We start from the raw sequence: 72,089 nt of genomic DNA, 5'->3' as shown, positions 1-72,089 counted from the left end.
GCGGGACAGAGCTTGTGTTATGTTGGGAGAGGTTGAACTTTCTTTATTGTTGTTTGCCTCGCCTTGAAAAATCCACCTTACTTGAATGCTACAGTCTGGGGCAGAGCCAGTAGTGAGTCCTTGGGACCTTGCCACTGGCTTCTGTGGGTGCTGATCCCTCTGGCAGAGGGGGCAGTGTGGCACTAGAGCTGAGGGCTTGAAAGCTCATGTATAGGACACAGAGCGTTCACCTATAGCTGGGGTTTCATGCCTTGAATGGCATCTTTGTGAAATGATGTCGTTCTGGTTGTTTGTTTGAATGAGGAATCAAACTGTGAATTCTCTGAATTCTGTTTCCTTACTGTCACTTTGCAGTACATGTCGGTCCTTGTGGATGATACTTAAAATCCAGTGCTAGCCTGTCTTTCCTAATTAGCTGGCACCATTTTTTTTTGGCTTGAGCTTTTCATTCTCTAGGCTCATGTTGTAATGATGGAACATTTTAAAACACAGATTGGTTCTGAGTTTATTGAATTCTTTATAACACTGTTGCTGTGCCTAAAGCCTGATGGAAATGGCCATCTTTCGTCTTTTGAGGTCTAGTTGCATTAGAAATAGCTTTCCCTGGTTAAGCATCTGCCTTCTGCTCATGTCATGATCTCAGGGTCCTGGGATCTAGTCCCACTTCTGCATTGGGCTCCCTGCTCAGCAGGGAGCCTGCTTCTCACTCTCCCTTTCTGTCTGCCACTCCCCCTGCTTGTGCTCTCACTCTGTCAAATAAATAAATAAAATCTTTAAAAAAAAAAAGAAAAAGAATGCTGTCCCCACCACCACTTCCTCAGTGCTTATAGCACTGAGTTCACTACTCCACTTGGAAAGGGATTGGGTGTCCTGAAGCATTAGTTACATAATTGTGGATTGGTTTTCACCCATCCAGCTTGACTTCCTCCTGTGATCATGAATTCCAGGCTAGCAACAGTAATTAGATCTCAGAAAGTCCCATCCAAAGGCACCAGGCCAGAGAGCCTCACAGCCTCTTCTATGCATCAGCTGAAGTTTCAGAGCCATTCGTTTTCAGGGTATGGTGGTAACCTTAGACAGGTAGCACTTTTTTGTGTGTGTGCATTAATTTTAATGAAGCAATGACACCTGCTTTCTGTTCTGCTTTGGGATCCACAGGGAGCTAACCTGGCCATTTGGTGCCTTTCTACCTTTGCTCATTGTTACTGCGTAGATAGACTGCAAATAGGGCAGCTGGCAGAAAACCCCCATTTCCACAAGCTACTAAGTAACCCAGTGAGAGCTAGATTTAGAGAAGCAGATAAGTGCTGTTAGAAGTTGGAAAGATCAGGGAAGACTTCCTAGAATCCAAACTTTGAAAGATGAAATGACATTACAAAGAAATGACAGTGAGAAGACCTGTAATTCAAGACTTAACACTTAAGGTACAACATCATTTTGCAATCTGCAAAGGGTTTTCTCTTTAATTCTCTAAGTCTCACAGGAACTCTGTAGAGATAGTGCAAAATTCAATGCTGGGCAGAGAGTCTGACAGGCAGCAAGTGGCAGAAAATCTGAGCTCTTACCTGGTTTCCATCACATATCTTTCATGACTCAGTCTTGAAGAGGAGCCTCATAGAGCCCAGCAGACTAAGAGAGCCATTCACCCAGAAGGTCATAGCAAGGCTGTTGTAGGCAGGGGTCATTTAGGGAGCCCCCCCCCAGGGTGTTTCCAGTTATCTTTGGAGTCTAAAATGAGGCCCTACTATTATAAAACATGTTCAGGAATCACTTTTGGAAGGAAAGGAGTTAGTGAAAAACAGTTCTTTTAAAACTTGTTGGGATACCAGAATGAGAGAATCGTACCAAAAATAAAACATTGCAAGTTTATCATTATTATATGGTATATATTAATAATTTATAGAAAGAAGGATATATGTTTTAAAAAAAGGTAATAAAGATATCTTACAACATTTCATGAGATAGAAGAATTGGAAGAGTTATGACAAAGCTAAAAGAAAAGCAAAACTAGGAATGAGGATGAATAGAGACAAATATTTCATATGTATTTTAAACCTCTATTCATTTTGGGTTTCTGGCTTTGAGGCTTAAGTAACATTTTTCTTTCCTCAAACTGGAAGTACAGAGACCAACAGAAAGGTGGTCTGATAGGTGAGCTGGCCCCTCTCCTTGTATGTGGAGGCTCAAACCTTGTATGTGTACGCTCTGACAGGTCGTTAGCAACCAGGGCTCTCAGGCAGGTCGAGGAATTAGTGTATTATTAAAGGGGGGTCTCAGACCAGGCTTCATATGCTTTTACCCTGGCACTGCCAGTTATGCTTGTGTTTACTGGAAAATGATAACCATATAAGCATTGCCTATATGGGTATCTGTTGTATCCAAGTTCTTGCTGCCTGTCAGGAAATGGGACACCTGATGGGACCCCTCTGAAGAGAGAGTTGAAAGCTTTGTGTTCCATTGCTCTGACAGAATTATACAAGGTAATCTATTTCAGGTGACCCTTCAGTATCTGCCCTCTAATGTTGAGCAGGGCCAGGCATTGTTCACAGCTTAAGAATATAAGGGTTAAAAAAGAAGACAGGCAAGATCGTGTCTTGCTGGAGCTTATGTGCAATGGGAGGGGGAAACAACAAACAAGAAAGAATAAATGAACAAGACGGTGCATTATATCACCCTTTGGGGGCTCTTGAAAGATAGAATCTCTCCTGAGTTCCACATATCACAAGGTAAATTTTTGTGCCTGAATAAACATACAAAGGTGACTGATCTGTTCAAGCCCGCTGTGCTTCTATTTGATGTATACTACTAATGAATTTTCAAACCTGCCAATCTCTGAGAATTCTAAACACATTTTCTCTCTTAGGTTGCAGAGAACACATCTTAGAAGATGCAAAACCTGAATCTATCAGCGATACTCCGGACTTCGCCCTACCACCTGAAATGCCAATTTTGATTGATTTCCATGCTCTGAAAGACATCCTTGGGCCCCCGATGTATGAAATGGAGGTGACAATGTCATTTCTTTGGTTATGGCCTCCAGTTTACTCTGATCGCTGCTTCACAGATTGGAGGAGAGTCAGAACTGGGTGGTTTGGGAGGCTGAATTTTATCTGGAGATTGGAAACTTGTTTTCTGCAAGGTATTGAATTTTAGTGCCCAGTGTGATAATAAGTAAGGGTTTTGCAGAGAGCCAGAGACCTGGCCTCATCCTCTTCTGGAAACTCAGTGTGATCTTATTCTCTTGTCTGCCTGTTCCATTTTAAGAACAGTGTCTCTGACTTTCCTCCTTAGAAATTCTATATTCCCATTAATTCCTAATTACGGATTTTTTGTGTGTGCTGTTAGAGTCTTGGGGGACAGAGGCAAGAAAGCAACCTACATATAAAATATCTGCAAACGTGAGCCTAACTTTAACTTCTGACTGCCCTGTTGCAGACCGAGATTGCATCTTTGGAAATCTGTCATTTCATTGCTAATAGCTCCTTGGGTTAAAGCCATGCAACCCTATTTCCTTTTTTCTCCCCATCCCTCACGACAGAATGTTCAGTCAGAAAGGCCTAAGCCCCAGGACTTAGTTGAGGCAGTTGGATGGAAAAAGGTATTGAGTCTGTGTCTGCTGAGGCATTTTGATAATTTCATAGGATTCTTCTATGAGCTAGCATGGGTCAGTGACTAGAAAAAATTTTTGTTACACTACTGAACATAGCATCTTCCTTCAGAAGCTTTACCATCACCTCCTATCAGTTTAAGAAAAAAATGATTTTCAGAAGAATAAGTCTGATAAATTATACAGAAGATAACCTCTCCCTCTGACATTCAAAATCACTACCAGTAGATGTGGTTTTCCTCAAGTCTTAAAATTGTGGAGAGGAAAAATGGTCCCCAAACCCATCTTGTTTATCTGTTTATACTCTGAGCTGGTCATTAAAGCTAATGAGCCTCTCTACAAAACTCTGTTACAAGAATAGAACTTGTTTACTCCCAACAGTGAATCTGCTCCTGAACAGTAGAATCAGACAAATTGGTTATTTGAATTCTTAAGATGTCATGGATTTAAATTTTGAAGTATTATAAGAAATGGGGCAAAACTTTTCCTTGCTTGAGAAAGTGAGCAAAACTTGCTTTTCTGTTCTGTAAGAATGCAGTGGTTTTGAGAGTGAAGAAGAAAACAGGTTCTGACTCCTGCATTTCCAGTGGGCTGTTTTGCTGAGCTTTCTGGAACAGTATGTTCGTTCCAGCAGTTCTTTGGGAATTCAAATTAGAACAACAGATAACAACCAAAGATAGATGCATGTTTCTGTTGCATATACCCTTTCTCTCCCAGTCATGTCTGTTGCTTTTAGGTTTGGAAGCATTGTTGACATTCTTAGAGCTTTGGCAAAAAAGGAACCAAAAGAATGAGAAACAAGAAATTTTGTAAACACTGCTTAACAGCTCTGTTTGATATCATTGGAGAAACTCATTTTCCTTTAGGCATCTGAACACTTTTTGCCAACATGAATCTGAAAGGTAGAGTCTAGTAGCCTTTTGCCTTTTATAAATAGCATCTTAGAATAGAAGGTCTGGTGTTTGGGAGTTTGGAACATTTTGTTCATCTTTTCCACACTTGAGAGAATTCACCCGGTAGCCTGGGGTTTTGGTCTCTACCTCCAGTGGTCTGATGAACCATCAGCCCCGAGCTGCTTGACCACCCTCGCCTGAGCTTTGGCATCTCTGAGAAACATTTCTGTATCGTCTGACTGTCCCTGAGGGCCATCACTGTGCTGGAGTCTTCCATTTTATACCCGGGAAGAAGCTTGAAGAGATTAAATGAGTCCTGCAAATTCATATAAGGTGCAAATAGTGAAGCTAGTATTCAGACTCAGAACAGGTGATGGCAAGTCCAGTATTCTTTCTCCTCTTCTCCAATACCCTGTTCGACCAAGCTAATTCCTTCCCTTCCCTGCAAAAAAGAGAGTGGCTTAAAGGCTGGCAGTTTAAAAAAAAAAGACATCTTCTCTACGTCAGATTCATGTTTGTACTCTTACCCAGCACAGTGCTGTTCTTTGGAAAGGAAGAAGTTGGCCTGGGATTCTTGGCCACTTTTTGTGTGTATCTGTTAGGTATCAGGCACCATGGAAGACCCTCTAACAAGTGACACATCCTTGAATCTTCAGTCATGGCAGCTTTGCAAGAACAGATGAGGAAACAGGCTTAGAACATTTAAATAACTTGCAAGAAGACACAGCTTTTGCCAGAATGGAGATTTGGTTCAAGCCTGACCAACTCCACAGCTGTAATCTGTTTCTCATGTGAGGCAGATAAAGCGCTGGCACACCTGGGTCTCCATTCTCACAGAGAATGCTCCACGGCCAACCTTCGTCGCTCTTCTTCTGTGCTCCTGGGTAAAAAGTCTGGAGAGAAATTGTACTAGGAATGCTGGAGTACGTGTTGAAGTGATTGAGGTTTAAGGCCCCTTTTTTGGTTTAAATGCCTATATTTTCCATAAAGGTAAAAGTCTAGGGTCTGTCATTTCTTCTAGAAAGAGTTTCATTCAGGCAATAGATACGTATTAGAGATCTGCAGGCCAACACAGTAGTAAACAGGCAAGGTATGATCTCTCCCTTCATGATGCTTACTTTCATAGAGAAAATAATTTTAGCACATAACTATAAGTTGAGATGGCTGCTATAAGGAAGACAAGCAGGTGGCACTGAGATTGGGGGGATCACTGCCCCAGCGCCATCTGAGACATTGTTTAGAGATAGACTTGGGCTTGCTGACAGTTTACTTACGGGGAACAAAGGAAACAGTTATTAGAAGGAACTTCTGCGTTTCTGGAGGGAGCAAAAGGATTTTCCTGTGGCAGCACCATTTCCTGCGTTGGCAAAGACTGGGATGGTGAACATACTAAGTTTGAAACATTTGAGGCATGTGAAAGGAGACGTGGACACGTAGGCCTGTGACCCAGAAGTGAGGTCCAAGGTGGAGGCATGAATTGTCAGAAGACAGAGGATATTTCAAGTCCCAGAGATGTTGAGGTCACCAGAGGGGAGAGCATACACAGAAGAGCTGGTAGCCTGAGAGAGGCCCTGAAAAGTGCCAACATTCAGGGTCATGGAGAGGAAGAGGAGCTCTCAGAAAAAGAGAGAGAAAGTTGAAAGTGACAAGCAGGCAGCTAGAGGGAAACAGGTTTTATGTTGCCATGAGAGCAAAGAGGGAAACCCTCTAGAAGGAGGGAATGCCCAAATGTGTTTGCTGTTTGTGTATTCGCTTTGATAGTGTGGATATCAGTGACCTTTGAGAGGGGAGTTGTGGGCATGGGAGATTTGGGGATGTGTGGAAGAAAGAATGGGAGGTGAGGAAACAGTGTGTAGGCTCCTCTTTTCAGAAGTTGGCTGTGAATGATTGCAAAGAAATGAGGTGGCTGGAAGGGAGTGTGGGGACCACAGGGAGGATGTTTGCAAGTGGAGGTCTGTGTGCTGATCACAACAGTTCAGTAGAGAGTGGGATGGATGTTGCTAGAGAAAGTGGGAACAAAGTCTTTGGGCAGGTGAGTTGGGATGGGATCCACAGTGTGCGGGGATGAAGTCTTGTGCAACAGAGGATACCCTTTGTGGGGTATAATGAGGAAAGGGGCAAGGATAGTGAGTTATTTACAAGAAAATGATTATAATGATGGAACAAAGTCTTGTTCTTTGCCCCGGGAGAGAAGTGAAGCGAGGACAGAGCAGGTGCAGAATGTGAAGGTGGCAGCGTCGATGATCTTGAAGACAAGTGAACTAGAGGGATAAGAAAGTCATCGGGGGTAGGAGCATTCGAATTCAGATCTCCATCAGAGGTGGTGGGTTTTCTGCTTGTGATAAGGACCTGGAAGAGAGTGGCTGAGTTAAGTTAAAGGTGAGTTTCCTCACCTTTGGAAAGGTGTTGGGATTGAGGAGCTGTTCAGAGAGCACAGAAGCCAGGTAGCATAGGAGCAGCTATTCGCTGCAGACACCTTGGATGATAGCAGGATGCAGGGTGGGGAGGAAGGGGAGGAGTGTTTTGAAAGCAGAAAATAATGAGAATGGAATGGAGGTGGGGGAACCAGCTGCCATAGCAGGGGGTTAGGAGAAGGGAGGAAGAAGGAGGCCTCTCACTCACCAGGTGATAAACCCAGCCTCCTTGAGTGGGATGTGTTGGGGCTAATGATATGTATGTGTTTAGGTAGATGGGTTTTAGGGTTGGATGAGTTGATAAATATAAAACACCCACCGTAGGACCTGGTACATGCTAGTTCCTGCAGCCGCTTTACTCTCTAAAAATTAACATCCCTAATCAACAAAACAGCAACAACAACAAAAAACAAAAGCTTGTTTTTGTTTTTGTAGTCCTGATTTTTTACCTGCGTTTAATAGTCTTCACCACCCCTAACTATTCTTCCCTCTCATCAAAGATGAGTCTGCAAAAATGTAGGTACCAAAAGTATGACTGACCTAGCGAACTACCAGTGAGGAACAAAGGTAAGAAGGCACATTCTTATTCCCTTTAGAATTCCCTAAACAGGTTGAAAAAAGAGTTCTAGGAACTTAGTTTAGATTTCCCATTTAGGAATAGTATCATAAGTCACCTTTTCCATACAATGAGATTTCCTAAAGAGACAAGATCCATTAAACTCACTTTAAGGAAAGGAAAGAAAAGCTCTCCAGCCCTGGGAGAGAAGGTGGGAAGGAGTGGGTGTGGGTGCGGGTGTCCGTAGCCTCCTGGGCATCGGTCATGCTGTGCACGTGACCACAGCACCTAGTACTGAGCGTACTTCCTCAGAAGCACGGGGCCAGGGCCACATCCAGCAGCAGAGAAAGTAGGAAAGGCACAGGAATCAAATGACAATTACTGAATCTTATTTGCTCTGATCAGTCAGGAGATTGCCATTAATGTCGGCTCAGTTGTAATTACTTTTATTGGTTGGTGACATGAACATCCTTAGGGTGAAATGAGAATCTTAGAGTTGTCATTTGCATCCTAGTGAAAGCAGGAGAGGCCTCCACATCACTGGATACATATCCTAGCTGGCCAGTCTTGGAGTTGACCAAAAATCTCCAGGGGTAACAGTCTTAAACTCACAGATTATAAATGTAGTGACACAATCAGAAGAACAGGTCAGCTCTAGTCGTTGCAGGATAAATTTAATTTTCAGCCTCAGAAAAGCAGTCATCCATGCCCTAAGTGTCTGTGTTCTGTCCAGCCCGCCAGACCTGAGATTGTGTTTTCTAAGTAGTCCTGACCCCATGCACGTTTTGTATTAAAGTCTTAGTATTGGCCTCCTGCGGTGGTGTATGAAAAGTCCTTATCCAGAGGTCACTGCCCTTAAAAAATAATAATATTAAGGGGAAAAAGATAGACATGCAGATTTTTAAAAGCATCTTGAATAGGGGCGCCTGGATGGCTCAGTCAATTACATGCTGACTCCTGATTTCGGCTCCAGTCGTGATCTCAGGAATGGGAGATTGAGCCATGTGTTGGACTCCACGCTCAGTGAGAAGTCTGCTTTTCCCTCTCATTTCCTCTCTGCCCCTCTTCCCTACTCACACTTTTTCACTCTCTGCCCAAATAAATATCTTTTTTAAAATAAAAAATAAATGCATCTTGAATAAAACTCATCCAAAGGTGAATTCCAGGAGATTCCATCAGCGTGCTTGCCTCTCAAACAGATAAAATCAAGTGCTGGAAATGAGCAGAGTATAAACACTAATGAAATGCCCACAGGAATTGTGGTGGTAAATTCCCCCATTCGCTCCATTTAAACCTGCTGGGCCGCACGTGCCCATGTTATCCGGCACCCACACTGCACACTCGGCTTGGCCCAGTGCCCCACCATGAACTGATTTTGCCAAGAAAAGGCTCTACTGAAAGGGGCTGAAAGCAGCTGGCTCTCTGTGGTGCAGTGGCAGGCCAGACCGCGGCTATTTAACATGGCTTTACAAGAGGACAGTGGTTGACCCCAGCACGTTGCCAGGCAATGGGGATGTGACCTGCTCTTTTCTAAACGCTGTGGAAATAAATTTACAACTAGAAAAATCGAATAGTCATGAACTCAAGTCTTAGGATCTTAGTACAAAGACTTGAAGGAAGTTGGCAGGTGGATAACTGCTAGTGACAGCCTGGTAGGAGAATGAAAAGAAACCAGTTTACAGTGTAAGCGTCACTGCTGATGAGCCTGTGCGCATCCCACGGCCACCTGATGGTTCAGGTTGCACGTTCAGTGCGGTACCTGTTTGCCGCTGGAAAGAAGGCCACTTGTATCTGTAGTCCTTGGCACCTGCTGCCCTCTATCTCAGGATGGCTTCCTGGAACTTTTCTGCCCAGCCAGCTTTTACTCATATTTTAAGACTCTGCTCAGCCTCTTCTGTGACACTTGTCCCTGCTCCCCAGACAGGATCCATGCCTCTTCAGGGCTCTGTAGATGAAAGCACTTGGTACAGACCCTGCTGTCTCCCCATGCTGGAGTAGAATCGTGCCTTTATCTAATGTTCGTAAGTAGTCTGTCAGTTCCAAGAGGTATTCGCTTTTATGTCCCTATGAGCTGTGATGGAACCTAGCCCAGGATGCTCGGCAAAGCACTGTCAAATGGATGTAAAACCCTTGATCCCTCTCGTGAGGCCACGGTAGTAAACAACAAGGTACTAAAACTGTGAGCATTGACCGAGGCTTGGAACGGTCACGGAGTTGAATGTATGTATTGTTTCAGTCAGTTATCACTCCTTCCAATTAATCAAGGAGGAGGAACAGTGGGAAGTTGCAGTGATTAGTACACAAATGCTCCTTCAGCGCAGCTACCATCGAACTGTTAAGAATGAACTAGACTTTAGAAGAAATGTTCTTTTTTTTTTTCTTTCAAGATTTTATTTATTTGTTTGACAGAGAGAGCACAAGCAGGGGGAGCAGCAGGGAGAGGGAGAAGCAGGCTCCCTGCTGAGCAGAGAGCCCAACATGGAGCTTGATCCTGGGACCCTGGGATCATGACCTCAGCCGAAGGTAGACGCTTAACCACCTGAGCCACCCAGGTGCCCCAGAAGACATATTCTATTATTAATTAGGTCTTTCATTAAATATTTTCAACACTCCTTCAATCTGCATATTTATGCGATTGATTTCCATGATTGATGTAATTATTACAGCGGAAAGTAACCATTTCTTTAAACAAGATTTAGCAGATAAGGAAATTGAGGTACAAGGCTATACCTGTGGGAAATAGAATGACCAAATGAGTTGGGATGCTTGTGTTCCACTTTGACATCTAGCGGGGAAAACATTCTCAGCTTCGAGCCAAGGCCTGTCTTGGCTAATACACCAGACCAGTAGTGCAATTAGAAACTGACGGCAAAGTACTGATAAACACAGTTTTGAAATTACTGTGTTGAATCACTTTCTAAGGAGTGCTCTGAGACACAAATTGTTCTGTGTGAAGGGGCTAAGATGGCTGGAAGCTGCACACAGAACAGGAAAGGAGCACTGTCCTGAGGAGTCTGAAGAAGCAAGATGACAAACACAAAAATTGGAAGAGCTGGAAGATGAACTGTATGAGGAAATTATAATTCCACTGGATTACTTAGTTTGAAAAAGAAGAACAAGGCGTCTCCTAAACTCAGCTTACATTTCCACTTGGAAATGGATGGTCTTACATAGTAGCATAAATAGTTCAAGTAGATAAATAAAGGAATATGAAGAAAGTATTATGTGTATTGATATTGATAGTTTATGGAGGTTTTTAATTGAGTGACAAGAATGAAACTCTCCTGCTTGAAGACAGGAAGCAGAATGAGATGAGTTCTTTAGCCTGTTCCTCATGGCTAGCTAGTAGGCCCCACCATCTTGGTATGTTTAGCTCTATGTCACAAAGCATTATACATACAACTTCACTTATTGGCCTTTCAGAGTCTAGAAAACTTGGTGTGTAGACAGTTTTCAGTGGTCTGTATTGTCAGGAATATACACTTTCTGAAACTGGAAATTTTCTTTTTTTTTTTTTTAATATTTATTTATTTGAGAGAATGAGCAAGAGAAAGCACAAGCCAGGGGGAGAGGCAGAGGGCGAAGCAGGCTCCCCGCTGAGCAGGGACCCCAATGTGGGGCTCCACCCCAGGGTCCTGGGATCCTGACCTGAACTGAAGGCAGATGGTTAACCGACGAGCCACCCAGGCACCCCAAAACTGGAAATTTTCAGGGACGCCTGGGTGGCTCAGTTGGTTAAGCAGCTGCCTTCGGCTCAGGTCATGATCCCAGCGTCCTGGGATCGAGTCCCACATCGGGCTCCTTGCTCCGCGGGGAGCCTGCTTCTCCCTCTGCCTCTGCCTGCCACTCTGTCTGCCTGTGCTCGCTCGCTCTCTCTCTAACAAATAAATAAATTAAAAAAAAAATTAAAAAAAAAAAACTGGAAATTTTCAAGTGTTATTCATTGTTACTGCAGTTCACCATATAATGATTGGGCATGGGGAGGGGGAGATAACAGCCTTATTTTTCTACAATTCTAGACTAGTTCCTGTAACTCAAAAAAGTCTGAATGATTTAAAGCAGCCTTCCAAATGGGAGAAAATACTTCTCCTTTGGGTCTAGCTGAAACATAGAACCTTTAAACAAAAGATAAATTTTTAAGCAAGTTAGAAGCAAGAGAAATGCATGCCTTTCAGTAGAAAGTAGAAATGCATGGCTTTCAGTTTTTGCAGCCTTGTCTTTAACGGCTACCATGAATGCTTATGTATGTAAGTTATTAGAGTTGTTATATGTAAAGGAAACTCTAAAAAAATAAAAATTCTGGTCAATCTGGCACCAAAAAAAAAAAAAAAAAGTATGATGGGGTGCCTAGGTGGCACAGTCAGTTAAGCATCTGCCTTTGGCTCAGGTCATGATCAGGGTCCTGGGATCTAGCCTCATGTTGGGCTCTCTGTGCAGCAGGAAGTCTGCTTGTCCCTCCCCTTTGTGCCCTCTGCCTGCCCTCCCCACCCCCTACACACACTCATATGGGAGCACATTCTCTACCAAATCAATAAAATCTTAAAAAAAAAAAAACAAAAACAAAAAACCCACTATGTTTCCAAGTCTAAGAATCTAAGAATTAAAGATCCTTTACCTTTTAGGTAACAGCTGTTAGCCTTAATCACAGAGATTCTTGGGTTGCTGGTAATCAGGCCCCTCAGTTCTCCCACCTGTATGTTAAATCATGGATTTGCAATTTTCCCATCTTCAGGTTAATATGAAAATACTTAGCCATCAAGTCAGAATAAAGTGCTTGTGGGCGTGGATGTTTCTGCCCTCCATCGTTTCAGGGAACAGTGTACCACCTACCTCTACCCAGAGTACCAAGCCTCCCCAGCAGATGGAGAGTTGGAAAACTGGCTTGGTTTCTTGAAGTGACACAGCAGTCAACAAGCACCTTACTCCTGATTCTTTAGAGACATTTTTGATATTATTCTGACAAATGAGTTTTGAGGATTCAGCTGTAAAAAAGGGATGGTCCTTGTTATAGCTAACAGAATTCTGCCAAATGGCTTTTTCGGTTACATTTACATGTGATTCAGTGTACTGAGGATCATTCTTTAGGATTATTTCACTCAGCTCTAGAAAAGAGCCATGTGGAACCGGACCCCTGGCAAATTCCCACCCAAAGCATATGTCATTAAGGTATAGAAAATTGATTTTTTTATTAGAAAAAAACAAGTCTTGGGAACACTTTTTTAAGTAGTGTCTTTGTTTTCTTTAAATAGTACTGATCTTCTGCATATTGATCTTTCTGTCTGAAGTACATAAGGAAATAGGGCAAGTGACAAAGCCGAGGAGGTAGGATCCAGTACACACCCAGCGCTGTGAACGCCACAACTGGGACTTCCAAGTCTCTCACTTACCAGATGAAGTTAATTAGAATTAAATTTTTTAAATATGAAACAAACTTTCAAAACATGCTAGTAGGTTTACCACTAAAAATAAGTGCCCACTTGCTTTCATGGATGCCACCCATGATTTTGGAGTGTTTTAAAAGTTGGGATTTTCACCATCTAAGCCCCATGGAAAAGGAAGAAGCATCAGCCACACAGCCCTTTAGCCAGAAAATCAGACTGTTGGTTCTTTTGCTCCTTAGTGAGAAAGTTACCTCTGGTGGAAAAGTCTCATACGTGGATTAGTGATGGGTTGACACGTTGTGCTCAGTTCCTCTGACCTGGATAGCTTCTTCTATAGGAAAAGAAATTTGGAGGCTCAGAGGGTACAATGAAATTCAGATTGTGTTTCAACTGTACTGTTCCTTTTTATGTGTTTTATGTGTTTTCCTAACTTGCATGAACTGGCTCATCACCTGGCGGGTGGTGTCAGGCAAGTGACACGTTCAGTTGACAGCAGCAAGTGAGGGTGCACAGTGGGCCTCCGAGCCCACAGGAAAAGATCCGGAGCGTCATGAGGGTAGTGTTTTATTGTGTTTCCACAGCAATAACAGAGAAAATGAAGTGGCAGAGAAGTAAAATCTAGGGGTTTTAACACATACCTTCTCACACTTGGCCATTTAAGAAATGTATGTTTGGAAAAGGGTTTCTGCTTTCTGAAACAAATGCGTGATTACCTAAAATGAAATTAGGTTCTGGAGTATGTATAAATATGCAGCCGAATAAAAATATTTAAGTAGATAAAACAGTTGGGTTTGTTCTTTGAAAATTAGGGCATGTGTAACTAAATGTGGCTCTTTAATCCAAGTTATTCACACATATTTTAAGGTAAAAATAAGTGCCAAACAGGAAGTTTGGTTTTTCTTCTGGCAGAAAGCCATACATAGTAAGTGGTGACTCCAAATCATGTGAGGTAGTAAATACTTTGAATCGAAGTTAAACTGAAGAAGTAGGCTCTGGCGGCATGTTGTGGGGCAGTTAGCCAGCCAGAAAGCAATTTGGATCTTGTTGACTGAACTGGTCATTTTTCTTCTCTCAAGGTGTCTGAGCGGTTGAGTCAACCAGGAGTGGCAATAGGTTTGGCTTGGACCCCCTTAGGTGGGGAAATCATGTTCGTGGAAGCAAGCCGAATGGATGGCGAAGGTCAGCTAACTCTGACCGGCCAGCTAGGGGACGTCATGAAGGAGTCTGCCCATCTTGCGATCAGCTGGCTCCGCAGCAATGCGAAGAAATACCATCTGACTAATGGTGAGTGGCCTTGGCCGGCAGAGGCACAGCTGTTCAGCGGGGAGGAGCTTTGGGATCGTGATGTGGGAGGCATCGCCCAGTTCTGTGTCAGGGATTAAGATGGGCTCTAAATGACGAATTACAGCTTTAGGAAAGTAGCAAACCTTTGATTTTGAACACTCAGAGAAATTCTAGTTCCCATGTTAGGAATGTGCGGCTAGTGCCTGAACTAGAAACCGATTTTCAAGGGTTTGTTTTCAGTTCTGCTTAGAGTGGAATGAAACTGTTCATCCAGACCCCACTCTAATTGTACCACCCATTAATATTTTGAGGGATTCATTTACCCAAAACATTTTTATCTATCATTTTGATTCTCTTTTTTAGGACAAAAAGAAAACAGGTTTAATTTTTCTACATTAAAATCCTTATTTCCTTTTTTAAGCTTCTGGAAGTTTTGATCTTCTTGACAACACAGACATCCATCTGCACTTCCCAGCTGGTGCTGTCACAAAAGATGGACCATCTGCTGGAGTTACCATAGTAACCTGTCTCGCCTCGCTTTTTAGTGGGCGGCTGGTGCGTTCAGATGTGGCCATGACTGGAGAAATCACACTGAGAGGTCTTGTTCTTCCAGTAAGTCTGAAGAAAGTGATTTATATGGTTTTAATTTTTTTTAATTTTAAGTCTAAATTAATAGTAGTTTCCATATATATACATATATATATATATATGCCTTAGTTTTAAACACATTAAAGTTTTATACTTGTAACTAATTTATATTTTTCAGTATTGATCGAATAAAATCAAAATTTCTACTAAGAAAGAAGACTTATGAGGGAAAGAAAGATCAGTCTGGTCATCAGATATGTCAGCCGTTAAGGTGAAGAGTGGAGGTTTTGTTCCAGTTAGCAAATTGTTAACCAGTTAACTTCTGTGTAAAACAGGATAGCAGCTGATTTTTTTTAAACTTTAGGCTAACTTCTCAACTTTTGAAGTCCCTGTGAGACCTCTGGTAGATAACTTAGATTACTGTAGTTGATAGATTTATGGAAAAATTAAGTATAAAATGGAAACTATAATGAAGACCAACCATGTCTAATTGCTAAATTTGTAAAAAGTTCTATATACATGGGGCTTTGGGGCTCCCCTCCATACCCTGAACTACTTACAAAAACACTGACAAAAAATACAGAGATTTGAGCCATCTTTTAGGGTCTTAAGTCACTGATTACCTGTACTAGACTACGACAGAATTTTGGTGGGTTTATAGCAAAGTGAGAAAAGAAAGAAATGTTCTTTATTCTGAGAACACCTTTATTTTATGAGGTAATTGTGAAAGTAGATCATAGAATCACAAGTCAAGATCACTAAAACTGCTCTCATTTCCCCAATTTTTAAAATTCAGTAAAGAATTTAGCCATGTTCTAAATCCTGTTATTATGATACATTTGTAGGTGTGTCCTTGAAAGGAATAGCTGATCCCTTTTCTTCACCTTACCAGGAATTTCTACATTTCAAGAGACCATACAGTGGTTAATAGTGGTTAATATTATCTGTGCTATTAAAAGGAAATGTAAATGCTTTACTGACATGAACTGTTCAGCTTCCTAGTTCAAGATGGTAGACTAAGCAAAGAGTAAAAGGAATAATACAGACACTCAAAAATGAGTGGGGAGGGGCACCTGGGTGGCTCAGTGGGTTAAGCCTCTGCCTTTGACCCAGGTCATGATCTCAGGGTCCTGGGATCGAGCCCCGCATCGGGCTCTCTGCTCAGCGGGAAGCCTGCTTCCCCTTCTCTCTCTCTCTGCCTGCCTCTCTGCCTACTTGTGATCTCTCTCTCTCTGTCAAATAAATAAATAAAATTAAAAAAAAAAAAAGAGTGGGGAGACAGCTGCTGAGAATTCAGCCAACTTCTGGAAGATAGTTTCCTGGCTGGTGAAACAGAATTGGAGGTAGAAACAATCTTCCCAGAAGGTATCTGGGAAAAGCATGGGCTCAGAGCCACAAGGCACAGAACAGGAGAGCAGGACAGAGATGGGAAACAAAACCAGGGGATTCATGGCAATCTCCGTAGAGTAAATGGTCTTCTTCTTGATCCCTTGCTTTCAGGGCAGATAAGCACGCAGGTAAAGGCTTTCCCACCTCCACACGGGAGAGCTCCAGCAGCTTTGAGGAAGCTTCTTCCAGTTTTAAAAGTATTCCACGAGACAGGTGAAAAGCCACGGTGTTTAAGGGAAAGATTTGCTAAAGCTGGCTGTTCAGAGAGAACAGTTCAAGAACAGAGAATGAGGACAAAACTTGGACTTAAAACATAGGTTTTAAAATTATAGAGAACTACTTAGAAAAAAAATAATAGAAAAAGCAAACAGATCATCTATCAGGCATTCTAGCAAACAGAGAAAATGGAATAGAACAAATTGTCAAAGAAATAATGGAACATTTCCTAGAATTGAGGGTTATCTTCAGATTGAAAGGGCCTATGCCAACTAGAAGAAAATTTCATCCTTATGACTGGTCAGATGACTGAGGAAAAAGCTGTCTTAAGTCTCATCAGTGACACCAGATGTACAGTACCTTCAGAACTCTGATGGAGAAGGATTTTAAATCCCGTCTTGTATACACAGCCTTACCATCAACCACATGTGAAAGATAGGCATCTTCATACATGTGAGGGGTCAGTTTGTCTCTGAAAGTGTACCTCAGCCACACACGTTAGAGCCTTGACAGAGGACGGCTGTGCAGGAGCGCCTGGAGCAGCCAGTGTCGCTGCAGGTGGTTGGACGCTCTGACGGGCTGTCTCCAGGGCTTACATGTTCTGAGCGGTGTGACTGAGAGCTGCATTTAGAGTCTTGCTTCAGAACATACCACCCAAAACAATATTTATTATTCTCAGTTTCTGTGGGTCAGGAATTCAGGAGAGGCTTAGCTGACCTCATCTGCCTCAGGATCCATCATACAGTCAAGACACCGGCCTGGTCACAGTCATCTGTAGGTTGACTGGGGCTGGGGATCTGCTCCCAAGATTGTTCACTCATCTGACTAGCAAATAGGCCATGGTTGGCAGGATTCCCCAGGTCCTCACCTTAGGGCTCCTCCAGAGGCGGTTGGGTGATCTCAAGTATGGCGGCCGGCTACCTCCAGGGCAAGAGTTCCAGAGACAGACCTTGCAGCAGCAGCAGCTCTCAAGTATAAGAAAGGTCAAGTATAAGGGTCAAGTATAAGAAAGTCATACAGCATCACTTCCCCCACACTGTTTCTTAGGAGTCACTAAGCCTGGCCCACATTCAAGGGGAGAATTAGACTCCCCCTTTTGTGAGGGGACCTTGTGGACAGACTTTAAAACCACCATATGAACCTACATCATTTGGGATATGTTTTCCTTCATTAAGTGGCACAAAGGTTATGGCTTTAAACCTGTACAGAAGATAATTCTGGCACATGACTAAGCTCTGTAGGAATGGCATTTGTGGTCAAAATAATGTAGTGATTTTCCAGAATCAACCTATAGATAAGATTGTTTTGCTTACAGAATGGGATATAAATATTAACCTGACAGTATAAAAAGAAATCATGGACATAAGAGGTGCTCGTATCTTCAGAAAGTTTAGAATTTTCTCCCATTAAAAGGATTAAATAGAACACAAATATAAAGAATTCAGCTTATTAACCTTTTTAGTGGCTTTCCTAGCTCATGCTGTAACAAAATGGAAGATGATTTAGATGTTTCCGAATAGCCGTGAAAGAAAGTTGGGTTAGGGGTCTTTCACAGTCTGAGGATGACCAGAAATCTGAATAACTTTCTTCTCTCCTTATAGGTGGGTGGGATTAAGGACAAAGTGCTGGCAGCACACAGAGCAGGACTGAAGCGAGTCATTATTCCTCAGAGGAATGAAAAAGATCTTGAAGAAATCCCGGGCAATGTACGACAGGATCTAAGTTTTGTCACAGCAAGCTGCCTGGATGAAGTTCTTAATGCAGCTTTTGATGGGGGCTTTACTGTCAACACCAGACCTGGTCTCTTAAATAGCAAATTGTAGGCCCAAATCCCAGCTTTTCAGAATTTCAAGTTATGAAGTGCCAAAAGGTACTGAAAAGTTTTTTGTTCATGCCGGTAGAGGTAAGCAAAGTGTCCCTAATTTGTGAACATGATCACAGCAGAAACAAATCTCACTCAAGTGGTGGCTGGTGTCGATTACAGAAATGCTAATTTAATAAAGTGATTGATAAAAATTGAATTCCTGTCTTCAGTGGAATCATTACTGTCTCAATAGATGTAGTGCCCATCAGTGCCCAGAACAGAAGCATCAGTATTACCTGTAAGCTTGTTAGAAATGTGAATTCTCAAGACCCACCAGCAGACCTGAATCAGGCTTGGGAGAGAGCCGGGAAATCTGCTTTAGTCAGCCCTCCAGATGATTCTGATGCGTGGTCGGCGTCAGGAACTGTTGGGGTAGACCATTACCTTAGCAGAGTCACCTGGAGACTTTACTGGATCCTGATAACGGTAACATAGCAGGGGCACGGAACAAAGATGAAAATAACACCAACCATTAGTGTTTGTGGAAAATAAGGTATTCAAGTGAGGTGAAACCTGGGATGAGGTCTGCACACCCCAATACGGGTTGCTGCTTATGCTGAAGTAGCAAGCAAAACATGAGGATTTATATCAGGCAGAGCGGCTCATGTCAGCACACATTAGCTTAAAAAAAAATCTGCTCCTCAGAGGCAGCGGTCTGTCCTGGGATGGTCCCCACAATTGGGTTACTCCTGTCACTTCCCCTTTATTCCCTGTCCGCCTGTGCCAGTCCCCAGATCCGGTAGACTCCCTACTCTCTTCTCCTCTTCTGACTTACTTAATCCAGGCTCCAGGAGAACTACAAAGTCAGGCTCTTCTGCTTACTTAGTTTTCCTTACCTATAAAATGAAACAGTAGTACTGAAGTCAATGTCACTGAAGATCAATGACAGTGAAACATGACAGTAAAATAATAATACTATACAATCTTTTATTACAAAATGTTAGAAGAGGCAGAAATACTTTGGAATGTCTTGGATGAGCATGGGATGCACAAGTTACCCAAATACCTGCTAGTCAAATATGAACATGTTTCGGAATTACAAATCCCGATCTAGGGCTCCAGATAAGGGGCTTGTTTTGGCCAGTGGGAGAGCAAGCATCAGGACATTTAAAAACATTTCATTGACTATCTCTCACTGTTACGATTTTATCACTTCTATCATCTTTACAGGGAAGGAAAAGAAACGATGATGTTCATTTTCAGCAAGCTAATCATACCCGAATTGCAATGCCTCTTTACACCCAGAAGTAGCAACAGAATGCACTAAAAGGTGGGACTCCAGCATGCCTGGGAGCAACAGCATCTTCTGTGCCCTGGGGCTTTGGCCCGCAGCCCTTTCTGAAGGAGCCCACAGGGAGTCCTGGGGGTGTGGGGGAATGTGCATAGGAGGAACTTCATTTCTCTGGCACTGGTTTTGGTTTTTTATTGTGACAAGAGAGCAGAATTTACCGTTATTGGCCAGTATTAAGTGTATGAATCAGGGACATTAATTACATTCACAATGGTATATAACCATCACCTCTCTCTCCAAAGCTTTCTTAAACTGTTACCACTGAACAGGAACTCCCCCCCTTTCTTCTACCCATCTCCCTGGAACTGTTCTGTCTCTACCCATTTGCCTGTTCCAGCTGCTTCATGTAAGCTTTTGTGTGTGACCTACCCCAGCTTAGCATGTTGTCGGGGTTTAGCCATGATGACCACATGCATCAGAATCCTGTGTCCACGTGTGCACCACACCCCATCTTGTCCGTTCACCCAAGGGGATCTGGGTTGTCTCTGCCTCTTGGCTGTTGGGAAGAGTTCCGTAAACATGCATGTACGATGGTCCCTGTCCCCGCTTCTCAGTTCTTCTGGGCATATACCCAGAAGCAGAGCTGCTGTTCTTAGGATGAGTTTGTGCTTAACTTTGTGAGGAACCACCAAACTTTTCCTCCACAGTGTTTGCTGCACCATTTGCAGCAATTCACAAAGACCCCAATTTCTCCACTCTGCCACTTTTCTTTTGGTAATAGCCATCCTCATGGTAAGGTAAGTAGCAGCTCTTGATTCTGATTTGCATTTCCCTAATGACTAGTGGTGCTGAATATCTTTTCCCAGCATTGTTTAAAGTGTTATCCAAACACCCTTTATATCAGAGTCAGCTGGGGCTTTTTATTGAAAATGTTAACTCAGAAATTGTTAACCAGTACTCCACATGCCTTTTATCTATGAGCTTTAAAAACTCAAGTATTAAAACTAAATAAGTGTCTTGGTAATTAAGAAATTCTATATCGTCTGCTTAAAACATACATGTTTTTTACTGGACTCCGCCTCTTTTGTTTGAACCTTACCGATAACCGTGTCAGGGGCAGAGGTCTTTAGTGCTTTTCATTATAGTGAAAAATGCCATCTAAGTGATTGATCATAAAATATTTAACATCAATTTATAAATCTGTGATTACAAAAATGGTCTCCTGGTTATACGAGTGGTATTTAAAGGCTACTAAACAGACCTGATTGTTTTTTTTAATGGGGGATGGAAGGAGCAAAAAACTGTGTGTGCTGAGCAGAACAGAACGATTTCCTTCTTTCCTCTTCTTGACATTGGTCAAGACTTGCATTTTGCTCATAGCACAGATTCTCTTCATAAGAGTGGGAATGCAAATGAGTTTCATTTCCAGTGCCATCTTTGGCAGTGGCTGCTTGAAATGCAGAGGATTTGGATTCCCATCTTTGGACCAGTGACTAGGATGTCTACCACCAGGATCTCCCTATACAAGGTGAGTGCCATTCACATTGTGAGTTAATCAAGTGCTGAGAGTAGAGCAGGCTGACTTCCTATTTTCCAATTAGAACCACTGAAATGAGGCAAACTTTCCTATAACAAATTCCTGGGGAGGGGGTGGTTTGGCAGGGGAGCACTAGGATTTTTGGTGAACCAAAGTATCTATAGCCTCTCCCATACATGTAGTTTGCAGAAATAGATGCATTTTAAAAAATTAAGCAATATTACAGTAAAAATCACTTAGATCAAAACAAAAACCTGTTCTCCATCAACATATTAAACTGGCTGGTGATTCAACAGGACAAATTCAAGTTTAAGAAGATAAGTGCGAAAGACCAAATTTAAAGAGTATCACCTACCCGACCCCTACATAATTCCCTGAAGGAAATACCAAGACACCAAAAACCAAGAAAGTAGAAAAACAAAAAAGTAGAATATTGATTGTAACAAGGATGATTTAAGATCTCAAGTGAACCAAGAAATGTGGCTATAGATCTCATCATCCCTACAGACCAAGAATACAAAGAGGGCTTAAAATATAGTTAACAAAGATGAACTTATTAGATGTCAAACACAAAATTTACTATCTTAATTTGCACAAATTAGCAAAACTTGAGGTTACAATGAAAGGGAAAGTCCTTCACACCACTACTCTTAAGTGTCCACTGGAACCTCTCCAGAAAGCGGATAAAAGTATCCCAAGAATATAATGAGAAATGTTCACAGGTTATAAATAGCCAGAAAAGATTTACATGGACAATCTGGACAAAGCGGTATCTAACATCAGGAAAACTGGCTAAAATTCTAGTCAATCCTCATCATTAAGTTTTCCCAAAACCATGTCTCTCCAAGATTATTAAAGTTACATGTGAGGGCATGGGGTGGGGGTGGGGGGGTCACAAAATTACATGATTTCAAGATAAATGTGTAAGCAGAAGTAAATACACAAAGGACTCGAAAAATAAAAATGTTCCCATTCATCTCTGAATGGACAGAGTTCCAGAGATCTCATGTGTGCTCTTTTCTAATTTCCAGACCCTACACTGAGCATATACTACTATCATAATCCAAGAAACACTTTAAAATATTGTAAAAACAAAATGATATTACCTCTGCAGAAGTATTTAATACATCAAATGTAAGGGAAAAACTGCTTTTCTAAACACACATGCTAACAGGAAGAGACCAAAATATACATTTGTGGTTGATGTATTCCCTTTCACCACAAAAATGGCTACACGAGCATGTGATAATTCAAAAATAATGGTTAGGTAGGGAAAGAGACTACACAAATCTTCATTCTGAAAATGGTTAACGGAAGTAAATTCTGTTATCCAGAACTGCTGGTGGGATAAGAGGGTAGTCCAAATTAATTTTAACTGACTTTCTAGTAAGTTTAGTGTACCCATAAAAGCCACACAAAATAAAATGATCTTTGGTCATTCAGAAGGCAATTTCAGAATCTTGTTAGGGCCTCAGGGTAATTAGCAACAGTTATCAGTATGGTGCTAGTTAAAAGCTTAATAGCAGCTAACGTTTGTTGGGTGCTTATTACTGCAAAGCACTGTTCTAGGTAACTTACTGGTATCCCATCTAACCCCTTGGGGAGCTACCATAATTAACCCTATTTTACACATTAGGAAACAGGAGCCCAAGGTCCCATACCTAAGAAGTGGGCTAGAGCTACAACTGGCACATAGGTCCCTGGAAGGCTGCTTTAAGGCCCAGGCTCATCATCACTAGGCTATGAAATACTAACTCTTACTGTTGGTTTTTTTTTAAATAGGAAAAAAAGAGATCAGCATTTTAACTTAAATTAGTCTCCTACCAAAATTGTGAGGATAAAAATGTCAGCAAGGGAGAAGAAATCAAGACTCCATATAACCAGAGACCATATACCCATTGTTTAGAATAAATCTATCACACTTCAAAATACAGCATACTGTTTTTGGTTATAAAATACAGAATTGAACAGGAAAATAACTTTGGATATTAAAAATCAAACAGAGCTAAAGCAAACACATAAAAGTTTTTAATTTGCCAGATATTCTTTTAATGAGAATTATAAAAGACCAAAAACATTTTTTGCAAACTGCTTTTAAACAAATGATTTGCTTTTGATTACAAATACTGTAAGACGATGCCTTCTTCTGCAAAACCAATAAATACAAGAACAAATTTTAAACATGTGATTTGTCCAAGATATTTGGAGGGGGAAAAAAGCCTGATTTTTTTTTTCCAGTATTAAAAAAAAAAATCAGTATTCCCTAATCTTTCAAAGAATAAGTTCAAAGGTATGACTCAGCTGGAGAAAAGAGAGACAGAGACCATCTTACAACTGCTTTAAATAGCTTCTGATAATTCTGCTGTTACCTTTCCTTTCTGGAACTCCTATCTTCTCAAAAGAGTTGAATGTAAAATATTTCTAATGAACTGATTAATGTGGGAAAAGAAAATACATATTGAACACATATGTATATAAACTTTACCATAAACAATTATGCATATCAAAAAGACACTAACTTTAAAAAGATACAAAAAAAAGTGAGGAAAAACCTGAATTACAGAAAAGAAAGTCAAATTTATTTAATGAAAAACTAGAATTAATAAAAATTAGCAAATACACACACAAAAAAAATATACACACACAGCAGCACTATGTATTGACTCACAAAGGGGAAAAGCAGTGGTCCAAGACCACTCAACATGGCTTGTCGGTTAAAGGAGGAAAAAAAAAACAAAAACAAAAAAACCCCCCCCACACACACATACACGCATACGGGAACACGCACGCACACACACACACACACACGCAGCTCGCAGCACACACACAAAACAAAAACCCAGTATTTTTCAACAGTACAGTCAATCTACAACACAAATTCAGAATTATTTTACAATGCTTCCTTTCTTAATACAAAAGATGCCCATCTTGGGTGTATATATATTTTTTTTTCAGTGGTTTACTGCTGACTTATTTTTAAATATATTAGTGTTACTACATGCAACTGTTTCCTGTATTTAACAGCCTTTCCTTTTATTTACCTTCATGTGTCTAGCTTCCACCTACCAAAAGTTTCAAGTTGACAGGCAGATGGGTGCCTTATTCTCTGTGAAATTGAATGCAATGGTTTTAAACACTGGCCAGAAAATGTTTGATTACCATTTCAACACATGGAAATAGTTACATTGATGCCTAAATTGCCATTTTCTGCAAAAAGCTGTGCAATGCTGGTGTCAAAGACTAGGCAGTCACTATTCATAATGGCTGTGGCAATTCCCTCATGAATAGAGCGTGGAGTAGCTTCCCAAGTCAATCGCCGCCTATGACCATTTAGCTCAAGTCGATAAGCAAAATTTTCAGCTTGCTTGCGTGTTCCTATCAGCTGTACAATTGCAAAGAACTGCTGGTGACCATCGTACTTTTCCTGTTTCTCCAAGACTAACATGAAGTGAAAGCCAAAACAGGACTGCATCATCACCCAGTCAACAGCACCAGGAAGATTAATGTCTGTAGCAAGGAAAACTATATCCTCTCCCTGTAGGGTCGTAATGGACTTATGCTGATGCATCAGATGGGGCATTACAGCATCCAGAGAGCCTTGCCATTTACAGGAAGCACCAGGGCACGGACATGAATAAGGCCTAAACTCACAGAGCTCTTCGTGGTCTGCTTTTTCTGTGTGTGGCAAAGTTATTTCACATCCAGAAGAGGCATATTTACAAGGGAAAAGTACAGAATTGGCCACTTTCTCCATAGCCAAGTTGCGAATGGATCCCAGAGGGCCCCGGCAGGTTGGACAACATGTGAGCTTCGGGCGACAGTTGCTACAAACAAGATGGCCGCTCTGACACTGAAGAATGGGTGGTAACACATAGTCAAAGCAGACCGGACACTCAAAAAGACTCGCCAAATCATTGTTGGATGCAGTTGTGCCAGTCAGGGCAGGCACCCTCTGGGACGGTGTACACTTCGAAGTTCCAGTAGGTAATGCTGTTGCAGTCTGGCGGCTCATTTCTGTAACCAAAACATAAATAAAAATAAAAGGAGGCAAGAGAAAAAGAATTACAACTATCACTTGTTTTATAAATAATGCTGACATGACAGAAATACTTAAGTTTCATGCAAAATGTACTGTGAGCAAAAGGCTAAAGGATTTAAAAAACCATAAATTACACAAATTATGCATTTTGATTATAAGGAGTTGTACGCCAGATAAAATCTCTTTTATCAAAATGTCCAGGACACATGTAGAACTCCCTTTCTTAAAAAAATATTAAAAATCTGCTTGGGTGAACTAGACAACATGGAATAAATGCTGAAACAGAAACCGGACCATCAACAACGGAAGAAACTGTGTTAAGTAGCTTAAGTTCAATCAAATCCATTTTTACTGAACTTTCCCCTCCCACTCTGTGTTCAACTCCCCTGCTTAATCTATTTCTCTCCCATTCTGGGTCAGCTCCCAACAGTTACAGGGAGTCACAAGTAATCCAAAGGGTCAGCAAGATATTAGTTTTGATTAACTCCATGTAATGGTAAACAGAAATCTGCTTTAGATGTAGATTTAGGGAATGGGAGAAGGTCACCAGGGGAAGGGTCTGCTGCCCTCCTATCTTCATTTTCATCTAGTAAGTCTTCCCCTAGAATATTAACATCAGCTATGCATTAATCATATTTCCTACTGATTAGTAACCCCCAACTCAAAAGTGTGACGAAGAGAAGAGAAATGGAAGACCATCTTCAAAAGTTCTTAGTCTGACACTTAGGGAAAGTACATCTCTCTACTCTACTTCCATTCCACAAAACAAATCAGATATAAGTTGCAAAGGGAAAGAGCCAGAAAATAAGGTAAATAAAGATAAAAGCACCAGAGAGACACACACAACACTGGGGACAATATAGTGAACAGGTTAAGAATTCCTTGTACCCTAGGGTTCACCAGTGTTGCTGAAGCATTCATCAGCACAGTAATAAATATTATTTAAGACATAAATGTCACCTAGAAGAAATGACAAGGTAACTAGCTTGTCAGGCTAAATGAAGATAAAGCAAACATCTTCCCCAGGAAACTATCTTTGCTAGGATATGACAGGCCATATTTGTCTCAGAGATAACAAAAGATCACTCTAAGTCCTAAGAGTATATTCCCAATAACTATATAAGCCATATTTCTAACAATATTAAATTTTAATGCTTCAAATTTAATGGTTTCTCAATTATAATTGTTATTCTGTTGCAAAGAATGTGACTTTGAAAAAATGTGCCATATAAATGCAACTTGAGTTCTAGATTACTCGAAGACACCTCAAGTGAGGGTTGAAGCTGCACCCCCCTCCAAAAAAACAGATTAATTCCACTGTCAACTAAAGTTAATATTCTACAATTCAGGAATTTACAAAAGTACAGAATTCCATCATAATGTGGCTTACCACATGGACTTAGGGACAACAGGAATCAATTTTCATCATCTGAAATAATGTAAAACCCAGGTGTTGGATTCTTTGTGCTGATGATCCACTCACTTTCCATCACCTAGAAACAAAGGGCATAGCATTGCCAAAATGCCCCATGTCTATGCTGTATGCCTGTTTCATGGTCCATTTTATACCATTCACTTAAAAGCAACATGAGAATTAGAAAGTGGTTCCCTGAGCACGAAACAGTCTAAATCACCAATGCCTTTTCAAATCACTAAACCAAAACAAGCTAATCACATTAAGGGGCAGTGAACTCAGTTTGTATTCAACATACTAAAACCAGGAAAATACAAGCAAGAAAAGCACTGTCATTCCATTTCCAAACCTTAACAAATAGCTGTACGTCGAGCATCAATCATGTTCTGTTAAACACGTTTATGTTAACATGCTTATATTAAAATATATCTTTATTATTTTTCCAAAGACTGTAGAGAGCACAATTTAAATCCCTATCTAAAGACTGAAAACAAGTGAAATGAGGCCGGTATTTCTTGTGAATGGAGGTATTACAGGACAGCAGCTACTAAAACCTCCCAAAGCTCCAAAGGTAGAACCCAGCTCCATCTTCAAACAAAAAGAACCCAAACCACATAACAGCTCTGCAGTAGGAACCAAGGACTCAAGTGTCTTTAGACAACCCTGCAGGAGTGATGACATAACCTGAAGCTTGGTTTTTTGTTTTTTCTTTTTTTTTAAGATTTTGTTTATTTATTTGACAGACAGATCACAAGTAGGCAGAGAGAGAAGGGAGGAAGCAGGCTCCCTGCTGAGCAGCGAGCCCGATGCGAGGCTCCATTCCAGGACCCTGAGATCATGACATGAGCGGAAGGAAGCGGCTTTAACCCACTGAGCCACCCAGGCACCCCCCTGAAGCTTAGTTTAAACAGAAAAGTACAGCAGATCAAAAAAAAAAAAAATAGCACCGCAAATTTGAGCTCAATTACATTGCAGCCACTCCCTGATCCAGATTCCACAGGCTTACAAGAACTTTCCCGTTTCACAGTTTAAGCAACCCAGACTATTAATGTCAATACCTTTTCTCTTCCTTGTCCCAGCTGCTGGTAAACATGTGAGCAAGACGCCCCTCCAAGAGTACAGAAAAGGTAAGGGAGACTTCCCGGTCATGAGAAGTCAGGTAGCTCATAGCCTTTCCCCCAGAAGCAAATACGATTTTTAACAGAGTCTCCTCCTGGACACCTTCTGTTCCTAATCATGTCCGAGTTCAAGTTTTCAAGACGCGAAGTTTTAAGTGTCCTGCCCTATAACACATTCCATTCACTCCGAGGCACCGCTACCGCAGCAGCAGAGAAATGAAGGCTCTCCCGTCCCAACAGGAGTCGACCACACCTCCCTGCGAGCTCAAATTCGCCTGCGTTTCCAAAAATGGGCGCCATCACTGAGCTGTCCTCCGCTGGGCCCTAAACCGTCTGTCTTGGAAGTTTGTCTTCCCCACATTCGTTAGCTAGCCAGGTTGGGTGAAGGACGGGACTGTAAGGTGAGAGGAGGCTGCAGTAAGAGCTCCCTCGGAGCCAGCTCTGGAGCCACTACAGGGTCCGGCCCGCCAGGAGAGACACGCGGAGCCCACGGCTGGTGCCTGGCCGCTGCTGGGAAAGTCTGCTCCAGCCCGCAGCGCCAGCCAGCCCCAGGCTCGCTGCACCCAGCTGCAGCTAACGTGGGGCGGGGCTGGCTGGGCAGGGTCCACCGGGGAGGGGCTGAAGCCGTGGGCACGCCCGCAAGCTCCGCCCTCCCAGCCCAGGCGGCTCCCCCGCACCGCACTGCGTGGCCGCAACTCCAACCCTACCCTCGACCCCCAACGACACTGCGACTTCAGCATTTCCACATGCTTATATTTAGGTTGAAACATTCCTTTCTGTGGAACAAAACAGATACTGGCAATTTTGTATGATTTCAATCTAAGACCTACACAGAGTATATGGGACATATATGGCCCAACAAGTGCTCTTCTCCTGGTTAACCGTGTGAACACAGTTCTCTGCACTTCATTTGCTATTTACCGGGAGTCGACTACCATATTTCCTCAATTCTAACTCACTCCTCCACTTCTACCCCCTTTGGCACCATACTTCAAACTCCTCTCCCTTCAAAGAAAAAAGACTGAAGGGAGAGTAGTAAACAGTATATAACCATAACAAACTCCAACCTCCAAACCGAGATTACATTCTCCTCCCACTCTGGGAAAACCTTCTTAAACGGCCTCATTAAACACAGAAGCTTGTTTTGTTTTTAAAGAAGTATTAACCGTGCCCCAATAAAGTCTTGGGCCTCAGATTTGCACTGCGTCAGGAAGTACACTTGGGGGTTTAACCTGTCATTACATCATGCTTACAGGGCAGCTTTTAAATGCAGTAGGAGCTGGTAGTGGGAATGAACCCTGGGCAGTAAGTTACAGATTACCCACTTTCCACATCAAATTTTAATTCTAATAACTTCCCAACCCTATTAATAGTGGGTTCAAACACTTCAGCCTCATTTTAATATTAGGCTACACAAAACACCTTTAGGGATAGAAATATCACTGAAATTAGATAAAGTCTGTCACTGACAAATATCAATTATTACTACCTACATATTTATTTTCTAATAAATATTCTACAGAGGTTTCAGGTTTCTAGGGCAGGAGACTTTAAATGTTTTAGGTAGGGAAAACTCTTGCCAAACAGTTAAAACTGAACCCAAATGTGTAAAACAAGTCAAAGGGAAGGAATGATTCCAGGGGGAAAAAAATCATTTTCCCCAAACTTCCAAAGGATCTGTTACAGAGTCTTAGAGCACCATCTGAAAACCATTAACCTACAGACAAACCTCTCAACAAGTGAGTCAGGACAATAAAAGTGGAAGCATTCTGGAGTCACCTACACACCTACACACAGCTGGATTCAAACCCAGTCTTCACCACCTGTTCAGCCATAAAACTGGGACAGTATTTCCAGCCTCACATAGCTTTTGTCTGGATTAAGTGAGTTGGGTAATTTATGTATATCATAGGTACATACCCCAAAATATGTACATACCCCAAAATATGTATTCACCTAACACCTCCAGAAATTTCTTGCCTTGCTTGAGGTCATCTATTAGTTAAAAGACCTAGAATGTGTAGGTTCCAAAAGATATTCTGAGTTTGTAAAGGTTATCAAACATGTCTGCCAAAGATTAACTGCCACTTAACTAATGTTTAGCATAATAAAAGCTTAGTGAATTTCTCGACTAGGCAGAACATTTACAATGGTTTTACAAAGAGCTTAAAATTTCACAAAAATTACCTTACATTTTGGATTTTTGTTAACTTTGTATTTTATAGGCTTGTCTTAGTGTAAAAGACAAGCCCATAAAATACAAAGTTAACAAAAATCCAAAATTTACGAAGAGTGCCCTATTACCTAAGCTTTCTAAAGCCTGTATCTCAAGCCCAGTTTGGTATTTGGTTTACTAAGTAGACTTTAATCTATATCAAAACATTTTATAATCAGCCTTTAATGCTCTCAGTAATTTCACAGCAATTAATCATTGTTTTGTCACATTAGCATACTTAAAAGTGGATGGACTTAAACTTTTATTCTTGATTTCACGTGGGAACCTTGGTTTCTTTTTATTATAGGGCTGATGAACAATTTCTCTGATTAGTCATACCTCATGCCTAGTAATATACAACAACTATTTTTTGAAGTTTACTATGGCAGGCAAATAATGCCCCCCCTCAAAGATGTCTGCATCCTTAAGGCCTGCCACTGAACCTATGACAGTGTTATGTTACAGTGACAACAGGAAGCTAATACAGTTACTTACAAAATAAAGGTTTAAAATGGAGAAATGTAGTCACACATGCAAAAAGGATCACAGTGTATTGCAAAGCACGTTACAAACAACATGCTTGCACATGATACAGATGTGAAATTTTTAGCAATTTTTTTCTTCAAAGGGGACAATAAATAAACTGCTTTATCAAGATTAGTCTGATTGAGTTGTGAAAACAACTATCAAAATAAGTGAAAAATTTGCATTTTTAATTTAGTAAAAAAGAATGCAAATAACACCAGCCCTCTTTTACTTTTCCAAAAATTATTCCTAAAAATGATAATATTCACTGTAAGATAAAGTACAGGTTCAGATTATGAATTTGTTCTATTAGGAATCAAGGGGTTAAATAAAACTCCATTCAAAACATTTAAGGGCTTTCATCCTTTAACTCTTTTTTGCAAAAGAGGTACTTTCTACATTTGACATTGTGGAGGATATTATGCAGAAAATGTTATCATTTCTATTTTTAAGATTCATTTCTATTTTAAGATTTACTTCTCACACACTGAAGAAATTAAATTTAATGCAAGTCTTAAAAATTTAACAGCTTAAAATGCCAAAAGTTAAAAAAAAATCAAACTTCATTATAAAACAATAATGCCAGGAAAAAAATTAAACAACCATTTTTAGTTTCCAAAACTGTAGCAAAGTAACATGAGGAATTTAAATTGTACATATTTTCCTAAAAGCTCTATTTTCCTAAAGATAATTCTGAAGGGGCGCCTGGGTGGCTCAGTGGGTTAAAGCCTCTGCCTTCGGCTCAGGTCATGGTCCCAGGGTGCTGGGATCTAGCCCCACATCGGGCTCTCTGCTCAGCGGGGAGCCTGCTTCCTCCTCTCTCTCTGCCTGCCTCTCTGCCTACTTGTGATCTCTGCCTGTCAAATAAATAAATAAAATCTTCAAAAAAAAAGATAATTCTGAAAACTCCGCCGCTATAGAAGAAGAGTTACTTATGTATCTAGTAAGACTGGTGATCTGAAATGGGGAAAGCCCAGGACAATAATCTGGTAAAACACCTGCTATAATAAAGTCTGAACAAAAGTGACAGCCCAGTAAATGGAGAGGAAAGTGCAAACCCCAATTCAAATGTGTAAAGCAATATACATTTGCCTTTTTACTGCAGAAATCACTCTATTTTGAGACTTCCACCCCACTAAAAAAAAAACAGCATATACTGACTTAGAACCCACTAGGCACTATGGTAGGTACTGCGATGTAGTAGCAGATGAAATGCTAAGTGGGAGTGAGATGCCTGTGAGAGGTCTACGCAGAGCAGCAGTAGATGTACAGCGGTTCAGAGTGCGGATGAGGAGGCGTTAACACACAATACCATCTGAAATCACAGGGAAGAGGAACATGCCTAAAATAAGAAAAATCCCAACATTTAAAAGACTGAAGAGTTCACTGATGGGAGGCACTGGCCCTAGACTGCAACAGTTCCCAAACTTTACAGTGCCTACTAATCATCTAGGGATCTTATTAAAATGCAGGTTCTGTTTTAGAATCAGAATTATTCTGAAGCTGGGCCTAAGATTCTGCATTTTTAACCCTGGGTTTGGCCAACTGCCATGGTGAGGCTCACATGAGTAGCAAAAACCTGAGTAACGCAGAAGGAAAGCGAAAATGACAGAAAAGCAGGAGAGGGTGGTGTCTCGGAAGTCAAGGGAAGGTACAGACTTAAGAAGATCTATAAACATTCACATGTACAAATATTAGAGTAAATTATGCTTTATTATATGCTTATAGGGAACTTGTACTCTTTCTGTAATCAGAAAAAAATTAAAAGGCAACAACAAGCAGACCTGCTCGAACATGCAAGAATTCATGGAATACACAGCATCCATGAACCCTTCTTACTTAATTAAAAATAAGCAATGGATCAAAGTTAAGTAATTTAGAAATGATGATCTTGTAAAAGGTGCAAACAAATACAAAAATAATTTTAAAAATCTATGGTAAGAAGCAGTAAAAATAATGGCACAGTCAACCATGTGGAATCTGCTGAGAGGTCAAGTATGATCATGCTTAACAGGTGTTCATGGGTTGGCATTATAGAAGTTACTGGTGACCTCTGCAAAAGCAACCTTGGGGATATGGTGTGCAAATCAGACCAAAGGAGACTGAATAGGATGCTGTGTTAACAAAAAGCATGGCTGTGGAGAGGAGAGGCAAGTTAGAGAATGGCTGAAAGGCCCAGAGAAATTGTCCACATAGTTCCTCTTTTACTTTTTTAAATGGGAGAGACCAGAATATAGTGAATACTGAGTCCAGAAAAGAGGGTAGTAATCCCAAGAAATGGAGCAATGTGATAAAATAAAATTCTTGGTGATGGGGGATTCAAAACTCAAGACTCAAACTCAAGAGTGACTAGACTTTTTCAGAAGACGTACTTTCTCCATAGTAAGCACAGAGAAGACAGAAGATGTCTAGCTCAGGAAGCTGGAGGTTAAGAAAGTTTCAGTCTGAGAGTTTCCATTTTCTCAGCAAAGTCTCTGCACCGTCATCATCTTTTGGTGGGGGGCTGGGGGAGTGGTGGATAAAGAAGATGGTATCAGCACCAAGCCACGGCAGAGTGTTTTTTATGAACTGGTTGGGTCTTGTTGGTAGGACATTGAGGATACAGTCAAACATGTGTAATTATGTGTTAAGTCATCACCTTAGGTCCCAAGAAATCTCAACTGCCTTTCTTAAACCAAAGGAGAAATAATCTGCCATTAACATTAATATGTTCTCCAAACTTCTGGATCAGAACTCTAAAACTAGCTAGAATGGCCAAACTTAACAGACAGTACCAAGCACTGATAAGCACAGAGGACAACTCTCATACTTTGCTGGTGGGAATGCAAAACAGTGTAACAATGTCTTCCTCACTGCAGAAAGCTTTGTTGGACAGCATGGTTCTATATCCCAAATCTATTTTACTAGCTATTACATGGTATTTTTATTTCACATCTAATCTACAACTTATTAACATCAAGAATAAAGCTACTAACATCTCCCAAAACAAGGCAAGCCCATTTTTAACATGCTAATAGTACAATTTTCCCTTTCTCACCTGCCAAGATAAAGATTAAATTAAATGTCAAAACCATGTCAAAACAATCATTGAAACCTAACTGCAACCATTCTGATTTCATTTCTCACAATTATGTCACAAAAAAAATACCCATACTTGGGGATTAGGAGCACACATGTTATGATGAGCCCCGGGTAATGTATGGAACTGCTGAATCACTATATTGTACACCTGAAACATAACACTGTATGTTAACTATACTGGAATTACAATAAAAACTTTAAGAAAAAAAAAAGACACCCTTTTTTCCCCTTGAATCCTTAATTATGGTTCATATTCTTGGCACAGCCACCATACCTCAAGAAAGTTTTCAAAGAGTCTCAATCTTGGCAGTCTGAAGCTCTTACAGAAACTGCACAAGTTTACAATTCCAGTCACACCCCTTTCCCCTGAGAACTATATAAATTCTGTCCATGATATTTGTAATGATATAGATGAAAAATCTAATGCTGTTTTTATTCTTATTCCTTTGCAGGTAACATTCTCTCCCTGGCTTGTCAGACTCTTTTCAAAGAAATTTTCACCAGGACATCTGGCTGGCAGTTGGTGGAACAGGCAACTCCTGATCTCAGGGTTGTGAGTTCAGGCCCTGCCTAGGGTGTAGAGATTACTTAAAAATAAAATTTAAAAAAAAAATTTTTTTTTCACCAAAACATCTAAGTATATGTCATCAGCACTTGCTGAACAAAACACTAGCTGAGTCTTTTCAATCCAAAGATTCAAGTCTTTCACCTTTATGGACTTCTCTCCTAATTATTCTTCGATCCTTCCCATCTACTCGTTTCTTTTCTGTACATAATTCTGATACTGACCCTGTTGGATCTGTCTTCCAGTCACATATTTTTTCCTCACAATTTCAATCTTTGTTTTGCATTTGCATTCCAAAAGAAATCAAGTTGTTGAAGATTTTATTTATTCGACAGACAAAGATCACAAGTAGGCAGAGGCAGGCAGAGGGAGAAGAGGAGGAAGCAGGCTCCCTGCTGAGCAGAGAGCCCGATGCGGGCTCGGTCCCAGGACCCTGAGATCATGACCTGGGCTACTGAGCCACCCAGGCGCCCCAGAAATCAAGTTCTAATTCATGAATTTCGGTTGATAAAATTACCTTATGACTTGCCTGATATAGTAAGGCATTTTTTAATTATGTAGATACCCTCAATCTCCAACAAGAGAATCAAGATTTTGGTAGCAGGAATGGCTGTTTCCCTGTCCTTTCCTTGAAATTGGAATGGCTACAACCGCTCTTGTACTTTTTTTTTTTTTTAAGATTTTATTTATTTATTTGACAGATAGAGATCACAAGTAGGCAGAGAGACAGGCAGAGAGAAAGGAGGAAGCAGGCTCCCTGCCGAGCAGAGAGCCCGACATGGGGCTTGATCCCAGGACCCTGGGATCATGACCCGAGCTGAAGGCAGAGGCTTTAACCCACTGAGCCACCCAGGCACCCCCACTCTTGTACTTCTCTAACCCCTCATATGATGAGTTTTCGTATTCTAATTGCCATGCCTCTCACTGGACCTTGCCCGTTTGTCGTTGCTTTTGTTCTTGCTGCTATAGTCTTACCAGGTTGCAGGGTCAGCAAGCTAAATAAAAAGGCAAAATAGAGACTTTCCTCCATTTTCATTAAAACAGCTGCCCCAAATATTTATTAAATACCTAGTATATACCAAGTATTGTCCTCAGAAGTTTACAAATGCTGTGATTTCATTTCACCATTTCAGTGGGCTTCCAGGTCAGGCATCTATACCCTACCACATGGGTGAGAAAATAAATTTATAAAACATATGTTTCAGATAATAAACTAGTAAATAATGGAAGTTGGAGCTTATCTGATCAGGGAAGACTCAGAAGGGATGGGCAGAGGGGGGCAAATGATATCCTAGGCAAAGCAAACAAACATACCAAAAATTTTAAACTTGGAAGAAATCTTAACCAATTCTCATGTTCAGAAAAGAAAAATGATAAAAATTACTTGCTAAATGTCATGTAACTTAGGTCAATATTCTAACCTAGGCTGTATAATTTCCTCTATCTATCTATTCTATATATCTATCTAACTATTCATCTATCTAAATCCCCCAACATGGGGCCTGACCTCACAACCCTAAGAACAAGACCTGAGCTGAGATCAAGAGTTGGACGCTTAACTGACCGAGCCACTCAGGGGGCCCTTCCGCAATCCTTTTAAGCCAATATGCTTTGGATATTTTTTAATGCAACTTGAAAAATTAATCTTTTCTGAATTTAAGTCTAATAACCTTCAAAGTAAAAATAAAAATTTAATTAAACTACCTTTTCCCTCCCAATGCAAGAGGGATCTCTAATGTAGCCAGGGAAGATCAGAACAGAAAGATGACACCTAGTTAAGTCCTGAACAAGTAACCAGTTAACTAAAGTCAGCTCCTTTAAGGTACCTTTCCTGATCACTTTATCTAAAGGTCAGATGACCCTTCTAATTATCCTTACAATATCTGTCACCATTTGCAATTCTGACTATTGTCTATTTTCTCCCCTATTCCCTCTGGACTACACCACCAACTTTTTACTCATAACTCAAGTTCTCAGACTTTTTTGGTACCAGGTACATTTTACACCAGCAGTTCATAAACTACATCCACAGCCAGCTGCTAGTTTCTGGAAGTAGTTTTATTGGAACATAGTTATACCCTCTCATTTACAAATTGTCTACTGACTGCCTTCAAGTTGAACAGCTGATCCTATGACTTCTAAACCCTTTAAACCTATCTGGCCATGGGTGGGGGAAACCAAACTTACTCTTTCCTGCTTTGTACTTTTAAAAAATTACTGAGGAATCCAAAAGAGCTTTTTGTCCATGTGGCTTATATGTACTGATAGTTACTATATTAGAAATTCAATCTAATAAACTTTTTAAAGTATTTCTTTATTTTAAAATTACCATCACAATCTCATTGATATGTGCAATTTGAGAAAAAAGGCAGAGGACCATAAGGGAAGAGAGGAAAAAATGAAACAAGACAAAACCAGAGAAGGAGACAAACCATAAGAGACTCTTAATCTCAGGAAACAAACTGAGGGTTGCTGGAGGGGAGGTGGGTAGGAGGGATGGGGTGGCTGGGTAATGGACATTGGGGACGATATGTTCTACAGTGAGCACTGTGAATTGTGTAAGACTGATGGATCACAGACCTGTATGCCTGAAACAAATAATACATTATATGTTAATTTTAAAAATATAAAAAGGATAAAAAATAAATAAAACTACTATTACATTTACATTAAATGTAAAAATGACATTTTAAATGTTTATGAAAAATAACTTTTCCATAATAGGGAAAAAAATGTGTTTCACATTTTTGCACATCTTTTTAATGTCTGATGCAATACAATGCAATGGGACATTCATTACCTGCTTTTGCATTTAATCTATTAAGATGCCACATGCCATGTAGCCTCTGGGAAACTCCAGTGTACTCTCCTGTCTCATTATTGTGAAAAACAGTTTTGACACTCAAAGGGTCTTGAGAAGTCCCAGGATCCCTGAACCATTAAACTTTTGGTCCTGAACTTCTGCACTGAGAAACTCTGAGAATAGACCCTGTTTGTTTTGCTCACTCTTGTGTCTCCAGCACCTAGGACAGTACCCAGCCCAAACCAGGTACTCAAGTTATTTCTGGAAGGAATGACTAAATCAAGTAAACAGCATGAAGGACTCCAAGGAGGAGGAACAGCATATGTATACAAGCAGAACTCACTTATCCCTATGCCCCTGTAAGTAGAATGAATTTACTGTTAATAAACACCTTAAAGAGAATTCACAACTGAAATTCAGAATTCACTTTAAAATAACTGATCGGTGCTGATCTTTGACAAAGGAACAAAAGCAAAAGAGAAAAGACAGACTTTTCAATGAATTATGCTGGAACAACTCGATATCCACATACAAAAAAGATTAGACACAGATCTCACACCCTTCACAAAACAATTAGCTCAAACTGAATCACTGACCTAAGTGTAAAATCCCAGAAGATAATGGGAGAAAATCTAGATGACCTTGGGTTTAGCAAGGACTTTTCAAAAACACCACCAAACACATGAACCAGGAAAGAAACAACTGATAAGTTGGACTTGATTAAAATTAAAAATGTCTGCTCTGCAAAAGATACTGTCATAAGAATGAGAAGACAAACCACAGACTGGGAGAAAATATTTGCAAAAGACTTATCTGATAATGGACTGTTATCCAAAATATACAAAGAACTCTTGAAATTCAACAATAAAACTACCAACCCAACTTACACCTTAACAGACACCAGCCAAAGATATACAGATGGCAAATGAGCATATGAAAAGGTGCTCCACATCATCTGTCAAATTAAAACAAGAAGATACCACTACACATCTTTTAGAATGGCCAAAATCCAGAACACTGACACCACCAAATGCTGGTGGGCATGCGGATCAACAGAAATGCTCACTAATTGCTGGTGGAAATGCAAAACGCTACAGTCACTATAAAAGACAGACTGGCAGTTTCTTACAAAACCAAATTTACTCTTACCATAAGATCTAGCAATCATGCTGCTCAGTATTTATCCAAAGGAGTTGAAAACATGTCCACACAAAAACCTACACATAGGTGTTTATATTATAAGCAGCTTCATTTGTAATTGCCAAAATTTGAAGCAACCGAGATGCTGTCCTCTGGTAGGTGAGTGGATAAATAAAGTGGTACAACCGGACAGTGAGTATTATTTAGCACTAAAAAGAATTGAGCTACCAAGCCATGAAAAGACACGGAAGAACCTTCAATGAATATTACTAAGTGAAAGAAGCCAATCTGAAAAGGCTACATGCTATATGATTCCAATCATACGACATTCTGGAACAGGCAAAACTATGGAGACAGTAAAAAGATCATAGCTTGCCCCCAGACGTTTAGGGGAGGGAGGAATGAATAGGTGAAGCACAGAGGACTTCCGGGGCAATGAAGCTGTTCTTCTGTACACTGTAATGGTGGATACATAGCGTTCATCTTTCATTTGTCAGAACTCCTAATGCAGAACACCAAGATGAACCCTAATGTAAAGCGTGGACTCTGGGTGATAACGATGTGTCAATGCAGGTACATCAAACTGTAACAAATGCACAACTCTGGTGGACAACTACTGACAATGGGAGAGCTATGCATGACCAGGTGGGGGCAGGGTGAATATGGGAAATCTCTGTACCTTCTGTTCAATTTTGCTACTGAATCTAAAACTGCTCTAAAAAATAAATTCACCTAAGAAAAAAAGAAAACACTATGTGGTGAAGTGAATCATTTGATTATCATAAACACAGTCTAAGAAAAAAAAAAAAAACAAAAACCAGATGTACTTCCATACCAATTCTCTAAGTTTTCAAAATGTTTATGTTTGTAACATCAGAGTTCCACAACTCACCAATTCCTAGACAGTAATTTCAATTTTTAGTGATGCACTACTGACAACATACCTGGAGAATGTGGCTATGTACAGTGAAAAGAATTTGACTGGAAGGAGAAACTCAAACCTGAATTCCTACTTCAGCTCTTATTAAGTATTTTGATATTGAGCAAAATTACAATATCCTGGGCCTCAAATTTCTCATTTGTGCAGGGCCCTAGGTGGCTCATTTGGTTAAGCAGCAGACTCCTGGTTTCGGCTCGGGTCATGATCTCAAGGTCCTAGCATGGAGTCTGCTTGTCCCTCTCCCTCTGCTCCTCTCCCTGCTGGTGCACACAGGCCCTCTCTCTCTCAAATAAGTAAGTAAATAAAATCCTTAAAAAAAAATTTCTCATTTGTTAAACTATTAAAACTACCACAACACTGGACATCAATTAACTGAGATCATATACATGGAAACATTTGATATATTAGTAACAACACAATCACCTGGTGATGTTTACAGACTCATACTAGGAACCCAGCAATTAATCACTTAATAAAAAAGACCTGGACTATACAGGATTTTACTGAAAACTGTTGTTTCAACCTACTGTGTTCATGTTCATGACCTCAATTTGGGATTCTGTCTGAAGTCTGACAAAGATCAGAGTTTGCTGTGAATGAAGCTCTATAAACTGGGCACCTATCGACCTATAAAGAACTGTGCCAGCAGCTTCATACACCCTATTTATGTAAGCCTCAGAAATTAGGCTGTAGCTCCATACTACAGATGAGGAAACTAAAGATCAGAAAAATTAAGAATAAGCACAGAGCCTGATTTCAGACTGTCTGCTTTGTCCCTAAGTCTCATTTCTTTCCAATAACCCTCAAAAACAGTATAATCTCCTACTGGCACTGAATATTTAACTTCTCATCCAGCACATCTTTTCAATTTATATACAAGTTGACCAAAAAGAAAATAAAACGAATAAAAAGAAAGAAAAGAAAAAAGAAAATTTCCCTAAATTCTTTAAATTAAATCTTTGGCCCTAGCAAGTAGTTGCTTTTTGAAATTTTTTGTATCAAAGTGGTAGAATCTGATAGTCTGAGTTTGTCATTAAACCATCAGACATTAAATCAAATTATCAAGCAGTGAAAAGCTGAGAAATATGAGTAAAAGAAGCAGAAAGAGGATCAAGCAGACTTTCTCAACCTTATTTCACACCATACATTACTAAATAATGGAATTACTGGTAACACACTTGAACTTATCAAAACTTTATCATAACCATGATTACAACACAATCACTGCTGCAATATAACCAAATCTCAGTGTGTCCAATATTCACTTATTTGTATCCAAGTTTGAATACAATGGTTTATTACCACAATTATGTTTTGTATTCTCTCAGGATGTAAAACTGTCACACAGTCCAGAAGATATTTTGTTTCCTCTTTTGCTCTGTCTTGGCATTAAGCTATACTACCCAGTTCTATCTACACTGTAACATACAACCCATTCAATTCCATATTCCATCTGAAAAATATGGCAGATAAATACACACACACACACACACACACAGAAGCCATAAATTTTAAATCAGATCAAAACTGGCAGTAACCCATGAAGAGCTGGTAATACTAAGCTAAACAAAAAAGAGTATATTGCTTGGGAGACAGAACACATTAATGAGGTAAAAAGTCATAATACATTATATGATAGGTAGCTCTTTTACTAGTAAAAGAATAGAAAAACAATGGAATTTATGAAAAAGAAATGCCATATTAAAAATTCATGGAGCCGGGACGCCTGGGTGGCTCAGTTGGTTAAGCGGCTGCCTTCAGCTCAGGTCATGATCCCAGGGTCCTGGGATTGAGTCCCACATTGGGCTCCTTGCTCAGCAGGGAGCCTGCTTCTCCCTCTGCCTCTGCCTGCCTCTCTGTCTGCCTGTGCTCACTCTCTCTGACAAATAAATAAATAAAATCTTTAAAAAAAAAAAGTTTCTAAAAAATTCATGGAGCCTTTTCAAATTAAGTATTTCATTGAAAATTATAATTTGTGTCTTCTTAAGCATTATATTTGAAACTCCAGCCAAATCATTTCCGATATTTCAAATAAGGATGTAACACATGAACTAACTTATACTCAAATTTTCCTCAAACTTAAAACAAAAAATAGAAGATTTTTCTCAAACTAAGATTCTATTCTCCGGTGGGGGGGGAGGGGATCCACATTTTTCTACAAAAATTGAATGTTTTATTTTCCTGTGTTTAATAATCTAAAACCCAGTAGTAGCACATTCTGAGTCATCTGACTCCATCTGTTAGCCAAATAATTGAATGCTCCCGTTCGCATTTATGGTCACACTGGCTCCTCCCAAGTCAGTACTACAGTACTCTAATCATGAAGGACTAAAGACAAAAGCAGAAGGCCACCTCAAATGCAAATGATGCACTGGTATAAAGCAAAGCCCTAATGGCATCATGGTTTTCACTGAAGCATTTATATGCTGGTAGGAAAATGCAACAGGTATGGTGACCATACTATACCGGCCAATTCTGGAATGTTTAACTCAAAAAGAAGAGCATAACAACAGTCCATTACATAACCCATGTTGTTTCTCAAGACTTCAATTTAGCAGACAGTATCCAGTCCTTTAGTAAATCAGTATAATTCGAATTTCACCCTGATTTTGCAGTTTTGTTTGTATTTAATGTACAAGTTATGAACTGTCACCAACATCTAACAGAACTGAATCCTGTCTAATAAACTCTGTTCGCTGTCCCCACACAGTTTTCCTAGCTCACCAGCTACTCTTCAGTTTCCTTTATGGATTGCTGCTCTTCTCCCCAACCTCTTGACAATGGGAGTTGTCCATGGTCCTCACTCCGTTGATCTCATTCAGTCTTACACTTTTTAAATTCCACCATCTCCAGCCCAGATTAAAAAAACAAACCAGGGGCACCTGGGTGGCTCAGTGGGTTAAAGCCTCTGCCTTCGGCTCAGGTCATGATCCCGGGGTCCTGGGATCGAGCCCCGCATCGGGCTCTCTGCTCCGAGCCTGCTTCCTCCTGTTTCTCTCCCTGCCTCTCTGCCTGCTTGTGATCTCTGTCTGTCCAATAAATAAATAAATTAAAAAAAAAAAAAAAAAAAACCCTCCAGATTTCTCTTAAACCCAAGATTTGTACATCCAACTTCCTAGGTATCCCGGGGGGCAGGGATGGGGTGGGGGGTAGAGGAGGGCTGCTGAACAAAGCTGAACTCCTTGTCTTCTCCCAGACTACTCCGCCCCACCACCTTCCCCTCTCTTGATGGCCACTCCATCCCTCCAGTTACTCAGTTCAAAAGCCTTAGAAGTCATCATTCTTTTTTTCATAGCACAACTAAAACCACCAGGAAATCTTACTCTACCACCTTTAAAAATATACCCAGAATCCAGCCGCCACTCACACCACCTCTCTGAATACAATTAACATAGTTCAAGCCACCATTATCTCTCACCAACATTATTACAAGAGCTTCTAAACAGCACCCCCCTCCACTCCACTTCCATCCTTGTCTCCCAACCCCTACTCCAGTATGTTCTGAGCACAGCAGTCAAAAAATCCAGTTAAAATTTATATCAGGTCATGTCACTCCTCTGCTCAATACCCTTCCTTGGCAACCCATATCCAAGTAACAGATACAATCTTAAACAGCCTATATGGCCCTACACAAAATGATTACTCTCTGACTTCAGCTCCCACTTCTTTCCCTCTCACTCACTGCATTAGCCTCCTGGTTCCCTAAGACTAAGATGTTCCTTTGGGCCTCTGCTTTAACATACTTTTCTCCTGAATGTACTGATAACTAATTCTCTCACCCTCTTCTAATCTTTGTATGCTACCTTCTCCATGATGCCTACCCTGCTCCCTCTATTTAAAACAGTGACCAGCACTTTGCCCACAGACCCCACCACTATGCACTGCTAATCCTTACCCATTCCACTACCCACTCTTTCCTCCCTTCTCCTCTCCCATTTCTGCTCCATCTTTTTCCCACAGAATGTATTACCTTCTATCAGGCTACACAATTTAATTATTATGCTTGTTGTTGTAGCAGCACTCCTCCTCCTCAACCTGGAAGGCAGGAATTTTTGTCAGGTTCAATGATGTATCCCAAATACTTAAAAATGCCTAGCACACACACAGGCTCAATAAATTATTTGTTGGGTGAACAAATAAATCAGAAAGCGAAAGAACTTTAGAGCAATAACATCCAAAGCTAGATAGATTAGAGTGATGCTTTTTAAAATCCTCAAAGAGAATGATTACTATTCTAGAATTCTAAGTGCAATCAAAATTACCTAAAAATATTGAGGGCAGAACAATGATGCAAAGTCTCAAAACACTACTTCCCCTGGATATGTTTCAGGAATCTCCTGGAGGACAAACCCTTCAAATATAAGGGAACAAACCAAGAAAAAGGGCAACATGGGCTACAATTAAGTAAGAGTTAACCCACAAGAAAGGTAAAAAGAACACTGACAATGACAATTTTACACTAGTGGAAGAAGGCAACATGAAGCATCAAGCACTGTGAACACACAGACAAGTGTTAAGGACTGTGGGGCGGAATTAGCGGTAAGCACAGGGAAGACAAAGCAAACAAGACAAGCATTAACGTCAAGGAAAATTATACAAATTCCAATTAAACAGTACAAGGAAAAAAGTAACAACAGCTTACTACATGGCTCAAATTGTGAATAACTTTTATAATCATAATAATGCAAATACAAAATCATGATGTTACTAAATTGAGAGTATATAAATGGGAAGGTTTGTATATGTGATAGAGACAGAAAGACAAGTTAAATCCACAAAAGGAATTCAACAGATAAGGCCTAAAACTGAAATCTGTATTCAATAATAGAAACATGTTAGAGACAAAGACGGTAAATACAAAAATAATCAACTCAGTAAAAACAGTTGCTGCTGGCAAAGGACACCTGGAGAGGACTAGAGGCTGGAGTTTTTCTTCAAAAACACCAACGTAATAGAGTATTTTATTTTGAATTAAATGTGCATGTAGAACTCCAGAGAAAAAGGAAAAAGCAGTTCAAAAAGTTGGTATAAGAAATCACAAACTGCATGTATTGCTTAAGGAAGGACAGAAATTTGTTTTCAAAGATTGGATTCGAAGTACTGGCAAAGATGTGGGGAAAGAGACTTTCCTACACTGTTGGAAATGTCCACTGTAGAAGCTTCTAAGACTTGGCAGTTTGTTTCAAATTTTAAAGTGTGTATACTCTATGACCCAGCAATTTCTTCCAAGTCCCGCTTCTAACTTACAGTTGGCAAAGGTTTATGTATCCGGATGCCTACAGCAATCCTGTTAATCACAGCAAATAAACTGAAAATTCAAGTCCTATCTTAAGAGAGTGACTAAAATATATGGTCCATACAACAGAACACTATGCTGTATTTAAAAACAAGATGGACTCATATATACTAATATAAGAATCAACCTTTTTAAATGAGTGGGTTAAAAAATAAAGCCACATAATACCATAATCCTACTTACGTTAAAAGAAAAAAATAGTTAAATAAATACACACGCTGATATGGCTGTCGTATGTTTGTATGTACCATATAATGACAGAAAAGAAACTGCAAACGCATACAAACTGCAGAATACGGTTTTTAAAGACTTAAAGCAAGGGATCAGAGAAGGAGAGAGACAACTCAAATTTGGAACCAAAAACCACAGAGATCAGAGATGGGAACACTGAACTACAGGCACACAACATATCAAAACTGCAGGATACAGACTATAAGCACAAACGTCATCATTTAGAATTACACAGTTCAGGGGTGCCTGGGTGGCTCAGTCAGTTAAGCATCTGCCTTTAGCTCCGGTCATGATCCCAGGATCCTGGGATTGAGCTCCACATCAGGTTCCCTGCCTAGCGAGGAGCCTGCTTCTCCCTCTCTCTCTCCCCCACTGCTCGTGTTCTCTTTCTCGCTCACACTCTCTCTCAAAAAATAAAATCTTAAAAAAAAAAAAAAAAAGGAATTACACAGTTCAAATACGTAGTTAGTGGCAAGTGGTAATCATTTAACAGGCAAATACCTACAAGGATTTATATCAAAGAAATTAAAATATCTATGGCTGACTTTAAAAAAATGTAACACACGTACACATAGACTAGAAACTACGCCAAAATGTCTACAATGGTTACTCTCCAATCATCAGATTATGAACGATCATGGGGAAGATAAGGGTTGCATTTCTGTATGTATTCCTCAAATGTTCCATAAAACATATATATTATTTTGGTAATAAAAAAGGATTAAATTTCAGTACGTATTTTGTGTCCCCATACTTTCCCGCTAATGAGTTGCTGGAGACTTCATACAAAAATTGAAACACTGAGAAATCAAGAGCTGATTTTCTCTACCTGCCTTGATGCTTTTTCTCTCAGATTTTTTTTTCCCTTAAAATGCCTCAAATATATGGGTACTAATAGGGGAAAAAATTTGAAACCGCCATTCATGTAAAACTATCCATATATCTCATATACATATTTTAGTTTATACTTTAAAATATCATAAATTTAGCATTTTCAAAGTTAACTGCAAGATAAAATAAAATTTTTCAGATCACCTTGCCAAACAAAATCAAAAGAATAGTCTACAGAGATCAATTCACAACTATCTGTTTTAAGACAACTGAAGTTGTCCCTAACAAAGCTAAATCAGAGTTTTTCTCACACACACACGCACACACCTGAATTTTAACCAAACTCAAAGGGGCAGAAGGTAAAACACAAAGGAGAAAATAAAATAGCAAGAGTTTTGAGAAGTTAGATTATTCCATTTACTTAAACCAATTATTGAAGTAATCTTTCCAAGGTAGAGTCTTTGAAAGAAGCTAGTATAAACTAATTTTTTTTAAGATTTTATTTATTTATTGAGAAAGTACAAACAGGAGTGGCAGGGAGAGGGAGAAGCAGGCTCCCACTGAGCCGAGAGCCTGGTATGGGACTCAAACCCAGGACCCTGGGATCACGACCTGAGCGGAAGGCAGATGCTTAACCTCTGCTTTACAGACTGAGCCACCCAGGCGCCCCTACACTAAATTTCACTGCAGCTAAGTCTGTCAGAATGACAATAATAAATAACAAGGACAGTGTAACACTTCCTATAAAATTCATGACTGCCATTAAAATTCTTCTAACTTTTTAAAAAAATATTTCTCACTGGCAATATCTACTTTTAAAATAAAGATTATATGTCCAAAGGTTTTCCCTCAAACTTTCTCTTTCTCCTCCCATGTGTTCCCCATACCCTCTGCTATTAAAAACAATCAGGGTGTGCCTAGGTGGCTCAGTCAGTTAAGAGTCTGAGTCTGACCTCGGCTCAGGTCTTGACCTCAGGGTCCTGGGTTGGAGCCCTCCCCTGGTCCAGCTAAGTGCTCAATGGGGAGTCTACCTATTTCCCTCACCCTCTCCCTCTCCTTCTCCCTCCGCCCCTCCCCCTGCTTGTGATCTTTCTCCCTGGTCTCTCAAATAAATAAATAAAATCTTAAAAACATACAAAAACCACAAGTAAGTTCAACGTGACTGGGCAATCTCAAACCTAATGAGAGGTCTTTGTTAGTTACCATCCTGGTCGCTTTGGCTCAAGCTTAGGAGAATAAACTGAACCAAAACAGACAATTTTATCTGTATTATTCAGCTTAGAGTGCCTGAAGATTTACCAAAACAAAACAAAAAACTAAAAGTAATTGGGACACATAGGAGCTGGTCACAATGGCGTGTTTTCTTCATGAAAATTCATCAAGCTGTATATTTACCTTTAGTTTGAGCATTTTTTTCTATTTATGCTATACTTCAACAAAAAAATTTACATTTAGAAACAAAAATACTATCGCTCTAGATAGTCTCCAAAATCTCCTGGAACACTATCAGGCTTCCTCATTGGCTAATCCATCACAACACCTCTCCCCTCCTCTGCTCAGTTTCTTAATGTGTCTATTACATCTTTAACCAACCACAGTCTAGTATTCACTAACTATAAATACTTTAAACTGATGGCTTCACCCATGTTTCCTTTAGAAAATACCACAGAAGCCATCAAATGCGGATTTACCACCTCCTTCCCTCCCTTCAGAATGAAGAAGGGACCGGCACTTACGGCTATCTCTCACCTACTAAGACTTCACAACCCTTCTATTATATTATCCCTCTTTCTTACATAAATCCCTCCCTTTTTCTCTCAGACCATCCCTCTAATAACCAAACACGCTCTAGTATTGTCCATCTGGCTTCTGTGAGACCACATCCCCCCTGTCTGGGAGACCACATCCTACCTCACTATCTCATTCTGGAAGTCCCATAAATATCTCAAATCCAACATGCCAGAACTTTCAATTTTACTGCTATCTTTCTGTCCCTATTCCCTCCTTCAGTCTTTCCCACCTTGGTAAACAGCACTATACTCCACACAGCTGCTCAAGCCAAAAACCACCTAATTCCTTCCTTCCCTCACCTCTCACATCTAATCCACCAACAAGTCCTGTTAATTCTATCTCCAAAATATATCTTAAACCCATCCACTTTTCTTCATCTTAACTGCCACCACCTTAATCCAGGTCATAATCCACTACTGCCTAATCAAAGAAATGGTCGTCTGACCAATCAGTTCTCCAAACAAAAGCTAAAGCTATCTTAAAAGTTAAAAGTGAATTATGCTACTCCTTTAATTGAAACCTTCTGATGGCTTCTCAGTACCCTTAAAATAAAATTTACATTTCTTACTTTGACTCCAGGATCTGATCCCTGGCTATCTCTCCCCATCATCCATTTGTTCCAACAACACACACTTCCCTCAACTTTTAGAACAGTAAGTACATGCTCATTCAAGCCTCAGGGCCTTCACCTCTGCTTCTCATTCACTCTGAAAGGTTCTCCCTTCACTCCTTCAAAGGGCTAGCTTTTTATCCTTTTATCATAGCTTTAAAGACAGCCCTTCTTGACAGCAGGTCTCCATCCCACCTCCATTATTCCTTACTTCAGCACTTTTTTTTAACTCCTTTATAGTACAGATGGTTCTCAACTTACAGTGGCTTCACTTATGATTTTTTCCTTTATGATGGTGCAAAAGCAATAGGCTGTACTTTGAATTCTGAATCGTGAATTCAGAATTCTGAATCTTTTCCCAGGCCATCAATGTACAGTATGATACTCTCTCCTGATGCTGAGCAGCAGTAGCAAGCCACAACTCCCAGTCAGCCAGGCAATTCAGAGAGAAAACAACCAATACACTAATAACCACTGTTTTTCACTTTCAGTACAGTATTCAATAAACTGCGTGAAATATTCAACTTATTATAAAATTGGCTTTGTGTTAGATGATTTTGCCCAACTGTAGGCTAATGTGTTTTTAGCATGTTTAAGGTAGGCTAGGCTAAGCTATGATGTTTAGTAGATTAGCTGTACTAATGCATTTTCAAAGTACGATATTTTCAATTTACAAGGATTTACAAAGAAACATAACCCCACAGTAAGTGGAGGAAGATCTGTACATATCACAATTGCTAATTTTATTTCCCTCACTAGAATGTAAATGGCAATATTTACAGAAATTAAGAAACTTAACAACTCATTTTTTAAATTATTTAAGCATTTTCTACGGATAGGTAACTGTGCTTTTAAGGTACAGTGTTCCACAAACAAAATAAATAGTAAGTGACAGAGCGAAGAGACACCTCCAGGTCTAATTCTTCAGAGCTGTCCCCTTCACCCCTCAACAATACTGCTACTCTAGCATTAGAATATGGGGAATGGGGCTGGCTGTAGCCTCACGAACCAATGAAAACTAAGGCTTGGAGAGTTTAAATAATCTGCCCAAAGTAGCACAAGTAGATATTTGAGAGACTTAAGTACAATCATGAGCAAAGGCAGATTAGGTACAGAGACTATTCAAGAAACAAAAAAGCCAGCCTGACTAGGTAGGACAAGAAGAAACATTGGAGGATAAGGCTGGAGAACCACATTTTAAGGACAGTGTGAGGGTTATTAGTTTGTCAGTCATTCAATAAATATTTACTGAGCACCAAGTACATACCAGAAACAATGCTAAACTCTAGACCAACAAGGGTGATTAAGACAAAGTCCTCATAAAGACTACAGTCACGGAGATTGCCTTCCTAGTAAGAGGGGCAAAGCAGTACACAAAAAATACAGTTCAGAGGGATACCTGTTAAGAGTGGGGTCCAGCGTGCTATGGGAACACAGAGAGATGACACCCAATTCAAGATGGGAAGTCCAGGGACAGTGTCTCAGCTAAATGATGTCTAGGCTATTATAGAGCTAAACTGAAAGAAAGAAAATATGGTGCACAGAGGCACTTGCAAGTACATAACTGAAAATGCCTGTGTACTTACTCTCCATATCAAGGAACTCTGTACCTCATACCGAAGTTCTTATAAGTTGCCTACATTAGAAAGCTCCCTTCAACTACAATAGGAAGAACTGAAGGGAGAAGGCAGAGACCAAAAGTAGACAGACCACTTACAAGGCAGAAGACTTGAATGTAAATATGAAAATGACTGAGGGAGAAGCAATACAAGATTTCAGACAACCAGATAGCAACAATATCAGGACCCGATGACCAACTGAAAATGGGGTCAAGAGCCTTGGACAGTTGGAAATAATAAAGGTTTTAGTTTTTGACATGTAAATCTTTAATACCTTGGTATATAAAAGTGGAAAATACCTGAGGGAAAAGACACTGTCAAAAGAATGAGAAGACAAACCACAGACTGGGAGAAAATATCTGTAAAAGACTTATCTGATAAAGGAATGTTATCCAAAATATACAAAGAACTCTTGAAACTCAACAATAAAACTAACAAACCAACTTAAACCTTAACAGACACCTCGTAGGTCAGGAAACAAGTATGTATTGAGTGTTAGGCACTGAGGATATAGGAATACAAAACACAATTCTTGCCCTTATGCATTAGATACTCTAATAATTATAGCCATGGAAAACCAAGTAATTTTGAGGGCTTTAGAAAAAACCACTATTTAAAAGAAGTGATTAAGGATCTTACTATTATAAAAGTAGAAAATTTATCCCCAGTTGCTTCTTGGAGGAAGGGAGCCAGGGAGGGTTGGGAAGTCTGAGGTTTTCATACACTGGTTTTGTTTGTAGGGAGGGTGTATACCAAAAGTATTCAGAATTTAAACATTTACACAGTGTGTATGGAAATTCCACAATTACAGCCAAAAGGCTGTAACATCTCTTTAAGCAGATAAAGAAAAACCTACAATCTTTGGAGACTGAATAAATCAACAGCTCTGAAACACAATTTGAGGGGTCACTTTGCAGTGTTACTGAACTTACTATTGCTCTCATTATGTAAGACTTGTTTTCAAAACACTGTATATACAGAAAATGAAGTCCTAGTCTTCACATTATGTCATTGCTGTCATAGCTAGATATATTCTTTATAACTCCAATTAGTTTAAGCCTAATTATAATAGTCTTTAAATTATAGTACTAAAGAATACTGCTCTACATCAATTTTATAAGAACTCTGCAAAGCTCAGAAGGAACAGATATTAAACTAAAGTGAATTAAATTTCTGAATTTGTAGTTTGTGGAGTACTTACCATGAAAAGTTCCGTATCTATTAATTATACCATACTTCAGTTTAAAATATTAATAAATGTTACTAAATTATGCTGGAAAGATGCCAACAGGGGGCATCTGAACCAATTCTATACCTAAAGGAAAGATTTTGGCAAAGCAAACTTTAAGCCTGCAACTAACCATTTCAGATCACAAGTTTCTGTAATTTCCAGAATGAAAAATTACACAATTTGTATAATCCACTTTAAGTCTCAAAGTCTACTTGTTATAAACTTCTCCTCAAATCAATACCCTCTCCTCCACAATTTGAGCCAGTAGCTCCCTGATAAAATTACCAGACCATTACATTTATCACACTACACTTTGCTCTACCCTTATGTCCAAAAGAGGTGGTAACACCGCAGACACCTAACAGTCAAAGGGATTCATGGTTCAACCTTTCCAGGTTAGTTAACGCCAAGTGCCTGGAAGCTAACTGATCCATAAATGTAAAGGTGCTAAAAGGAAAGTTCATTTAATCACTTTGGTTTTTAAATTCCAGACCAAACAAAACTTATCCAAATCCTTTACTATATAAATTTCCAAATGCCATGATCTCAAAAGTGCCTGTTCATTTATCATCCAAACCTCTTATTTTCATTCTGTACAACTAACAAAATGCAGTAAAAAAAACCCAAGAACTAACGATGTACCATGTGATTTCACATATTCTGGTCTACCAACTTCCAACGTATCCATCATACCAAGATAAACTCCTACCATTAGTTTCTAAATAATAACAGCCCTAGCAGCAAACATTTATTAAGCACTTACCATGGGCCTGCCACTGCTCCAAGTCCTTCATCTATTATCATCTCATCAGTTCTCCCAACAATCCTAGGAGGTAGGGACTGTGATTACACCCATTTTGCAGATAAGGAAAATGAAGCGCTGAGAGTTTAAGCATCCTGCCCAAGGTCACAAACCGGTGTGGCAGGAGGGACTTCAGAGTCCATGCTCCCAACATTCAACTGCTGAAAAGAGTTAACAATTTACCCTTGACAGCCGCTTATCTGGAAATGGTAAATGTTCAACTGCTAGAACTGGCAGTCGAATCGCTGCCCTATATCCAGGCTCACGGCTTCTGTGACTTTGACAAATCAGCTACACAATGTGATTTTTCCCAACACACAAACTGGGACTTCTTTCGATGTCAGAACAAATTCTGAATCTTTCCAGGAATGGAGAAAGAAAAACCTACGCAGCACTGTGGTCCAGGTTACCCACATTCCTAAGTTATATCTCAGAGACTCGAGAAAGGCCCCCAAACTACCTGACAAATGACGCCCAGGAAAACCAAGGTTTACAATAAAAAGCTGGGGCTTCCCTGGCAAGCCGTGCACGCGATCTCCTCGCTAACGACATAAACAAGGGAGGAGGCTGTATTCTTCCCACGGCACAATGAAGGCTCAGGCCGGGAGCGGGAGCAGGAACGCAGCGCCATCAGAGACCGCCGCTCCCGGGGTCGCGGGCAGGCAGAGGAGGCCAAGGACGGCCAAGTCGCCCCGGCCGGGGCCCCGGGCCCCGGGCGGCGCGGGGAGGGGCTGGAGCGAAGGGCCGGCCACTGCCCGCACTCAGCTGACCTCCGCCATGTTGGCCGCACACCCCGGGACCCTTCACAACAAAGGCCGGCACCCGGGCTCGGGGAGCGCCCAACGCCTCACTCGGCCGGGCCCGCCTCCCGGGCGCGCGGGGGCCGGGCCGGGCGGCCGGGAGGCCCTTCCCCGCCCTCGCCAGCCAGCGCGGGTCCGACCCCCGCCGCCGGCCTGCCGGGCCCGGGGCGCCGGGGGCGGGGGCGAGGGCGAGCCGGCTCGCAACGGCGGGCAGGGCTGAGCAGGGGAGGGGAGGGGCGGGGGGCGGCGCTCGGCCGGGCAGCCGAGCTCCGGCCGAGACAAAGGCGCCCGGCGCCGGGGGCTGCCCGCGCCCCCGCCCGGGCGACGCGACCCGGCTCCGCCGCCCTTCCCTCTCGCCGCCATTACCGGGCCTGAGCGTCCTCCTCCCGGAGAACCCCTCGCGGCCAGCTCCTCCCTCCAGGCCGGGCCCCACTTACCTGTAGGCGGAGAGCGCGCCTCGGACCCCGGTCCTGGCTCAAACGCGCTCCGTCGCCGCCGCCAACCCCCGCCACTGCGGGCAGCGCCACCGCCTCTTGCCCGTGCCGGCACCGACGGGACACCCTGGGCCGCCGCCGCCGCCGCCGCTCGAGAGCGCGCCCCGCAACGGCCGCCCCGGCTCCCCCCTGGCCGCCGCCGCCGCCGTCGTTTCGCGCGTCCTCGAGCCCGCCGCGCGCCCCCGCTAAATACCACACACTGCGGCGGCCGCCATGAGGAGGCGCGGCCCCGCGCGCCGGCAGCCTGGAGGGGGCGGGGCTTCCCGCGGGCGCGCAAGCGCAGAGGCGCTCACCCGCTTGGCAGCGACCCGCGCGAGCATCGCGGTGCGGGTGTCCGGGGGTGGCGGTTGGGGCTTCGGCTCCTCGGTTACCGTTGCTGCGACTAACAGCTTGCGCCCAACAAACGCAAGCACGTCACGTTCTTGCCCGCAACCGTCCCCGCCCGGGAGAAACTGGCGCTTCCTGCCGCGTCAGAGAACTGTGGTCGCGCGCCCCCCGCGGGTCATTGTTCTGCCGCCCAAGGGGTCGTCCAGTGCCCCCGCCTTCTATTTACGGCCGGTCAGGTCTGGTTTGCTGGTTTCACACGGCGCCTCCACCGGCCCTTCCCAACTCTACTCTTTCCCAAAGGGAAAGAAACCGGCTGCGGCAGCCGCCGACCGGGACCCCACCCCTAAATGAGAAATGCAAGCCCCTCCCTGAGGTTTGAGCCGCTCTTCAGCTAAAGCGGGACGAGTTTCAAAGGCTTATTTTAGCTGACAAGTGGGTAGTATGAAAAGCACGCTTTTACCCCCTGTGCCCTCACTCGTCTGGAAGTCTCACGCATGGGATTCTGCGTTTCTTTTTCAATACAAAATAAAAGGAAAATATCATTCATAGTTCTTCGATGGGTGAAACGTCTGTATCTGAGCAAACACCAGTGTCTGAGGCATTTACAAACTGGATTTCCATGTAAAAGCCTCCGTAAAAATACTATTCTATACGAAAACTTGAAAGGTACTTTTTACATAAGATATTAGAAATCATCCAGGGAGTAGTCTTTGCATTATCCCCAAACTCCTCACCAATAGGAACGTTTTTTGGCTAGTGAGTTTTTATGTAAGCACTCTACTGAGAACACACTCAAAAGTTTGAGCTCCAAAGCCAAAGACCCAAAGTTATTTTAGGCACTGATGCAAGCTGCTAATTTCTGACTTCTCAACAAATTTGTACAGTGTTGTGTGTTAATACCTCTACTTCTCAGCCTAATATTTTGCTTATTGTGGCTGCTGTCTTTCTCTGCAACCATTAGCACATTCAGTGTTTCTTGAGGTTGGGAAAGTAAAAGACCACACGTGTTCTTAGCTGCAAGCTATACTACTAATATACTAATAACAAGGTGGTCCCCAAAGCCCAAGTCAGAGGAACTTGGGTGAGTTATGTACAGTTGTTGGTGTTATTCATTCCTTCAACAGTAAATATTTACATAGAGATTCTAATATGTTCTGTTATACACTGCGCATGGACATGCATGCAGCTTACCCACTCAGGGAGACATTCACTTACCTATTTTTCATTCCTTTCCCCAATGCCAGGCACAGGAGACACTAGTCCTATATTCAGAGTATATACCATCCAGTGGGGTACACAAACATTAATGAGTCTCACAAATATATCACTACCATTGTTACAAAAGAAAGATAAAGGTGCCTGATGCCAAGAAGGTATATAACTGGCCAGATAAATAATAGAGGATAGGTGACTGAGAAAGAACCAAAGTTTTAGAAGAAATTAAGCAGGCTAATTTCTTGGGTAAGTGGAAGACTTGAACGAAAGGGAAAGCATTTCAGAGGAAAGCCTTGCATGGTAAGAAGGCTGCCCAGTTGTAGGAACTGAAAACCAATCTCTGCTGTAGGTTTTTTCTCTTGGGCGAACAGGGAAGGGACTGAGGGAGCACAAGGCATGGGAATGTGGTACAGACAATGATGAAGTCGATGAGGTGCAGACAGAGGTGGGCTTTGTGGGCCAAGGTATCCAAATTATGTAATGGACAATACTTCTGGGGCTGGTGAGGCCAAGAAAGGATTCACTGGGGATAAAGTTGGAACTAGGCCTTGGTGTAGGGCTAAGAGTTGTCCGGAGGAAGATGGAAAGGCTTTTCAAGCTGTGGTATAACATACATGAAGTCACAATCACAAAAGAGAATGTCCGAGACTGAATGTGATGGGGAGGTAGGCTTGGCCAAGGAGATTGGACAAAATGAGTGAAGGCTGACCAGGGAGAACACTTCTGATTAGGCAAGAAATGAAGGCCTGAACCAAAAGGAGGCAAAGAGCATGCTGAGGAGGGGTTTGGAGAGACAGTTGGATCTGGAGTGAAATCAGTTGGAATTGGGGAGGATAGGATATAAAGACGAGCAAAGAGCCAAGGCATCACGTCTTTCCAGGGTTAGGTTCTAAACCCTACCCATAAAGAAAAATTTAAATGTAATCAAAATAACCCTTAAAAATCCTTTGAATTGCCCATAATTGACAGTCTACATTATCTGTTTATACAATCCCATACCAGGGATGTACATATAAATACCCAACAGTACTTGCACAAAATATAATTTTGCAATATTCCTAATTACATTATTTAAACTGCAGTTTTCTCTCACATATTTTTGGGGGCTGGGCGGGTTATAAGGTCAACAAAGTTCAGTTTCTCTCCACTTTAGGGGTAACTTTTCCATTTTCATAGGTGATGCATTCGGAGTAGTCATGTGGCCTATACTGGGTGGTAAAGTCACTTTCTCGCTCTAAGGGAGAAGAGCAACACTGGACTATTGCTCCCCAGAACTTCTGGGCCTCTACAAACAGTGCAACAGGCATTAGCAAAGAAAACCTGCCAATATGACAAAGTTCCAAACAACCTGCTTTGCCAGAATCAGACTTTTGGCTTCCTCACATCCCTGTCCCTTCTCTTATCCAGCAGCATTTATCCATCTGAAAATAACAGAGTCTCACCTGGCCCACTGCTGACAGGAGGGAAGTCACCTTATTAGCTGGTGGATTCTTTTAAGCTGCAGGGCTTCCCAGGACAAAGTGTTCCCTGGAGACACCACATACCAATCTCCAAGTGTCGAAGGTTTTACGTCAGCCACTCAGAAGCAACTTCTGCCCTTGGAATTCTCACACTTGTCTTCCTTGGTGCTGGCTCTCAGCTAGCAGAGTCAAAATTACCTCTTCCTTCTCCTGCTTCCTGCTTATGCAAAACTAATCTCATTTGATTAATTTCATCTCCACTAATCTTAACCAGATTTAGGAAGGGTTCAATCTGATTAGTTCATTCCTATTGGAGGTATGAATGGAGGCTAAGTGGGGCAGGCACATCGCTACTATAAAGGTTAAACATTTGAAGGAAAATAGCCTAGTTGTGAAGAAATTAGGCATCCGTTTCTGAATAGAAGGACAGCTCTACTTCCAGGACAGTTAATCTGTAGAAAAGCGTTTGTTAAACTGTAAAGCCAACCCCAATAGTGCTCTACTTGATGATATTTGGGATAAGGGCTGGATATTTTCAGGCCATACGGGGAAAATATTTTAGGGTAGGGAGCCTTCCTATCACCCTCAAATCACATCAAAGACAATTCCATCTACTCCAATGGGACATAAAGTGCTAGTCCTGTAGCCAACCCCTCCCTCATGAGTGTTCTGGTGAAAGCAAGTAACTTGACTTTCCTCTTTCCTACTTAGGAATACAGCAGATCCTGATGACACATCCGTACTTTGGGATCTTGTATGAACTCATAGAAACTTGATATTGAACATAGGTCAGATCCCAACTCATTAGCATCTCCTCAATGACAACTTGTCTTTTCACCATGCCTGGTGAGATTCTGTCCAAGAGATGAAGTGGGAGCACGTGGAGTAAGTAGAATGTGTTTCGACTCCCTGCATTGGTCCATGATTTTTAACAATTGAACCACATTCAAAATTAGATATCATTATTTCCTTCACATGGGAATTCTCCAAAAATACACACATACACACACATTCCTCCTCACTGCACACTCTTATGTGGCTATTTTTAAACTGTTCCATGAATTAAAAGTACTCAGACACACCTGTCTAGCCAAATCTTTGGGCACAACAGTGTACTTAATTTAAGAAACATGAATTCAAGGGCGCCTGGGTGGCTCAGTCATTAAGCATCTGCCTTTGGCTGGGGTCATGATCTCAGCGTCCTGGGATCTAGCCCTGAATCGGGCTTCCTGCTCAGCAGGGAGCCTGCTTCTCCCTCTCCAGCTCCCCCATGGCTGTGTTCCCTCTCTCACTATCTTTCTCTGTCAAATAAATAAAATCTTAAAAAAAGAAAACATGAATTCAGGGGCATCTGGGTAGCTCAGTTGATTGAGTGACCGACTCTTGACTTTAGCTCAGTTTGTGATCTTGGGGTCGTGGGATCAAGCCCCGTTTCAGGCTCTGTGCTGGGCATGGAGTCTGCTTGAGATTCTCTCTCTCTCACTCTCTCTGCCCCTCCCCCCCCACTCTAAAAAATAAAACTTTAAAAAATTAAAAAAAGAAAAACACAACATGAATTCAAGGGGTACCTGGGTGGCTCAGTTGGTTCAGTGTCACTTTTGATTTCAGCTCAAGTCATGATCTTAGGGTTGTCATATTGAACCCCACACTTAAGGCCACTTAAGATTCTCACTCTCCCTCTGCCCCTCCTCTCTCTCTCTTTCCCTCTCTAAAAAAGAAAGAAACAAAAAGAAACAAAGAAAAAAGAAACACGAATTCAAATTATATATTCAACTTGCATATATTTTATATTGTTATATAGTATATATATCAGATATACTCCATCTCATCCCTCCAGCACAATACAACGTTATAGCAACTTTCCAAACTTTCCAAATGCTTCCAGAAGCTTAAAGCTTTAGGCTCCCTTAGCATAACCTTCCCTCTCCCCAGTCACCAGTCCCCTTTTCCCAAAACATAAATCCTGCCTTTGTTTAGTCCTTGTCCTGCTGCTGCTCTAATTAGTAGACTTCTGAATAGGTCTCTGCCATCCCTGAATTTTTGGAAGGCCCATATTTCAAATTTCTCTTCCATCAAGACTCTACTAGTTCACTGACTCATTTGATGAATGTGTTAGTGCCACTCAAGGCACACACACTGTCCTCTAAATAGTCAAAACAAATTGTCCTTTGCATGGAATATCCCAGATAACATTGTCAAAGTTGGCAAAACTAGCTTAAGATAGTAACAATGTTTTCAAGTGTCTAATGTCAATATAGTTGTTTTACAATAGACGGGTTCACAAGACCAAACCCGTCACTCATGGATCACTGATGGGCTGTTTGTTTCCAGGTGATCATAGATATCTCCTGCCTAGGAAACTACTGCTAACCACTCTAATTGTAGACCATAAGTACCCATTTATCATTCGGCTTAGATCGATACCTCTGAGGACATTAGCTTTTCCTTCCAAATTTGGCTCTACTGCTATCCAAACGGAGAACATTTCTTGGCCTGAAACTGGGAGGTACTCCCTTCCCAAATAGATTCCTATCAGCTTTGCAAAGGAAAGCACGTCCCCAACATGTCAGACATGCCTGAAAGAGAGCAGAAACAATGTTTTCTTTATCAGACACACCTGTTGCCAGTCATTCACTGTCTGGGGTTAGTGAATGTATTAAACAGCATCAAAGACAAATTCTGCCAAATATGGTGGAGAAGAAATTGGAGACACAGAATGAACACCCAAATAGGTGACTGGGACTAACTGAAGGATGTTCTCGAAAGCTGAAATAGTCAGAAAATGCATTAGCCCACAACTCTTTTCTCCTTGAATTTAATCTGTTTCGTCAGGAAGAAGATGACATGCTAGACACTAAATTTTGCAAGAAGCTAGAAAAATCATGTAGGCTTTGTATGCACCTGGTGGTCTGTGGGAGTAGGTGGTATTAACAACAATTACTTTCCAAATGTCAGCCTTAAATCAATGAAATGCCATTAGTAGTCTCTGTGGGTCCAGTCCCTGCCCACCCTCGCTCCTTCTCCCCACCCTCTACAATACACACATAGTCATTTCCAAGGATCCAAATCTTTTCTTTATAATCATCAGAAGTTAGCCTTTTTAAAAATTACATGTTGAGCTCCTGTTATGTGCTAAGGAGTACACTATGCCTTTGGAAGCCAGGGGCATGACACACTCACCCCTGTGTCCCCATCAAGGTCTAGCACAGTGCCTGGCACAGAGAGAGCCCTCAAAATTTTTGTTAAGCAAATAAAGAAATATGAGACAAGGACGATGTCTATAAAAACGTTGGCTGCCGGGGCCTGGGTGGCTCAGTTAGTTGAGCGCCTGCCTTTGGCTCAGGTCATGATCCCAGGGTCCTGGGATGGATTCCTAAATCAGGCTCCCAGCTAGCTCAGCAGAGAGTCTGCTTCTCCCTGTCTGTCTGCCCCTCCCTCTGCTCATGCTCTCTCTCACATAAATAAATAAAAGCTTTAAAAAACAACAGCAACAACAACAACAAAAAACCCTCTGGCCGCCTACAGAATCTATTTACTGTTTTTCTTGTCCATGTTTCACTCATTGTTAGCAGACATCTTTTCTTTCTTTCTTGGAAGAACCAACATTTATTGAACTCCTGACATGCTAAAATGTACAGGTTACTTCATTTACAACTAAGTATGTATGAAGGGTACATTTTCAGCATGAGGAAACTGAAACTCAAGAGAAGGTAAGTAATTTTTCCCGGGGCACACACTAATAAGCAGTGGGGTGGAAGTTAGCATCCAGGTCCTCAGGGCTCCAAAGCCTTTGGTCTGTGCCTGTGTGTTTCAACTAAGTTAGCTGATCTCTAGGGGTTTATACATGAATTCTTTTTAAATTCAGGATTCTCATTTAATAATTTGAGAGTTAATAAGAGTATATGTTATATTATCCAGACAACTACTTACAACTATGTTAGTTAAAAAATTAAGGCCTGTGTGTAACATGTTGGGTATAGTGGTGACTACTAGAAACATTAAAATTGCAGATGGCCACTAGGAGAAGGGGATCCAGAAGAAGATGGGGTGGAGGAGAGGGAGACTGGCTTTCATTTGATTTATTATTTTTTGAATATTTTATTTATTTGGGGTGGGGAGAGAGAGCACAAGCTGGAGGAGGAGCTGAGGAGGAGGGAGAGGGACAAGCTGAGTGCAGAGACCAATGCAGCACTCAATCTCAGAACCCTAAGATCATGACCTGAGCTGAAATCGAGAGTCAGATGCTCAACTGACTGAGCCACCCATACATCTCCTTTATTCACCTATATTGTGTTGCTTTTATAATTAAAAGCAATAAAGACAATGAAAAGTCTTTAGGGACAAAATCTGTGACTTCTAGATGCCACTAAGTTAGAAACCCTAGGCAAGTAATTCAACCTTTCAGGCCTTAGTTTGCTCATCTGTAATAAGAGACCTCTGTTCCAGGGTGGTTGTGAAAATGAGTGAGATTCACTCAAAAAATGAGTGAATCCATGTGAAACATTTAGGACAGCACCTGGCTGGGGTAGACAGAAAACAACAGAAAGGGGTTGGGGGATGGGCACGGAGGCAGACAGAATAACGGCCCCCCCAAACACCCACAAGCTAATCTCCAGAACCCTGACTGTGTCCCCTTCAGGACAAAAGGGACTCTGCAGGTAGGGGTTGAGTTGAGGATATTGAGATGAAATTATCCTGGACTGTCCCAGTGGATCCAGTATAATTACAAGGGTCTTTAAACAGGAAAGAGGCAAGCAGAAGAGTCAGAGAGAAGGACATGTGAGGACAGAAGCAGAGATCAGGGTGGTGCTGGGAAAGAGCCCAGAGCCAGGAAATGCCAGGTGGCCTCCAGAAAGCTGAAAAGGCAGTAGAACAGATTCTCCCCGGAGCCTCCAGAAGGAACCAGTCCTGCCGACACCTTGGCTTGAGCCCAGTGAAACTGATTTTAGACTTTTGACCTCCAAAACTGGAAGAAGATCCAATTGTGTTGTTTGAAGCCATTGACTTTACAGTCATTTGCTACAACAGCACTAGGAAGCTCGTACAGACACAAAAGGAAGTGTAAGCCCTCAGTCAATAAAGATAGAAAGAGAAGTGAGAGCCCACGGAGGATGGCGCCCTTTCAAACATCACAGAACATCTGGAAACAAAGCAAAAAATGTCCCTGGGCCAATCTGCCAACAAAGTGGAGGCAGAAGGATGTCTGCCTGGTTTAGTCATGTTGAGATGGAAGAGGCCATCAAAGCTGCGTGTTTGCATGCATAGCCTTTTCGGCCCTCGAGAAAGAGCAAATGCCTGTCTGCTAATATTTTAGTGAGACTGGCCCCACACATTTGAACAATTGATTCTTCGTAACTGTCTCTTTGGTGGTCAATAAGAAACAGCTTCTTGCAGTTCCTCTCTTAATCAACAGAAACGCTGATAAACCCAGCTGACTTTCCAGCACGTGGGATGTGCATTCATAGACACATTTCTCCTCTTTCTTGTTCTTTCTTTTAATAAAAATGTGGCTCTCAAAGACACCCAGAGAAGAGCACCCAGGCTTACAACATCACCGCTTTAATGAGCCAAGAATTCTATTTTTTCCCTATTACACAGAACAATAATTCTTAACAGCTTAAACTTTCAAAGCACTTCACAAGCATTTAATTAATCCTCTCCACTGCCAAAGAGAAGGAAACTGATATTCATAGTATCTCATCCTGACACCCTTTAATTTGGCAAGACTTCCGCTGGCTTTGAAAAAGTGTCTGTACCATGAAGGTTATTTGGGCCACTGTTGCTTAATCGGTCCTTCTTACCTAATGAAACCTGCTAATCGGAGCGGTTTAAATTGCCATCTCATCAGGGCTAGATGGGGCAGGGGTGGGGGCTGCTCGGAACCTGGAAGAGAAACGGCAGTGATTCCCTCAGAGAAATGACAAAGCTCATCTGTGCCGAACCTGCGAGATGGGGCTCGTGATTAAGGCCGATTGCCATTTGCTTCAGAGCCTGATTCACTCCGTGGAACTGGGGCACGATGTGTATCATGAGGCCCTTCTCAGACCTCTCTTGAGGCCCAGAGGGAACCAGCAGCTGAATTTCACTGTGTTCTTTGCTCAGCCTCTGGGATGCGTGGGAAGCCCCAGGAAGCCCTACTTTTCTCTCTGTTCAGGCCCGCTTCCTGCCAAAGGTGTCACGAATACAGACCAGCCATGCCACCTTGCAGACCAAACCAGACTCCGCCAGTTTCGTGCCCCCCAGGCCTTTCCCCTCCTCAGCCTCCCACCAGGCCTGCTCCATTTACTACACTTTGGACTAGCTGATCTCTTGCGCTCCATTACGTCAGTGACGCAGGGGCCAGAATAATGTCAAAGCCTATTTTCAATTCAAGGAAACAAAATTCAAGAGATGCTAAGTGCCTGCTGTGTGCCATGCACTGTGGGATCCTGGCTACATAAGGTCCTAAGACCTCAAGAACTTTGATTTTAAGTAAAATAAATAGCCAAATAACTATAATACAATAATGGAGGTGCCAACAAGCTATTGCTGAGAGAAAAGGGCATGAAGAGAAGGAATAGAGAAGGGGAAATAGCATTTGTGGGGGTGGGGAGGAATCAGCAGCAGGTTTTTGATGGGGCTGGTCTTTAACGCGGCCCTTCAAGGATGTGATTTTAATAAGCATAATGGGAAAGTGTCATAAGATATAAATATATCTATGGTCTTTGTCCCTGACAGAAGCGCCGGTGTTCCAGACCCTTCCATTCCTCACCCTATGTACCTCTCCATCTGGTTGTTCTTTTGCATCCTTTATAATATCCTTTATAATAAGCTGGGAACAGTAAGTACAGCACTTTCCTGAGTTCTGTGAGCCATTTGAGTAAGTTGTTGAACCTGAACCCCCTACTTTGCAACCAAGTCAGATAGAATTTCTTGCAACTGGTATCTGAATTGAGGGCATTCTTGTGGGACTGAGCCCTTAAACCTATGGAGTCTGATGCTGGCTCCAGGTACTTAGTGTCAGCACTGAATGAATTGTAGGACATTCAGTCGGTGTCTGGAGAGCTGAACTGGTTGTTGGTGTGGAAAAATCCCACACATTTGGTGTCTGAAGTATTGTCAGTAAAAACAACTCAGAGCGGATATTCCAGACCTAGCGACTGGGAAATGTGCAGGGTGTGGGGTGGGGGGGACAGAAGCCTAGTTTGGCTGGGCCCTCAAAGAGGTACATCTGGACAGCAAGGCTGAACCAGAACGTTCAGGTTTATGGACAATAAACACCTATTGATGTGTTGCCCCAATTTATTCTTGACCACTGTCAGAATATTCTCCAGATCCACGTAGCGTCTGTATTCTTCTTTACTTCACGTCATTCTTAAATCAATTCACTGTTACATAAATTTTTAAAGATTTTATTTCTAATTAATGTCTATACCCAATATGGGGCTCAAACTCACAACCCCAAGATCAAAAGTCACATGCTTTACTGACATTTACCTATGTAAATGTAATGAACACTCTGTATCAGGGGTCAGCAAGTGTCCCCACAGACCAGATCTATCCCATCATCTGTTTTTGTATAGCCCACCAGCTAAGAATAGTTTTTTTTTTGTTTTTTTTTTTAAAGATTTTATTTATTTATTTGACAGAGATCACAAGTAGGCAGAGAGGCAGGCAGAGAGAGAGGAGAAAGCAGGCTCTCCACGGAGCGGAGAGCCCGATGTGGGGCTCGATCCCAGGACCCCGGGATCATGACCTGAGCCGAAGGCAGAGGCCTTAACCCACTGAGCCACCCAGGCGCCCCTAAGAATAGTTTTTAAATTTTTAAATGGTTAGGGAAAAAAATCAAAAGAAGATTATTACATGACAAGTAAAAACTGTATGAAACCCAAATTTTGGTGCCCATTGATAAAGTTTTTCTTCAGACATAGCCATACCCATTTATTCGCTTGTGGTCTGTGGTTGCCTTTGTGCTATAATAGCTGAGTTGAATAGTTGTGACATAGACCATATGTGACTCCCCTAGTCTAAAATATTTACTATCTAGCCCTGTACGGAAAATTTTTGCCAACCTCAAATACAGAGTAAATGCATTAACATATACAGTTGGAAGTCTCGACTATAAATGAAAAGCAATGGGAACAAATCTTTTTTTTTAAAGATTTTATTTATTTGACAGAGAGCATACGTAGGCAGAGCAGCAGGCAGAGGGAGAGGGAGAAGCAGGTTCTCCACTGAGCAGGACTTGAGCCCGATGCAGGACTTGATCCCAGGACCCTGGGATTATAACCTGAGCCGAAGACAGTAGCTTAACTTACTGAGCCACCCAGGTGCCCGGGAACAAACTATTTTAAAATAAAAGTAATACCAGCAGAGCACATTCAAGTAATGCCTTGGGAAAACAGTGATTTGGTGAGCACCTGCTCTGAGACAGGCACTTTTTGCTAAGCATGTTTATATGGGCTGATAACAGCTACAATGCAGCCCATGATTTAAGATGAACCCAGGTAAGTACTTTACATATACATATTATTTCATTTAATCATCAAGACACTTCAATGGAAACCATGCTGTTTCCCTTTTGGAGATGAAAAAACAGGCTCACAGAGGTGAAACAACTTCCCCAGGGTCACAGCCGCAGTGACACATGCAAGATTTCATCTTAGGTCTTGGGATTTCAAGCCTATTACAGGTTTAACATCAAAACCCATAACTTCACATACCGTGAGACCAGCAATGCTAAGCTGGAGAGTCCATTCCTTTGTAGCCAAGAGGAGCTCTTGAAAGTTTCTGAGCAGGGAGGGTAACATCTTCAGAGCCCCTGGCATACTAGCATGGTCTGGGCATGCTGAGCAGGAAGGACTGGACTGGGTACCCTGGAGACAGATCAATTTGTAGGTTCTTATAGTCAGTTAGTGATGCTGCGGTGGGGGTAAAATCCAAAGGGCTTAGTGGCGAATTGGACATCTGAGGTGAGAGAGAGGGAGAGGTCAGAGTACCCCAGGTTTTGACTGTCAGTGATTGGGGGAGGATGAACAGAGGGCAGGAGGGGGCGCTAAATGTAGACAGGAGCTCAATGCAAGCTGAGTGGCCCATGAGGTGTCCAGTTGGAGAAATGCGACAAATAGGAGGAAATTTGGGAATGGAACCTGAGGGAGTAGTATGCTTGGGGTATCATCTTCCTAGAGGGGATGGTTAAAATCATGGGAGCCAATGAGCTGTTCAGGGGCAAGAGGATACAGAGAAACAAAAGGGCATCAGGGAATGTCCATGTTGGGAGAGAGGAAGGTGGGAGAGGAGCCAGCAGAAAAGTGAGATCAAGAGAGCAGGGGAGGAGGGCCCCTTGCAGGGACAGATCACAGAACCCAGAGCTAACAACCAGGAGTGAAAGGGACTTCTAAGAATGCTGTAGATCTGTGTAGTTATGTGGCCAGAGAAAACAGGAGAAGCAATGTAGAGAGAAAATGGGTGAAAGACTTCAAGACCCAAGACAAGCAAGAGGTGATGGGGAAAAGAGCAGGGAGGAAGGTTATTATCCTTCGTAAGGAAAAGAGAGACCATCAGTGTGATGGTTTAAAAACATATCGACAAATATACCATCTTTCAAAAAGTGGTGCTTAATCCTCCAGACCTTCAGTGTGGGTCAGACTTGGTGACCCATTTCTAACAAGTAAGACAAAAGTGATGATGTGTCTTCTCCAACAAAGGTGGAGGAAAGGCAGTTGGCTCCGTTGGTTAAGCGACCAATTCTTGGTTTTGGCTCAGGTCATGATCTCAGGGGTGTGAGATCGAGTCCCGCATCAGGTTCCACAGTCAGCGTGGAGTCTGTTTGACATTCTCTCTCTCTCTCCCCCTCTGCCTCCCTCCTCCATTCTATCTCTCAAATAAACAAATCTTTTAAAAAGAAAAGGCGTTTGTTTTTCCTTCTTGTCCTCTTTTTGGATCACTTGCTCTAGGGGCTCCAGTCACTCTGGTATGAGAACACTCAAGTGACGCTCTGGAGAAGTCCACCTGCTGAGCAGTCAAAGCCCATCCCCAACAGCCGGCAAGGAGCTGACATCTCCAGCCGACAGCTTTGTGAGCGAGCCGGCAGGGGACGGCAACCTCACGAGAGATCCTGAATCAGAACCACCCAGCTAAGCCCCTCCCAGATTCCTGACCCACAAAAACTGGTTAATAAACCAGGTGTGCTGTTCCAAGCTGCTAAGCTTGGGGTAACTTGAGAGACACCCATAGATAATTAATAAAGCAAGTAATAGGAGCCTCTTGGCCAGGAACCACTAGGGTTTCCCCCTTTCCTAGAGTATCTTAGAAATGTAAAACCTAAAGAGGCCTCAGGGACTCCTATCCCAGTTCCCCGGAGTGGGGGGGAAGGCATGGTGGCAGAGCTTACACAAAGACTCACGTTTCCAACTTCCCCACGCGAAGTGAAACACCTCTGCCCAGCTGCAAGGCTCTACCTCCTCAGTGCCTCTGCCCGTCTGCTCATCCAACAAATATTAAGCACCTACTTTATCTGGGCGCTGGGCGCTGGCTAAACAACATTGAGCAAGACAGACCTGTTCTCTGGAGTTTACATTTTAATGGGGAAAGGCGGTGATGATACAAGCAAGCACATAAATAATGGCAGACAGCATTAGGCGTTCTGGAGAAAATAAAACAAGGTGACGGGGAGACTCCTGGGATGGGGGCAGGGCGTGAATACGGCTAGAGAGTCAACAATAGGCCTGCCCCCATCGTGGTGGGAGCCAGACTGAGAGCACAGATGGAGGCCCCAGACATATGCCTAAGTACTTAGAAGTATAAATCAAGCTAACAGATTATGGGTCCAAATATGTTCTACTATCCTGTGTAAAAAATATACCCTCGTAAAGACCTGGAATACCAGTTCTGAATTTAAAATCTGCAGACTTCCCAGGGTCCCACACTGGGGCAAAGCAGCACAGAGCCGGCCAGCTTGACCTTTAGCGCTCCTCCTGACCTCTTTCTCTCCTCACCCATCCCCCACCCCACTCTGCCTCACATCAAGGGGCCTTCCATGTGCCTATGCGGACACTCTAGCCCAGAATCCCAGCTCTGCCTGTCCTCTCCCCGCAAATGCATGCCTGAGCCAGTGTTCACTCAAGTGTCTGTCTACCCGCAGGAGGGCAGGAAGGGGGAGGAGGAGCACAAAGCCTTAGGACTAGTCCCAGGGCTGTTGAACAGGGATTCCAAGGTTCCATTTGCTGAAGTATGGTCCCGAAGGGGGCTCCAGGTGGGCACATTTCCATGGCCCCGAAGACGCCTCACACCTGAGGGGCATGGCCAGAGAAGGGGCCAAAGCCTATTACAGGTAGTGCATCATTTTCCTCCCGCTGCTGAAACAACCACAAACGTAGTGGCTGAAAACAACACAAATTTATTGTCTTGAGGTTCTGTAGGTCAGAAGTCAGGTAGGATCTCACAGGATTAAAATTAAGGTGATAGGAGTGCCTGGGTGGCTCTGCAGGTTAAGCCTCTGCCTTCTGCTCAGGTCATGATTCCAGGGTCCTGGGATCGAGCCCCTCAGCAGGGAGCCTGCTTCCCCCTCCCCCTCTGCCTGCCTCTCTGCCTACTTGTGATTTCTCTCTCTGTCAAATAAATAAATAAAACTTAAAAAAAAAATCAAGGTGCTGGCAGGCTACATACCTTTCTGGAGGTTCTAGGAGAAAATCCATTTCCTTGCTCATTCAGGTTGTTGGCAGACTTCACTCCTTTGCTGTTATAGGACCGAGATCCCCACTTCCTTGCTGTCTGGCAGCAATTTGGCCAGCATCCCCTCATTCCTTCCCTGTAGTCCTGACCCATCACAGAATCATAGGCTAGTCAGATTGTTAGCATTGGCAGATGGCTTTGAGGACCCTGGGCCTCACTGCCCCCCAAATAGAGATCCCACTTTAACAGCTTAGAAACACCCAAGTTTTCCTAACTCCCAGTTGATATTTCTTTCCCTTATACCTCGTCACATTCCGTATCAGAAAAGCCACCTCTCTGCCCATCCACCTCCTCACATTTTTCAAGCGCCAATCCAAAGAGTGCCCTTTCTGGAAGCTCTTCCCAGCTGTGTAGTGACCGGCCTTATGCTATGTCCCCTTTAGGCAGGCAGTGGGGATGCAATTTGGCCAGCATCCCCTCATTTGTGTTCTCTATTAGATGTTTGCATGTCTTGTTCCCATCACTAAACCACGCATACGTTGTGACTTCTCTGGGTTCCCCCGCCGGGGACAGCAGAGGTGACTGAAACACTTTCCGTGAAGGAAGGCTGGAAGGGAGGTATGTTGGAAAACGGAAGGAGAACGGCCTTCACTTCAGAGTCCTGATGGTAATTTCAAACTGACTGGTGCTGCGCCTGTCCCTGCGTGGTCCATGCAGGGTTGTGAGGAGGTCATCTACGTGCCCAGGGCTATGCCAGGATGCAAACTTTCTGGCACCTTCACATATAACTTTGGAGGACATTTCCAGCATCTTCGTTTTGTTTTGGGCAACTCTCTAAGAATGTCTCCATTTTCAGTTCCCTTTGAGCTCACACTTTCTTAGACTCTCTGAAGGGAAATTATAGGATGATAATAGACTGTGAATATAAAATCAGAGACTGTTGTATTAGGGTTATCTTTAAGATTCTTCCAGAATTTAAAAGCCTCCAATTTGTAGATAATTCCTGGAGCCCCTCTTGCTAGCTAAACATGCCAACCAAAATCATTTTCTAAACATAGAAAGAAAAAAATATTGGGCTCCTCTACCCAGTTTGGTTCCCTCCTCTAATAATGCAAACTTTTCCTGGCTGCCCCCACCCCCCAGCCTGATAGAATAAGAGTTAGTGGAAAAGCATAAAATATTGATGTGAAAAATTTGGGGTTGTGTTCAATCCCCCATGAGTTGTTAAATTTGGGACCCAGGAAAGTGAGGTATTCAATACGTGAGGAATTGAGCTCTTGTGACTGATCTTGGAAACTTGGTACTGGGTGGAGAGGGGGGACAGGGAGAATTGTCAGGTTTCCAGATGTCCTTTGCCAGCCCGATAAGTATTGTAAGACCTAAAGGGAGCAACTAGGTTGAGACATGAAGCAAAAGGCCATGGTGAGTAAACACCTTGCTCAGCAGCTTCCAAATACTACTTTTGGTTTTGTTTGGTTTTTTTTAAGCATTTCTTTCTTTTCTTTTCTTTTTTTTTTTTTTTAAGTAATCTCTACACCCAATGTGGGGCTCAAACTTAGAACTCCGAGATCAAGAGTCACACACGCCACAGACTGAGTCAGCCAGATGCCCCAATTTTTTGTGATTTTTTTTTAAACTATCTTAACTACTATGTTTCTTTTTCTTTTCCTTTTTTTTTTTTTTTTTTTAGAGAAAGTATAAGATCTGAGTGGTCACATTTTTTTGCCCCTGGGCATGAAGGAGCAAGGCAGGACAGTATCCATCTGGCACCCTTCAGGGCTTCATTGTTACAGCAACAGGGATGGGCAAGTGTAGATTTCCTGACACGGACGGCCTCAGATTCAATGTAAGGATGAGCATTTGTGAAGCCCAGGCAGTGAAAGGAGAGAGCAAATAAATACTGCCCACTCCTGCACCCTGGCCGGGCCTGCACAAAGGAGTCCATTAAACCAATTGACGCAGGCCCTGCTGGAGAGCTGACAGAACTCTGAGCTGGGTTAGGTTCCCCCCCATGGCTGGGGATCTCAGATAGCCTCCCTTCACTCAGGGGCCCCATGGAGGTACAACAGCAAAGTAAAGGCAGGAGACTGGGAAAGACCCTGCAGCCTGGCCCCCTGGGACTTCCGGTCTCCCCATCTGTGAAGTGAAGGTGTTGGTCTAGAAACTTCTGCAGCTCTAATTCTGTGTGTAGAGGCAAATCATTGCCCAAAAAACTCAAAAAGCAAAAAAACAAAAAAAGCGCTCAGAAGACTTAATAGGTATTGGATAGCTTACTCTGTATCAGCTGCTTCTTATTAACTCGCTTAATCCTCACAACTCAAGTAGAATTTGTCCATTTTATCCACTGTCTCTCCCATTTTATAAATGAAGAAATGAGGTTTGGGAAATGTAACTTGGCCAACCGGGGTCACTAGAGTTAGGCAGGCATACACCAGCCTTCACTCTGAGTTCTGTCTGGGTCCAAAGGCCATTTCTTTACACCACTCTGCTCCCTATCACCTTTTATTTCTTTACTACTTTCTATTATGTGTCACCAGACCTGGCAAACCTGCTAGAATTCACAAGTGAAGCCATTCTGCCCTCCCAGGAGGCCTTCAGAGTCTGGGCTTTGTTCTTCTGCAGACTTTGCTCTCCAACAACCTTGATCTCTGGGCCACTGCCTCTCTTGACCTTCCTGAAAATATGGGTTGAACCCTACATTGGGCCAGACACTGTGCTGAACTGTTACATGCTGCCATGACCCTTGTTACAACCCAATGATATAGGTGTCGTGGCCATTCCCACTTTGCAGAACACAGAACAGACCTAAAGAGGTTAAGTAACTGGTCAGGTAGAGATAGGAACCCAATGATCTCATCTATTAGGCTACAGAGCCCTTTGATGAAACAAAAGGGTCAGGCCCCTAGTGCTGTGCATGTGCCATAACCCAGATAAGATCAGTTATTCAAATGCCCACGGTCCAGGAGTGGAGAATTTGATGTCAGTTCAACTCCTTCTGTTCTAGTTATTTTCTGAATGCCCTTTCTGCAAGCACAAGGGACACCATCTGCTTTCAGGCAGAGGCTACAGCTTTCTATCAATCCATGAAGACTCACTGGAAACTAGGTTTTTTTGTTTTTGTCTAAATGGGCTCCATGTCCACTCACAACCCTGAGATCAAGACCTGAGCTGAGATCAAGAGTCAGACAGTTAACCAACTGAGCCACCGGGGAGCCCTGGAAACTAGGTTTTTTAACTGACTTTGACTGAATGTTCCCATTACTCACATGGATGATCCAGAGTCTTGAGCTCTAGAATGGGAGATGTCCCTTTGAACAGCTATATTTCCAGGTGGCTTCTCACCACTCTAGAATCAAATCCAAGCACCTGCCCTGCATGATCTGGTTCTTGCTTACCTCTCTTTCCCTTGGTCTTCACATGACTGAATAAATGGGGCATCAGCTTTTCTCGTGCCTTCAAAGAGCACTTTTATTTATTGGTTAATTTATTTTATGACCACCCTAAACTTCCCTACCAAGGAACACCTAGTAAATATATTGATTTATTTGCATTTGCTGCCATTTATTGGTTCCGATTCTTGTTGATTAACCTAAAGCATCTGCAGAAGTAGAACCCAACTTTTTGGAGGCAATTTTTCACAGGTCTGTTAAATAGAACAGCGCCATGCTTGCCTTTGCTCTTGACTGTTTTCAAGGATGTTGTCGGTGTAGTAAACAATAGCCTTTGAAGATAGAGACAGTACAAAGAGCAGGTCTGCTGACAGCCTTGGAAGACAGGGATAATGGCTCACTCTGAAGATAGAGGTAATAGGCTTGTTGCCTATTATAAAAGATGTGGGTTCCCATACATGCAGCAGTGCAACCTGCTGTGAATGCATGGGTCACCTGGTCCTCTCCACATCACCCCCTGGGAACAGGGCTCAGGGAACAGATACAGACACTGCTCATACAAGAGCCACTGCTGTTGCTGTGAGGAATAAATTCCTTTGTCTCTGACCCAGGAGTCTCATGTCTGCTGCCAACATTCATGAAATCCAGGCAGGCTAACTCATTGGCTCGAAGGAAGGGAAAGACCCAAAACTTTCCCGGGTCTTGACACCCACAGCCAAGTTTGCTGCTGGCGATGCAGCTTTGCTGCACTTATGCTCCAGCCCAGCACAGAATTCCAGCACCCTGAATGATATTTCTGGGGTATAATATTGCCAAGGAGTTTATATAGAAGCTATTTATTTAGATATGTATTTTTAACACTCTAAGGGAACCTCATAAGTACTGTGGTGTTTATAAGCTTTGCAGTATCAAGATGTTGCCACTTTTGCAACATCATCAGAATGAAGGAGGAAAAAGCATGAAGCTTATTGTGTGCCTTACATGATCTTTTTGTGACTTTGTGTTGGCTGACCTCACTACTCTCTGTTCATGGCACTGAACGGCATTGTGGCTTCCCTTCCATGATCCTGAGTAACCTGAGGTAGGGCGGGGGGACTTTCCCACATTGCATACTTGCATATTGTTACAATTTCTTACAATTAGCTATATGACTTTATAATTAAAAAGATTTTAGATACTAAAAATAAAATACAATTCATTATAATGGTAAAAGTAAGTTCCAGCATCAAATAAAAAGCAAGAAAAATTTCAGAGCCTATCATTTTGGATATTAGTCCTCTTTCATCCCCTATTTTATTTTATTTATTTTCTTAAGATTTATCTATTTATTTGAGAGAGTGAGTGAGCATGAGCAGGAGGGACAGAGGGAGAGGGAGAGAGAGAATCTCAAGCAGACTCTGCTCTGAGCATATGGCCCAATGCAGGGCTGATCCCATGACCCTGAGATCATCACCCTAAGATCACCACCCTAAGATTATGACAGAGCTAAAACCAAGAGTCAGGCACCTACCCAACTGTACCAACCAGGTGCCCCCTCCCTT

General features: G+C 42.0%; 2 protein-coding genes across 4 annotated transcripts in view; one reads left to right on the top strand and one right to left on the bottom strand.

The window, feature by feature from the left end:
- Positions 1-18,349, top strand: part of LONP2 (lon peptidase 2, peroxisomal) — a 120,016-nt gene extending 101,667 nt beyond the window's left edge. The window contains exons 12-15 of the mRNA XM_080828152.1: positions 2,864-3,006; positions 13,928-14,135; positions 14,557-14,747; positions 17,930-18,349. Coding sequence (XP_080684278.1) covers positions 2,864-3,006; positions 13,928-14,135; positions 14,557-14,747; positions 17,930-18,151 — 764 coding nt within the window. The 3' untranslated portion in view covers positions 18,152-18,349. The remainder of the gene's footprint in view (positions 1-2,863; positions 3,007-13,927; positions 14,136-14,556; positions 14,748-17,929) is intronic.
- Positions 18,350-22,147: 3,798 nt separating this feature from the next.
- Positions 22,148-52,662, bottom strand: SIAH1 (siah E3 ubiquitin protein ligase 1). 3 transcript variants are annotated; one of them, XM_080828155.1, is made up of 2 exons: positions 52,449-52,662; positions 22,148-24,974 (listed from the first exon to the last, which is right to left on the bottom strand). In XM_080828155.1, exon 2 carries the CDS (start codon positions 24,970-24,972, stop codon positions 24,124-24,126), a length of 849 nt encoding a protein of 282 aa, XP_080684281.1. In that variant the 5' UTR covers positions 24,973-24,974; positions 52,449-52,662; the 3' UTR covers positions 22,148-24,123. The 3 variants fall into 3 exon arrangements, with proteins under 3 accessions (XP_080684281.1, XP_080684280.1, XP_080684279.1); XM_080828154.1 differs by lacking the exon at positions 52,449-52,662 and adding an exon at positions 51,173-51,798; XM_080828153.1 differs by lacking the exon at positions 52,449-52,662 and adding an exon at positions 27,472-28,081.
- Between the last annotated feature and the right edge of the window lie 19,427 nt (positions 52,663-72,089).

The sequence above is a fragment of the Martes martes genome (genome assembly GCF_963455335.1).
Source record: "Martes martes genome assembly, chromosome: 17".
Classification (NCBI taxonomy): Eukaryota; Metazoa; Chordata; class Mammalia; order Carnivora; family Mustelidae; genus Martes; species Martes martes.
The sequence above is the reverse complement of the archived record's forward strand: the minus strand, read 5'-3'. Positions and strand labels throughout refer to the sequence as shown.

Coding starts and splice junctions, on each gene's coding strand:
- SIAH1 (XM_080828153.1), bottom strand. CDS start 27,562: ATGACCGGGAAGTCTCCCTTACCTTTTCTGTACTCTTGGAGGGGCGTC. Junction 24,975..27,471: donor TGGGACAAGGAAGAGAAAAG/GTATTGACATTA, acceptor TTTTGGTTACAG/AAATGAGCCGCCAGACTGCA.